Source organism: Euprymna scolopes, chromosome 32 (assembly GCF_053919585.1).
Source record: "Euprymna scolopes isolate OS-2025 chromosome 32, ASM5391958v1, whole genome shotgun sequence".
Taxonomy (NCBI): domain Eukaryota; kingdom Metazoa; phylum Mollusca; class Cephalopoda; order Sepiida; family Sepiolidae; genus Euprymna; species Euprymna scolopes.
Genome location: NC_136513.1, coordinates 19,454,125 through 19,526,213, shown reverse-complemented (window position 1 = coordinate 19,526,213; position 72,089 = coordinate 19,454,125). Strand labels below are relative to the sequence as shown.

Below are 72,089 nucleotides of genomic sequence, written 5' to 3'. Positions count from 1 at the left end.
TATTCCTGGTGGCTCTAGCAGACAGTTTCCTTTTCCTTCCTCTACCAATCAAGTTGTTTGTTGTGTGGTGGCTCTGGAATTTTTTGATGATGCTCTGTACTGTTGCTGTAGGGACCTCAAATTTCTTGGAAATTGACTTGTAACCTAAACCATCCTTATGTGAATTCACAATTTTAGTCCTAAGATCATTACTAAGCTCTTTTTTCTTCCCCATTCTAATAATTTTTATTCTTTTATTGGTTTTCAGTTGATATCATTTTTATTTCTGAAAAATGCAAAAAACGAAATGAAATTAATCAAAGGTTGTATAAAAGCATTCAAAATAAGAATCACACAGAAAACAAACAGTCAGAAACTCGATTAATACTGAAAAAATAAGGGGGTATGATTATTTTTGAACATTGCAGATTTTATAAATAGCTGTATATTTCTTTTATTACAAGTATCCCGAGATTTTAAAATGACGAAAATGATCAGAAGAGGTTTATTAAGAATATGTATCAATATGGACGTAAACAATAAATTCTTACCAAAGTTACACCTAATAAACTCAATTTTCAAGGGGGGTATGAATAATATCGGGCACAAGTGTATATTTTATAAATTACTATATATATATATATATATGTATATATATATACACTAGTTCGATTAAATTCTAAATAAAAACAGACAGTTGTTGTAAATAAGACCGCTTTAGGCGTAAAATACAAATTACGAATTTTTTTTTTTTTATTTACGTTGCTTGTTAAGATAGAGTCGACATATCGATACTTTAAATATGTGGTTTTAAGGGAAAAAAACAACACCAGTTACTTAATTGTCATGTCGAAAATATTAATATATCAAAAAATTACGAAAATTCACCAAGTAGAACAACTGCTATTGTGTTTTTAGTAAAAAAAAAAAAAAGAAAAGTCTATCGCTATAAGGTTAAAATGTTGGTCGCCATTAAAGTGGCGAAAAGGGAGCTAAGTATGTCTCTTGTATTCGTAATCGTCAAGGTGTTTACATCTAATGAAAATGCAATTTTCCCTCATTTTCCGTAAAAATTACTTTTAACTATAAATGATTTTCTACTTGATGGATTTTCGTAATTTTTGGATATATTACTATTTTCGACATAAATAAGTACTTTTGTTTTTGCTTAAAACCACTTATATATATATATATATATATATATATATATATATATATATATATATATATATATATATATATATATATATATATATATATATATATATAAATCGATCTGTCGACTATCTTAACAAGTACCATTTTTACTTACAACAATTTCATCTGTTCCATTTTGGTGTACGGGAAAAATACTTTTACGAAACGAAACAGAGACTGAAAACGGCGAACGATTTTATTCCGTTATAAATTGGGAACTCGCGTTCTTTATTTCTGTTGCTATTTTTTTTTTTTTTATGTCGTGTAATTTGGATAGTTTTATGACGGTGCAATTTGGATCCTTTTATGACGAAACCGTACTGTTTTGTAATATGTAGATTAATTTGTTTTGTAAAGCGTATATATTGTAAACAAAAAATCGTGTACTATCTACAAATACTACCATCTTGGGTAATCTTGCAATATAGTTAACAGTCGAGAAATCGGGGGGGGGGGGGGATACAAATAATGTTTACAATAAAGGTAAACGTCATAATTTTATCTAAGACAATGGGCGGTTCTGCAATTGTCGTCATTGGTTCATGGGAGATAACTCTATTTTACTAATCCTTCAAATTTTCACACGAGAATTTGGGACACTGATTACACAGTATCTGCCTTCAGACCAAGATCACATTGTAGTATCTGTTCTGATGCTACACTTCACCTTTTCTGTCCTCGGTCAGTGGAGGAGAAGTCTTTCATGACTGAGACAATTTTTATTTTTGTTCCTATCCAGAGTGGCCCTTTTAGGGGAGCTGGGTTTTCCTCACATTAAAAACTCTGAGAAATTCTGCAGAAGTAAGCAGGCTCCTTATTAGTCGGCTTGTCCGCCCACGATTTTGTTTAAACCATTCAGATTGCTTGTTATTTACTAATTGCCGAGGATGTGCTTGGCGCCAAATTTATCCTTTCAGATCATCAGTTACGATACAGACTCTGTTGAAGATGGACGCTCAAAATTCATTCGGGGCTTATAGTCTCAAAATTACTTTGTCTCTTTTAGACGTATTGATGCCCTAATGTGGGGCGAAATGTTATTTTCATTTGCAAACCTTAATGCCCTTATGTTGGGCAAATTATTATATTATTGTATGCTGTTGTGCACTGTGAATCAACTGACTTTCATCATTACAATATAATATCTGTCAGAGACGAAATTAAGGTCTACAGTTTGACCAGTCATTTGTTTTTTTTTTTACATAGGCATCACCACATTATCAAGGCCAAGAGGCCACTCAAGGATAAGGGTTAAAGAGTGTACAGTAGAAATTGGACATTATAGTAATCATTAGTAATGAAAATTTGGTAAATTTGATAACTTATATGGAACGGCTCATCAAGAACTTATTTACGTTAGACTTGAACACAACCATATTGTAGTCAGCCGGAAAGCAGGAAAACGGAAGACAATTCCACAGGCGTGCAGTTCTAATAAAAAAGCTTTGTTCATGGAATCTACGTTTAGGTTTAGGCACAGATAAAGAGTGGGGGGAATTATTGATAGTGTTTACAGCTAGACGAGTGTTTCTTGTGAAAGTTTGGCGAGGGGGGACCATAGATTGAAGCTCATTCGAACACTTTCCATGAAAATAACGATACATCAGAGACAAACTCGCAACATCTCTTCTGTGGGATAAAGGTTGTAAGGAAGAGAAAAGGACATCTCCTACGAGGCTACGAAGTCTATTTTGAACTCTATCAAGGCAGGCCAAGTCCTTTCTAGCAGCTCCTGCCCAGATGTGGCAACAGTATTCCATCCTTGGACGTACCTGGCTCTTATATAGATAGAGAATAGCATCAGCAGTGAGATATCTACCGGATCAATAGAAAGATCCCACCATTTTTTGTCAACCATTTGGACAGTTATCTACAGTGGACTCCTACGGGGTACCTGACTTGCAGTAATTATCTTGGAAGACATCACTCAACTCTTTAACTTGTTGCAGCGTTCTTCATCGGCAGAGTTTTGTACCCAGCTTTTATCAAAGATGAACTATTACCCCTTCGGGGATGTTACCAGCTCTTTACGGCAGATAGCTGAAAATGACACATTTTTTGTAACTCGGATTTTTTTGCTTTAATAAAATTTACATTGAAGTTTAAAAAAGGTGAGCCTGTTGCAATTCTGATTGGTTTTCTTTCATTCTACGAGGGGCACAACCTATGTGTGGAATTTCTTCACGAAACCGACACAAGGTCAATTTTGTGAAGAAATTTGCTGCCCTCGTGGGGAGGCAAGTAAATAAGAACATTTTTTTTTGTTTTGTTTTTTTTAAAGAAAATACAACTTGTTTGCAATATCACGTCAGCTGATATTTGGGCTTGATGATGATTACCCTAGAAAAGTCACTTCTGATTAATTACAAGAAAAAAAAGATTAAAAAAAAAGGAAAAAGTGACGCTAAACGCAAAGGAATTGTTATTTCTTCGACTACCTTTTTTTTTTACTACTTTTTTTCACAGTCGGAAATTGGGGGGAAAAAATGCAAATAATGTTTACATCTATATATTATATAAAGAAAAAGCAACTTTGAGAAAATGTAAGGAATATATATATATATATATATATATATATATATATATACTAGCTGTACCCTGCCACGCATTGCAGTGGCTCAATTTGGTGTAATGGAAAAATTTAATAAAAAGAGAAAATGCATGTTTCTTATATTAGTACAGCAATCCACTGCAAAAAGTGAAAAAGAAGGCGAAAATGAAAAAAAATGGTACTCTTGCAGAATTTGATCTGGATCCTCGGGAGTTTCTGTCAATCATTCATGGTTTGGACTTGACCAACAATCAGTGGATGAAGCCGAACGTAGCAAAAATGTTGAAACGCTAAATGTTTTTTTTTTTTTTTGTTGTTGTTTTACAAAAATGTGAGTTAGTAATTAATATTTGGTTGATGGTGGGGGGGAGGGGGAGTTACTATACACATTCGAAAAAGTTGTCCAAAAACAAATAAATGAAAGCAAAGGTAAGGTAAGTTACGTTTCTACCTAATTGGATAATTGTTTAGTGTTTTTATGTAATGTAAAATTTTTAATCGGCTCAAAAAACAGAAATGGTCGCGGACTCTGTTGAATACGTTAAGTTTGGGAAAGTAAGTTGAAAACTAAAAACTATACAAAACAGTGTCTGAAACTCACCGAATATATGTTACCATGACATGGGCTGGCATAATCGGTGGGTTTCTGACAGTATTTTGTATAGTTTTTTTAGTTTTGACTCACTTTCTCTAACTTAAAGTAATCAACAGTGTCCACCACCATTTGTATCTTTCAAATACCACGATAAACACTGTTTTTCGAGCAGACTAAACGTTACATTAAATGAAAAGGATTTGTATTACTAAACACAGATACAAAGTTGTCAAAAAATAAATATATAACAAATAAATGTTATCAAAGGCAAGAAAAGTAAATGTTCTACCTTACTGGATAAGATTTTAGTGTTTTTATGTAATGTTTAATCGGTTCAAAAACATTCAATGTTTATCGGTATATCTGAAAAATACAAATGGCGGCAGACTGTATCGAACACGTTAAGTTTGGGGAAATTTTGGAAAAATGAGTTTAAACTAAAAAACTATACACAATACTGTTAGGAACTCACTCAATATACGTTACCATGACGTAGGCTGGCATATAATTGGTGGTTTTAAACTTTTGCTCGATACAGGTGACGACTTTTAAAAGTCCCTTTTAGTGATTACCTGGTTTGAGGATATTTGTACAACTAAACGGCAAATCTGCTTCAAGAAATCCGGTATTATTTTACTTTAAGGCCCGTTTCATGTTCATGTATAACGAAATATTTTATTGTAGATTTCGGTGTACTAAAAACGAATCTGCAAACCGTTTCCGTAGCAAAAAGAAAGTTTTCATGATATTCATGAAATTACTTGTTCGAAAAGCGGGTGATCATTTTTAAATGTAAATTTAACTTAGAATGAGCACCCACTTTCTGGCCACCTGAGAGAGGGGCATTTTTCTACGTTTCTTGGCTAAAAAGTTTTTTGTTTGATTTCTTTTGCATGGTAATAACCCCTGAACTCTGGGACTATTTTCCATTTCACAGCCATAGCCTTCGTTTACGCTATGCATGAGCATAAACGAAAGCTGTTTAGCCAATAAACATGGGAAAAAATCCCCACCTCTCTCAGGTGGCTAGAAAGTGGGTGCTCATTTTAAGTTAAATTTACATGGAAAAGTGATCGCCGCTTTTTCGAAAAAATAATTTCTTTATATCATAAAACTATTTTTTTGCGCCGGAAACGGTTTGCAGATTCGTTTTTAGCACACCAAAATCTAAAAAAATTTTTTTGTTATTTACGAACGTGAGATGCACGGCCCTTAATGGAAAATTATATAAAAAATCCGGGGGGAAAATAGTTTTCAATAAAACCAGCAAATGAATTCGATAGAAAAAAAATGGATGCATTTTTTTTTTCTTTTTTCTGTGTGTTTCTTGGCTAAAAAGTTTTTTGTTTGATTTCTTTTGCATGGTATTAACCCCTGAACTCTGGGACTATTTTCCATTTCACAGACGTAGCCTTTGTTTATGCTATGCGTGAGCTTAAACGAAAACTGTTAAATATGCATTCGCGTACCAAACTGCCTTGTCAAACCTTTCAGCCAATAAACACGAAAATAAATGCCCCTTCCTCAGGTGGCCAGAAAGTGGGTGCTCATTTTAAGTTAAATTTACATGGAAAAGTGATCACCCACTTTTCGAAAAAAAAAATTTCTTCAAGTCATGAAAACTATTTTGGTACTCCTTGGGCGTTGAGTTCCATGGCGACCCGCAGAATTATTTAATGGTTGTTCCCTTAGTACCCCCCCTAGTCAAGGCTAACTCATGCGCACATAACATTTTTTTATTTATTTACTTACGTGGTGGAGTTTCTATACTGATAGGTTTTTTTTAATTTTTTCACTGGATTATTATTGATTAAACACTAACCAGATTATGAAAAAAAATTAAAAAAAAAAAATCATTTCAACATTTGAAAGGGGTACTCACTTTTTAGTTACCACGTTCTGGTAAATCGGTCACTCATTTTAAAAAAAGTTTTTTTCTAAATACGGAAGTGTCTTCGGGAGATGTAAAATGGTCGCATGTTGACGAAGCAATGTATCGGGAGGCGTACGGGATGAAAAATTATTGGTAAATTTTTAGATTAGGTCCACTTCCTCAATTTTCTTTTAAATGACGACTTGAAATGGTTTTCGACTATGCTGAATACGAAAATCGCATTGAAATTTTGCAGAAATAAGTAGTTATCAAGATATAAAAAGTTGTATTATGCATTGTAATCTTTGGCGGCCATCTTTTTTACGTGCGTGTATTTGTTTACGGCACGTGTGCACGTAAAAAGATGGCCGCCGAAGAATACAATGCATAATACAACTATTTATTTCCGCAAAATTTCAATGCGATTTGCGTGTTTAGCATACTCGGAAACCTATAAATGTCGTCATTGAAAGGAAAATTGTGGAGGTGGACCTAATCTAAAAAAATACCAAATTATTAAACATTTCTCCAGCATGTTAGTGAAATTTCTAATACTTTAAAAAAAAAAATTAAAAAGAAACAAAAAAACTCACCTTTCATAAAAACAATTTTTAAAAAAAAGAAAAAAAAGACACCTACAAACTGACTTTTAACTGAATAAGTAAAAAAAAAAAAAAAATTTTTAAATCTCGAAACTTTATTTTCATAAAAACAATAAAAAAAAGTCATGTTCAATCTATTTTTTTTTCTTTGAGAAACAAATATATTTCTGACTTACAAATGCGGTAGAGGCTCATATTATTTTTACTTTCTATGGTTTTGATATACCGCGTTTTTATTGGTTACAAAATGGGTGACTGATTTATCAGAACGTTGTAACTAAAAAGTGAGCACCACTTTCAAATGTCGAAATAATGATTTCGTTTTAATTTTTTTTTTTTAATAATCTGTTTAATTAGTGTCCAATCAATAATAATCCAGTGAAAAAAAAAATTCTAAAAACCTATAAGTATAGAAATTAAGCATGGGAGTGATGGCTGTACAACGTCGCCTTTCGCACTTTTACAAATATTATTTACGTTAACTCTTTTCATAAATAATTTTTAAAAAAAGTAACTAAACCATTTATTGATAATTTGTCACGTGTATAAACATTTATTTATTTACGTTGGCTTAACTCTTTTCATGCTTTTACTCTTTAAGAATAATAAAATAATAGGCTTTTACTCTTTAAGAATAATAAAAGGAAAAAGTTACTGAATATTTATAAAAAGACTTACTTCTTTTCATGAAGGCCAGAGGAATAGTTGGCCGAAAAGTCGTGAAACAACAACTAATAAAGATGAGAATAATAGTCCGCAATAAATAAAAATGGTGCTAATGCAGAGAGCGATCTGCGCTATTTTTTAAATTATATTTCCACGTTTAATTAAAGTTTTATGATATCCTTTTTTTTTTATTCAATTGTAATTGGCAAAATAGGTACAAAACATCCTCCCCTTCCCATGTTAAGAATGACTTTTTAAATAATAACATTATTTCAGCACAGATCACTCTCTGCATGAGTATCATAAAAATTAATACAAATAATACTTATCTCAATAAGTGAAAGGCTAATTTCTACCGGAAATAAAATGGCGATAATCTCGCAGTTACGAAAAATATTTTTTATTAAATTTAATATTTTTATAATTCGCAATGTTAAATTATTTTAATAACATGCAAACATTCCTTGACTTTAAAAATAGAATTTCTGAAAATTTCAATTAAATTGGTAACGTAGAAATATGGTTTTATTCGCTTTTAACGAACCAAACATTACATTTTTATATATATAGATATATAGCGTTCATCAAGTTCCGTTAGTAACTAAAAAAAACTATTTTTTAAAAGATTGACATGCTGAACATATTGACGTAAACATCGATTTAGTATTACAAATAAATTCTTAATAAAATTAGTAAATTAGCCGGCATACTGACATGAGATTAAAAAAAACAAAAAACATGTCTGTTTGTAGAAGATGAATTTTGTAAATATATAGAATGGATGCTCGATAGAAAGCGCTTGGGAAAAATATGGCCAACTAACAACTTCTGGGCGCCATTCTATATAATACGCTTGCCGAAATTACAAAGACCACTGGGCAAATAGAAAAGATATCCAACAAGATCGGAAAAAGGAATAACTCAGTCGTATTCAATCAAACGTGTCTATATATATATATATATATATATATATATATATATATATATATATATATATATATATGTATACACAGTACCACCACCACAAGAAGAAAAATTTCAAACTGTATTAACCACTTGCTGTTTCAACTTTTGTTGCTGTTTTGTATGACATGAGTATTTCTTCCTCTATCTGCATAGTATCAGACACAATTTCCATAAATAGAGTTTTTTTTTTCATCTGCGAAACACAAAGGTTTGCTTTACAAGCTACGGAATATCTGGACATGTCTTCTCACCCATCGGATCCTTTCTCTCTGATAAGTTTCAGTCTGAAGTATTAATAAACTATTTGTTTACATTTATGTAGACGACAACTATTTATGGCAACATTTTGAAGAGCATTAATGATCAAGATCTCTCAGTTTCTCATTATTATGACCTGGTGCACATAGTGCAATAGGAAAAAAAAAAGAAGGTACCTGGTTACTTTTAACACATGTAAAACCATGCTTCTCTTTTCACCACCAATGCTCGGATCCATTTACCAAGTGTTAAACAGAATTTCCATGAATAGAGTTTCTTTTTTCTCATCTTTGAAACAAAGATTTGCTTCACAAGCTATGGAATATCTGGAAATACTTTCTTAACCATCAAATTCTTTCTCTCTGATAGGTTTAGTCTGGAGAATCAATGCTGTTGTGCTTCAAGGATGCATTCCCTTTTCCTCAAGGATGCCCAGCCTTTTTCCTGATCTTTATCAATGATCTCCCAATCACATGCTAAAATCATATGTTTACATTTAGGCAGATAACACAACCATGTTGGCAACCTTCGTGTGGCCCATCCCATAATTCCTAATGTCTTTCTAGAAAGAATTCTGACTAGAGAAATATCAGGAAAACCAATGCCAACAATAGAATCTTCAGATTCCTATAATATGATGAAAATCTATATATTGTTCTGGCAATCACACAGTGTAGTTAACAACAGAGACATTAAAAAAAAAATACAACAAATACGAGAAAAAACAAATACGAGAAAATTTAATTCTTTATTAACCTACATAGTTTTAAAGTTCTAAAACTAAATTGTTGTTTTTTTTATTTATTTATTTACTTTTTAATATTTCAACACTAGCAGGCCACCCGGCATTGCTGTATTGTAAGATATGCATAAATATGATATTTTGATTTATATATATTTATTATTATATTATATTGGACCCAATATATAGTAATGATTTAAAAAGTTAAAAAAAAAAAAGAAAGAAAAAAAAAAGAAAAGCGTGCTCCACCACTGAGAATCGAAACCAAAACGTTTACCTTACGGTTTATTTTTTCCTTTGATGTTAATGCCTGAACTATAAAGACATGTTTCTACCTTCACCCGACAAATTCCATTTTTTTTTCATTTTCACACATTTGCACTGATTTTCCCCAACTAAAACCCAAATATAAAGTGTTGCATGGGTTCGAATACCCTATATATTAAGTTTCATGTCTATAGACCAAAACTGATAGGAGTTTGGTAGGCAAAATTTTTTAAACAAATATATATATACAGATACATAAATATATTACATAGAAATATACAAGCATGAAAAGTAATATGGTTAAGATTAAGCTTAGAAAAGTAAAAAAAAAAAAAAACTACTTGTTAAAACTGGAAAAGAAAAGCACAAATTCTTAATGCTGCAATATTTTATGTTATAAATTTATTGTATTTTTTACTAGAATATCTTGTCCTTTTCTTTTCCAGTTTTACAACTTGTCCTTTTACTTTTCTAAGCTTAATCGTAACCATATTACTTTTCATCCTCGCATTTTTCTATGTAATCCATGATTTTTTTCAGACTTTGCTTTGAAATAATATTTTCTTTTTTGTTTAATATCATATGCATTCTCAACAATCCATGAAAAAGTTACCAACTTCTTAAATTGACTAAATAAAAAAAAAATTTTTAATCAAGAAAAAGATGTAATTAAGTAAATAAACAGAAAGGAGGGACACAAAAAAAAGAGAAACAGAAGTAAGGGGCGACGTCATAAGCGAAATACTATCAGCTCTAGCACGGTGAAGAGCATCACTTTTGTTAACTCACTCTATATAACCCAAATAAGATGCCATGCAAGCGACATTCCTGCTATGATTTATGAAGATGTCAATGACAAAAAAGTTGCTACGGTAACCAACAACTAATCAGAAGAAACCGTCTCTCACGTTCCTTACAAATTTACCTTATTTATTTACTAATTCTGAGGATTTTGATCACCAGTAATTTTATAACTTTTGCTTTAATGAATGAAAAATGAAAATTTTTATTTCAAAATATAGCTGAGAAGGTGACCTATGAACTGGAGAAATTGTTTAGAATTTGGTCACCAAATGAGTGAGCGGTGAAGCTTTAAAGTAGTTTTAAATGAGTAAAACAACCACTTGACCATATATTCAAACATAGTAGTATTTGAATAATATAGAAAGAAGTTTGTATTTACTATAACCTTTTTATGCAAATATTATGCAAGTATAAATCATGTAGAATATCTGCATGAATATAATTACACGCAATAGTTAACTAAAGATGATCATCTTCTATATATATAAAAGCGAAAATGTATGTATGTATGTTTGTGTGCCTGCTAAAAACTTTTGATCGACGGAACAAAAATTCACAAACTTGGTGTCATATTAAAGCCCCCCCCCCCCGGACGACAAATATCGAAAAATTAGCCCAAAAGGACCATCAGAAGTGCGTCAACTGATCCATTTTCTGCCCTCCAAAAAAGTGACATTTTAATGTTAAACATTACATATTTTTAAATCGATTTATAACTGCCCCAAAAAATACGGGCACCAACTCTTCTACATAAAGTATGCACGGGGCCGTTTATTTTGGGTCAACTTATATTTAAAACCCGCTGAGTTATGTCACGTGATCTTGACGTCAGCAAGCTTTAATGGCAGTCTGAATTTACAAAAACATGTTATCGGTAAAAAAAAAAATTAACCCTTACACAAGCTAAACTATGAACTTCTACGCTATGGCAACGTTACCAAAGTTATTAGCACATTCAAAATAATTAGATACGATAGTTAAACGAAAAATAACAAGCCAAAAATGTGAAGTAAAAAAAAATATGCTTACAAAAAATATTAACGATCAAAGTTTTTACAAAAAAAAAACAGCCAGACGCCATTTTCTTTTTTAGTAACAGTCTTTAGAGTAAGGAAGATGAAGAGAGAGAGAGAGAGAGAGAGAGAGAGAGAGAGACGCAAACAGAGAGAGATAGAAAGAAAAACGTTAACTTTTTCACCCCGAAATCGACAATTTTCGACAAGGAGGGGGGGGTCAACCACGCAGGCGTCAGATGACGTCATGGCATTGTGACCTCATTTACTTTAAATAGTTGAAAAACCAAACAAATTTCAGATGCGTCGGTTTAGCCCAAGTAGTTAAGGCCTTGGTTCATCGAAACGTTTTGGGTTCGAATTGTGGTGTGAGATGTTTTTTTTTTCTTCGATTTTTTAAATTTAAATATTGAACCCTATATTATTTAAGCCATTATTCACGTAACGTTCGTTTTCCTGTTTTTTTTGTTTTTTTTACTTCACTTATTCTTAGTGACACCCAAAAACACCCGGGTACCCACTGATTTTTTAAATTTTAATATCGAAACAGGCTTATTTAAGCCATTTTTCACGTGTTCGTTTTTCTGTTTTCATCGTTCGTTTGCCTTACGTTAGTTTTTTTGTGTTTTTTTTTCGATGTTTTGATTTTTCTTACTTCGCTTATAACAATGCTTACATCGTCATCGTCGTAACGCTCGACGACTTTCAAACATCTTTCACTTATAACAATGCTTCATTCTGGCCGATTTTATTTTCAAACTTCGCCTCAGGGCTTCGGCTTCGATCCTACCCCCCCCCCCCCGGTTTCTTTTTTATTTAACACCACACACACACCTACAAACACCCGGGCAACGCTGGGTACCCCTCGCTAGTTCCATAAGAAAATCGAAAAAAAAACTAATAGAGAATTAATTAAAATGAATGTTTAAAAGAATATGCAAATTAGCTAATTCTTTTGCAGATAAATGCTATTCCACGACCCATATATAACAAAGTTGTATTTTCTTTTTATATAAATAGAAAAAAGGGGTTTTATTATGAATATCAACACACAAAAAAACCCAAATTTATGAGAAAATAGATAGATAGAAGATAGAAGAAATAGAAAATAGATAGATAGATAGATAGATAAATCAGATGGCAGCCACCATTTCTTTTTGCTTTCAGCTTCTGATGGTTATTAGCCGAGAAATAAGAAAGTAATGATTTACAGTTAATAACTGTGATCAAACGCATTAAAGTTTAATTTTCTACTGATCTATATATTTTTTAAACGTTCCAAAGTTTTTCTTTTATCTCAAAACTAGCCTAGGTGGCTGGCGTTGCCCAGGTGTTTGGAGGTGTGTGTTGATCAAAGAAAAAATAAATAAATAAAAATGTGGTAGTAGGCAGGCAGGCTGGCTCGAACCCATACCGAAGGAGGAAAAAAGGTGAAAATAAAAAACATGACATCTTCGCTGTTGCATCCATTGCCAAACCGGAAGTGGTAAAAGTTTAAATTAAAGCTAGCCAATCGGAAAGAGGAGATGACTTTAAAAAAATATCGGTGAGAAAAGCGACCCTTTCTTGTAGAAAAAAAGTGCCTAGTTGAGGGTGAATGAATTAATGTTTTTAGCCAATTTTTCGATATTTGTTGTCTGAAGGGTCGCGCTTCAAAACGATACTGATCTCATGAAAATACGTCGCCCTTGTTGAAAGTTTTAGGCAGACATACAAACATACATTTAAACAGACAGGTGAAATTTATATTATAGATAAGTTTCAATATTTCAAAGCATATTGACCTATATATCCAGCCATTTTCGTTTTAAGGAATACGAGGATCAAAAAGAAAAAGAAAACTTAGTAGTTTCTTTAGCCGAGAACCCACAAAGACTCAACATGCCTGGAGAACCACACCAGCCCAATTACTCAGCAAAACCAACTCCTCCCTCAAATTTCCAACTCTCACTTCTCCATAAAGCCAGCTCTGATCGCCTTCCCATCTCCTGGAATCTTTTTATCACTGACTAATTCTGGCCTTTGTTAGTGGTTACCATTCGATCACCCAGAAACTACGAGAGATATCCATTGATGATAACGGCCAGACAGTCTCTGCTGAAAGGGGCTTATCTGCAGATATTTTTGGTTTTCTCACAAAGGCAGGTCCCAGCAGGACTCCCCAACTCAAAAAGGTATGACTTTTCCGCACACCCCCTTTTTTTTTTCACGTCACCACTTATCAAGACCCATAGGCCACTCGAGGATAATGGGTAAAGAGTGTGCAGTAGTCAAAGGGGCATATAGTAATCGTTAGAAGTGTAAATTTGGTAAATTGGATTACTTAAGGGGAACAACTCATCAAGAATTTGTTTATGTTGGACTTGAAGACGACCATATTGTAGTCAGGTGGAAAGCAGGCAAACAGAAGACAGTTCCACAGGTGTGCGATTCTAATAAAGAAGCTTTGTGTATGGAATCTACATTTAGGTTTAGGCACAGATAAAGAATGTGGGGAAACTATTGATAGTGTTTTCAGCTAGACGAGCATTTCTTGTGAAAATTTGGTGAGGAAGGGACCATAGATTGGTGTTCAGTCAAGCACTTGCCATGAAAATGATAAAGCAGAGACAGGCTCGCAATGTCACTTCTGTGAGAAAGAGGTTGCAAGGAAGAGAAAAGGGTATCCTCTACTAGGTTACGAAGTCTATTTTGAACTCAAGGCAGAATAAGGTCTTTCTAGCAACTCCTGCCCAGACGTGGCAACAATGCTCCATGCTTGGATGTACCTGGCTCTTATATAGGTAGAGAATTGCATCAGCAATGAGATATCTACTGGATCGATAGAAGGATCCCACCATTTTTCCAGCGATCTTGGCAACGGATTTGATGTACATGTTCTATTTCAAATCAGGAGTAAAGGTCAAGTCCAGAAGCTTGTCAAAACATGGAGCCTCCCTTAGTCAATTCCTTAAAACCATATATGCACGTCCATATTTAGAATTTATTGCATTCAGTTTACACAAAATTGTATTCCAACACTTGAGGATGTGTGTTGCATGGAGAGAAATATGATATAATGGATGTGGAATACGAGTCTTAAAAAATGGGCTTAGATCTAGTGACCTTAGAAGAAGATTAAAACTGGGTAATATAAGGACTTGTGTGCAGAAAAGGAGATTGTGTTGGTTTGGTCACATTGAAAGAATGGATGAGAGTGCTTAGGTTAGAAAAGGTAAAACAGTTGAGATAGCAGGGTCAGTTGGTAAGGGAAGTGATAAGCGTAGATTTGAGAGAAAGAGAGATAAGTCAACACCTGGTCAGAGATGGGTTAGTTTGGAAGGCAAGTTCTAAAAGGCAGCCAACACATAGCAATATGTAAAACAGACATTAAACATAATATGGTGGTGGTGGTGGTGGTGATGATGATAGTGGTGTTGGTGATGTGATTTGGTAAAATAATATTTGTTGCGAGTTTGTGACATGAAAACAAGAACTGGTTTCAAAACAATGGTAGATTGAATTTTTTTTCTTTTTTATTTCCACAATAAGATTTTAAACAAATTCGTCAGCAGTCATGACTTCAATCATCTATCACATTTTGTTGGAAAAGTTTTCAGAAATACCAATATCAGCAGGTATACAAGTTGTTGTTCTTTTTATATTTCACTTATAGTTTCCAGGCTTTATTTCAGTCACTTGTTTTTCTCTTTGGATATGCACATCGATGTTCACATTAACTGTTTAGTGTTACTAACTTAGCTGAATTTATTGGCCATTACTGAAATTTAAAACTGATGTCTTGTTTTTCTCCCATAACATACTTGATTATTTGTGATGCATTATTTATTTACTTATTTTTTTTTTTTTTGTCTATTAGGTTTTTATTTTAGCGTGTACTAGGGCAAAAAATGTAACATTTCTATTAAAACTTCTATCTCTCTCACCTTCCCGTTCATGACTAGCCCATTCCTCTTTCTGGAAATTCACACACAGACACAACTTAAAGAATGAGTCACCATAAGGGAATTAACTCTAAAAAATTCTTTTTAGAGTTAATTCCCTTTAGTTAGAGGTTGGAAAACAGACTTAACTCCTAATGAAATCTGCACCAAATAAATGGGTCAAAGAATGAATAATTTTTTTAAAAAATTAATTTGAGATATTATTCATCCTGGGCAATGCTGATTAAGAATATACCAACTTTGTTTGTTTTATAGTTTGAAACTTTCAGCTGAACATACGTACACACAACTGTCTTTTATATAATAGGTAATCAATTGAATTGTACTATTTTGCTAATATGACAGGTTTAATACTCTGTAGAGTCATATCAAAGACTAGAAGCAAAAAAAACAAAAAAAAAAACTTTTTTTAAAGAGGGGAGGTACTTGATGCATTCTTGTTAACTTAATAATGCTTAATAGGTTTATCATCAAGGGTAAATGGAGCAATCCAGAGAAAGGAGTTGCATCCTCTTCTACATCGCAGTGTTGTAGTGAATTAAATCAATAAGAACTTCCTGCGCACTTCTGTTCCAAACGTTATATCTTATATCAAAAAGCTGCCTATTCTTATCTAATTTCTGTATTTTTTTTTTATTTAAAAAATAAAAAATTAAAATAAAACATTGATAAAATCACGAAAGTTAAGCAAGGTTCAAATTGTTTTATACTAAGATGGGTGACCATTTAAAAATAACATTCGTTCAAATATACAAATGGATACCAACTTTACTAGGAATAAAACTTGGGGTGAACTAAAGGAATATTTGTTTGAGCAATTTGATTCACTTATATAAGCATAAAAATTATTTGCCACCTGGTGACTATTAATCGAACTAAGTAAGTATTCTTTTTGAATATATAATTTACATTACATATCTTTAATGTAAATCTACTGTCATTTTAAAAAGTAATAGCAGCTAAATTAACTCCCTTGGAAATTAATGAAAATAATATTTTAAGAATGGCTTTGGCAATTTATCTTTTCTAATTAAATCATTTTAAGTAAATACTGTTAATATCAACAAAAAATATATAGAGGAAAAAATAGGACAATGAAATTACAAATCAATAACACCAAACAAATAGTTATGCAAATTAGGCATACAAATAGCTGCATTTGGACTTTTGCTCTCTACTATATATATATATATTTTAGGTTGAGAAGAAAGTTCTTGCAGAATTTTTAATTTTCATTTCAAATGATGTATCTTCAGATAAGTTTTTGTGGTAATTGTGCATAAAACCAGACCCTAACTTTCCAACATGCCGGAAGCTGTCACTTGCATCTCTCAATTGAGGTATGGAAGCACAAAATGGATACAATTTTCAAATATATCTTATTTTCACCCCCTTATAATAAAAATATATAAAAATATGTAAACATTTTTAATCAGTTAATTTTTTTATTTTTCAATCACATGCCTTTTCAAATAACTATGTTTATTTAAGTTAATGTTGTATATTTTGTCAAACTATTTAGATATTTTTAAAATATATTTATTTACAAAAACTTGAAAAAAATCTCCGAATGTGTTGCATTTTTTATACAGTTTTAACAGCTTCAACAAAGGTGAGTGTGCAACAGAAAATAGTTTTTGTGAGCAAAGATCATAATAGATTACGCAGGTTTAAATAAAGTATTTAAGAAAAAAAAAAGAAAAAAATTATATTTGAATAAAAAAAAAAAAAACATAAATATGTTTGAAAAAATATATTAACAAGAAATATCTTAACATTTTGCCCAAATATATAAGTAAGCAGTTTTGAAGAATAGCGGAAGTATTGCATCCATTTTGTGTTTCCATACCTCAATTGACAGACACAGGTGCCAGCTTCAGGCGTGTTTGAAAGTTGGGGTCTGGTTTTATGCACAATTATCAGTTTTGTTATATCTTTACTTAATATATCATTTTAAAGAGCATTTTTTGTTCTGTCTAATTGTTAAAATTACAATCGTTTTAAAACAATTGTCTTCTTTTCAGAACGTTGAAGATGGAAAAATAAAAGCAGAGTCGCACAAATCTTTTTATTTCAATTCAAGCTAGGCCAAAAAGCTGCTGAAACAGCTCGCGATATCAACAAATGCTTCAAAAACCTAAGCGATATTAAATATGCCTTCAGTGACTTCGTCACCAGAACGCAAGATTTTTTACATTACTGGCATAAACACACTTTTCATTGGCAAAAGGGTGTTAATTTTGATGGTGCTTATGTAGATCAATACATTTTTGTTTGAGCTAAGATATGCTCATCTGAAGTGAATAGTTAAAAACTGCAAGAACTTTCTTGTCAACTTTATATATATATATAGCAAAATACTGTTTTTTTTTAATTGATTAAAATAACAGTGAGGTGTTTTGATGGTAATATAGATGTGATAAATAAAAATATTTTTTGCATCCATTCATTTTAATGAATATTTTATAATTTTAAGAAAGTTTTATATTTTTACCATAATTACTCACAGCCAGAAATTTTTATACTTCCACAAAAAAAAAAAAAAAAAAAAAAAAAAAAAAATGGAGCTGCCCACCCTTCCTACATCGTCTAAACAATTCACCAACTGTATTGTTCGCATTATTCAAAGTACTATTCTCATCTTGGGTATTATTCTCACAATGTTTCAGCTGATGTACAGATTTCAGAATTTGACAAGATACATCTCAAGGACGTCAAAGATCACCTCATTCGAAACTGTGAGAATTACATCCAAGATGAGAACAGTAGTCTGAATAATCCAAATACAAATTACCAATCTTCATCTCAAAAATTCCGCAACATAAGTTGATAACTGTTATACGGGATAAAATATTTTGTGTTATTAAGTGCATCATATTTCGTTTGTTAAAATCTTATAATGAACAACAAAAAAAAAATCAAGTCCGAATGTCCGTCGTTAACTTGGGGCTGCAAACAAGGCTTTGATATCTTCAGGAATTTTATTGATGTACCAATCGTGGTTCTCCAGGGTAGCCACAACACCAGTCAGATTGGGTCGTGGCACATCAAGACGATAGACAATGTCATTTCCATGCAAGTCTGTCAGTGATCCACCCATGGCACGGAGGATGCCTTCAGGGGCACAAGTATCCCACTTTTTGCAACCTTTGCTGGCAAATACATAAGCGTGAGCAATGCCCTCACACACAAGAAGGACCTGTTCAGAAAAAAAAAAAAGGGAAAAAGTTAAAGCAAAAATAAAGTTTTAATAAAATAATTGATTATTACACTCATATATAATGACTCAACAGATCGTCTGCTTTCTTTTAAAATTTGAAAATGTCATTTATTTTAACTTAAATTTTCATAATTGAGTTTTATTTATTCATATGCTTCCAACGTCTTTGGAACGAGTACATGGCCGCAGTGATACAACTGTGGCTTAAATTATAAGCAGTTTCTTTTTTTTTTTCTTTTAACTCAGGTAGCGGGGCTACCAGGTGTTGCTTGGGAAAAAAAATTTCTATTAAAACTTCTATCTCTCTATTTATCTTTCTTTCCCCTACCCACCCTCTTTCTTCTCTGCCCAACCCATTCCTCTCTCTCTGGACATACACAAAACTTATTTTTTTATAATAGATTTCTCAGAAAATGGGTTAGCATAAGGGAAATAACTCCTTGATTTAAAAAAATTAGAGTTACTTCCCTTTATTTAGCTGAGCTCAGAAACGGACCCCCACCCCCTCTTCCCCACCACCACAAAGAATAAATAATTTTTTTTTTTAATTTTAGATATTATTCATCTGGAGCAATGCCAATCAAGAAAATACTAACCTTGTGAGTTTTTGAATTTAGGCAGTCATGTATACAATCAACTGTCATTTATATAATAGATTAAGGAGCAAGATAATGCAGTCTACTCCATCATTTTACTAATTGAAGATCTAAAGCAAATATAGTTTGACTGGGCCCATTCCTCTCTACACTCAAGTGGTTTAACATTGGCATTATGAAAAAGGTATCAATTTAAGATGAAAACATTCAAGGCCTTCTTCAGACAAAATTCAAGTTTTCAAAACAAAATTTTGAGTTTGTGTTACAATCTACAGTGATTTGGAAAAAGTGGTCAAAAATCAAATATACAAACAAATGTTACCAAAACCAATAAAAGTTATTTTACAACCTACCTGCATCATTTTCAGTGTCTTTAAGTAGTTTTAAATGCTTTTTATTTCATCTCAAATATTAACTCTCTTTACGACTTTTAAATTCCTAACCAAGATGGCTGCCAGCTTTTTTGACCCATTCAGCCTCGTTTTGATGATCACAAACTTTATTTTTTTTGGCGGGGGAGGAGTCGTCATTGGAGACTTCCGTCTGTTCAAGGAAAGTTTTTATTTTAGCGACAGGAGCAAGTAATTTTTAATTATGGCATAAAGTTCTCCAACACGCAACAAAACTGGTTAACTATTTCCAGCTCCCATTCGTTTTGTTTTTAGTGCCAGCCATGTGCGATTTTAAGGCACTTTAACCCATTTTGCTGAAAACAAATGTCTTTTTACATACAAAACAATATGTTAGTCAACAACCATACTTACATTCCCTGGCCCACTTATATTTAGCTACCCAAGCGCGAATAAATGTTATTTTCCCTATTGCAGATTGGGATATGCCGAGTTTTGTTTACTTTAAAATTTTGAATTTCCAGTATTGTGGATAAAAGAGCTATAGCCCTTATTGCGAAACTACCCAATGTTATTATATGGAAAACATCAGATAGTTTTGTGATTAAGGGACGTAACTCTTGTATCCACAATTCAATTTCGGAACAATGTATTTTGATTGTATTTTAAATATTTAAAAAATATTTTAATGGTGTTTTTATAATTACTTAAAAAATTATTTAATAATGTTTATTTCGATTTTATTTTTAATATTTTGACACAAATTTTTACTGGACATAAAGAATATAATTTTCAAGACATTTTCCATATTTTCAAGGATTTTTCAAGGTAATAATAGAAATAAGGCCTTTTCAAGGCAAAAGTCCAAAATTCAAGCCTGTACAGACTTTTCAATAAATAAGAAATCTGCATGGGTGCACATATGGAAGGAGTACCCAACTCTGTATTTTTTTTTTTTTTCATTTTTTTTAAATGGGTTATTATCAAATGTCATTTGCAGATTTGTCTAGCTTGCATAACAGTGTTTGGGCATCAGCAGTGTTGTTCGCAAACAAAGCAATATCGTCTGCATAATCTGCATCAGTTATGTGTGCTGATTGATGACGTCTGTTTCTGGATTCATTCAGGGTGAAGCCTAGCATGTTGTGTATGTCAACAGAGGTGCGAAGTACAAAGTCAAGACAGACAATGAAGCATGAGCCGCATTGGACGGGTTGCGTTCAGTATGGACTTCGGGGCTTACTAACAAACTGAAAAGACAGTTCTTCAGGGCAGTGGTAGAGTCTGTCCTTGTTTACAATGCTACAACCTGGACACTCACCAAAAGATTGGAAAGAAAACTAGACTGCATATACACCCGTATGCTACAAACAGTATTAAATATATCTTGGCAAAATCATCCCACGAAGCAGCAAGTTTATAACAACCTACCTACCATATCTAATACCATCAGGGAAAGATGCCTACGATTTGCCAGCTACTGTCTGAGGAGCAAGCGTGAATTGGTGAGTGGTGTATTGCTATGGACTCCACGACACAGACGCGCAAGGAAAGGATGACCTAGATCCATGTACATCCAGCAAATAGCACAGAATGCCAACTGTGAACCTGAAGATCTGAGGCAGCTGATGGAAGACAGGAAACTCTGGAGAGGAAGAGTCGCATGGGTCCGGGCAAGGAGCCCCTGCTGATGATGATTATCAAATAACCTGCTGAATTCGAAATCGAATTACGTGAATTTAGCCAGTTTTAACAGTAGTTTGGCTTTCAAAAATTCTTTTTGGCCTTTTTAGAATTTGGCTTGAGATTTGCCTCATAGATACAGCTTTACAATATGCTCAATCCAAAAGATTAAGTGCACACAACAAATTGTGTTTGTGTGGGCATGCCATGTTCATTCAGGAATATTCAAAAACAAAAATTGATAAACTTTACTGGAGATGCTGTAAAAAAAACTTACTTTTAAAAAGTTGTTTTATAGAGGTATTCGAGTCTGTATTCAATATTGTTTTCACTGGTCGCCATGTTTGTCCTCGCATGCACATACTGAAACAAACATGGCAACCAGTGAAAACAATACGGAATACAGACCCGGCTACCCCTAAAAACCAACTTTTTAAAAGGCAAGTCTATAGTTGTATTCTAGTGCATATTCATTGTCCTTAGATTGTAAATGTTGGGTGGCAACTTGAAAAATATGTATTTAAAAAAAAAAAATTTGTCCAGGCAAAACCTTTGTAAATGTCGGGTGACGAAACTTGAAGATAAACATAAATATTATATAAAATAATCGGAGAAAGTGAAATTTAAAAAAAGGCTAAATTTGTGAAATTTGGACTAAAAAAAACATTAAATGGTTCTAAAATGGGTGATCAATTTACTAGAATGTTGCATTAGAAACTGAGCACCCCCTACAAATATTTAAATATTAACTTTTTTTTAAATTTTTGATAATCTGATTAACTAGTGTCCATTTGATAATCAGAAAAAAAAAAAAAAACTGAACTGAAAGAAAAAAAAAAACTGAAAAATAAATAAATAAATAAAATAAACGAAAATAAAAACAATAGGGAGGGGGGGGCCACTTCCATATGTGCGCCTCTGCATGAATTCAAACATGATATACATATTTTATGATCGGGCAATGCCGGGTTGCTTGCTCGTATTTATATAAAATTATAGAGTTTTGTCAATTTATACATGAAAAATTAAATTACTATCATTTCTGATGTCCTGAAGAAAAAATAAAACAATCGTTGACTTTATATTTAGAGTGGCACTTTTTAACTCACTAACTTCTGTGTGAGGGGATAAATTTAATTTAATTGATCTTATCCGTCCTTCTCTGCACCTTCTCTCTTACAGACATTATGTTGCTAGTCTCAGACTTTTCTATAAATATTATTATGACAGGGGTTGTTCGGAATAGTCTGATCTATTCCCAGCTTCCTTTATTCCAGCTCGTTTGACTCAGTCTAGTGGTTTCCATCAATTTGCTGTTTTGATACCTCACTGTAATACTGCTTACTATTCCAGATGCAGGCTTGTGGAACACTCTTCTTGCTTCATATTCTTCATATTTCCTCCTTCCTATAACCTTGGTATTTTCAAGACAGTAGGCATCTCCTGTTTTTGCTCCTTAATCATGTGGCTTCATGCCTTGTTTGGAGTGATTTCCATTTTTAAAAATGCAGTGCTTATTCAGAGTGGCACTTATAGCGATATATGAAAATGAAGAAAAACCTTTTATATTGTACCTGCTTGGAACGGAATGAAAATTGTATATTCCAAAAATCACACAAATTGATCATTTTTTTTTTTTTTTTTTAAATTAATTTGTTATTTTTTTATCGATAAGTGACAGATGGAGCCATAAGAGAACATAAGGGGGAAGTAAACAGTGATTATTTTGACAGTTTCCACGTGAATTAGAGTTGTCTTTCCTTGTCTACAGATTCATTGATTTCATCTTTTTTTGCCCTCGTCGAAACAGTAAAATTTGATTTTCTTAAAAACAAAAACATTTGATCAAATTACATGATTTTTAGAATTTTTAATCTTCGCCCCAATGACTGGTACATACATCATACAGACATTTCTGTATTTTCTTCAATTTTAAATGCCACCGTAAGTGACAATCTGAATAAGCACCAAAAATGCAAATAAATACACAATCTTTATTACAGAGTGGAGGATATTCTGAAGATTTAGCATCTAACAGCCTCCTTTCTCCACCCCCAACAAATCGATTTGTAAAACGTAGTTCGTTCATACTTATTTAAAATGGATAGACTTACCTTGTGTCCAGCACCTCCCACCCGCATGACTTCTGTTGGTTCACAGGCTGTGATAGCACCGGCAACTTTGGGATCAGAATGCGATCGCGTTGTAGTGATGATGTTCTTGCCCTCAGGAGGTGATTTTTTCTCCATACCATGAGTACCTTTATTTAAAAAAAAAAAAAAAATATAATATATATATATATATATATATATATATATATCTCCATACATACATCATCTTTTATTATATAAAGGAAAGTCGTTTGTGTGTTTGTATGTCTGTTAAAAATTTACCAGCTGTATCTGACCTGGTTGAAACTGGTACCATCCGAAAGAGCAATGCTTCAGATGCATAATATGTGAAAATTGAAAAAAATAAAAGAAGATTAATTCTGTGATGTCAACTGAACCACTTTTTGGAAGGGGGGGGGTCTGGATTTTGCAAGTTGCACGCACATAATTAACTAAAACTATGTTTAAAAAGCTTATTTTGCAATGTCATGACATCATAAGTACTCGTGGCCATGTGGGCAAACGCGTTTTTCCATAACCTTTTTGCCTTCTCCCCTTCTTTCGCGTTTCATATTTGAGCCCGGACGCTGCGGTTCATTTTTTTTTTTATTTTCCTCGGTTGGCCGGCCCTCCCTACTATTTTGATTGAAATAAAAGTTGTTTTGATTCATTTATTTATTTATTTTTTTTTTTGCGGGGGGGGGGGGGATAGATGTTTTTCAAACACACAGGCAACAAAGTTTTCAATATCCAGAGAATAGCTTCTCTTTTCCCTTCTGCCAAAATATCTGGTGGGGAGGTTGTCACAAACTTCTTTTGGGCGGTTACATTTTCTTGTTTTTCTTTGTTCTTTTATTTTTGAAATTGTTGTGGGGGTAACGATGGAGTAGACATATAAAGAAAAACTGCTCAATATCCTTAGTATAAGAGATGTGTCCAAACAGAACTTCATGTTAACCCAGGCAACGCCAGGTATTTATTATATAAAAAGGCAAATGTTTGTATGTGTGTGTATGTCTACTAAAAACTTCTCTCATGTGCATCGTACAAGCATGAACATGTCATTGTTAGAAAGAGATCTCCCGGACAGAAATATTAAAAAATTGGAAAAAAAATCGTCCATTATTTCGTGTAAAAATATCGTTTTGATAAACACCTTAAGTTTGTTAGCATTATTCGTGTAGAAATATTGTTTTGATAAACACCTTGAGTTTGTTATCATTATTCATGTAGAAATATCGTTTTGATAAACACCTTGAGTTTGTTATTGTTATTTGTGTAGAAATATCGTTAGATAAAAACCTTGCTTTTGACGCAATTTGCAAACTATACATGTGCTAATTATCGTTATTTTCTTCCATTTAAAATAACTAAATTTGCAATGCTAACACATCTGCATAATCATGGGCCTAGTATACAGGGTGTTTCAAAAGTCTTGGGAACATTACAACATTAATAATGTTGTAATGTTCCCAAGACTTTTGAAACACCCTGTATATATAAATGCTTAACATTTGAATAGGAAATATAACACACGGCTGGTTTGTTTCTATGCCAAATTAAACCTTTGGGCTATTAATGCAAAAACCCAATATTTATTGGAAAATAATTCTAAAAGTCTACTAGACCAGCCATTTCCTCCATCATTAACCCCTCAGTTTTATGCATTTCTCCATTTACTCTCAAACAAAAAAATTCATAGCCATCATAAAGTGTCAGAAAAACAAGAAAGTTAAACATGACACAATCTGAAAAGAAATAATTATTTTTAAATGATCAGGTACTTCAATTATTGTTCCCTTACTATATAATATTTTTACCCCCCAGGAGTAAATTTACCCCTGGTTGAGAACCTCTGTATTAGACACTATCCTCAAGTGCACAGGGGTTTGTCATGACAACCTGACATAAGGATATTTCTCCTACAAACAAATCCTGACTAAATATTTAACAGTGTTCGCAACACAAATAAGACACCCGAAGTATGACTCATATTGGCTTATACGAGGAATGGTGCACCTTCTCCAAATAATGTTGCCTCTAGTAACATTACTAAGCTGGATACTGCACCAGACTAGATGAATTTTGATCTTGGAATTTGGTAAGACCAAGAGACCACAAGAAAGACATACTGTAACATATTTAAATGGTGGATTAGGTAGAAGAAAATTATGTTCTCAACTTCTTTACTCACTTGGTGTCTGAGAGATAAAGGAGACCTTTAACGGAATATTTAAATATTTATGCGTCTTATATAGAGATTAAGTGTTGGACTCTGGGAAGAGGCCCCTTAATTTTGAGAACTTTGACTGAAATAAAATGAAACAAAACAAAAAGTGCACTATTTTACAAATTAATTTCCATACTGAAAACGGACGTTTACACACTTTTGTTCTAACATGATTTCTATATATATATATATATATATATATATATATATATATATACTATTTATTCAAAGGAAATCAACACTTAAGTAACCTCATTTGCATATTACATTAAAGAAAATCTATTTTAATAATTATCTCCATGTTAATTGTTTGTTTGTTGCAACAGAATTGATTTAATTGTTCTATTCAAAAATATTACTTAAAGTTGATTATTTAAAATTTTTAATTTAATTTATATTCAATTATTATTACCGACACCAATTGCCTTTAAAAACGGAAGGAAATTTATTTTAGCTATGAGAGTTATTTCCCGTTTGATTTTCATAAACAAAAATGAATGTGTTTTATGCCTTCATAAATCCAACATGTGGCCCAGTTTCAGGAAAACCGTAACAATGTATCTTAAATAGTATGTAACTAAACCCTTTGCCCGCCAATACATTTCAACCCGGCAATATTACGTATATACAACTAGTAATTAATAAAAATAAATAGATTTATTCTTTTTATTATGTAAGAAAAGTGTTTTCTATTTAGTTATTTATTTTTTGATAGTAAATCTCTTGATTAGTCAAAACTTATACACCGTGATCTAATGTTGTTGTTGGCAACCTTCCATTTCAGGAGACAATGGTGTGGTAGTGGAGCTACATAGCCTGGGCAGGGTGATATGGGAAGATAGCTGTTGCCCACGCAGCAGTCCCCTCATTTACATAAAAGCAAAATCGATTTTAACATTTATCTTTTCTGTTGTTATAGAATCCTTTTAATTGTCTTATTTAGAAATATTATTTAAAGTTGATGATTTAAATTTTTAATTTAATTTATATTTAATTTATTTTAATTATTATTACCGACTCCAGTTGCCTTTAAAAACGGAAGAAAGTTTATTTAAGCAGTTATTTTCTCCTTTAAGCTATGAGAGTTATATCCTGTTTAATTTTCATAGATATAAATGGATGTGTTTTATGCTTCCAGAAATCTAACATGTGGTCGACTTTAGGATATTTGGTGTATTTTAAATAGTGTGTGACTGAACCATCCATTTGAAGAGACCACAAGAAAGATAAATTATAACACAGTTGATTGATAAATTAATGAGAGAAAAAATGTTCTTTACTAACACAACATTTGAGATTTAAAGGAGAATTTAATGGAACGCTCAAATATTTATGTACCTCATATAAAGATTAAGTGAGGTTCCTTGATTTCTGAGAACTTTTACTGAAGTAAAATGAAAATAAAAAAAAAGTATAACATAAAAGAAAAGAAACTGGAATCTAAGGAAGATCTCCACCATTCTAATAATCAGATGAGCAACCGGGCTCATTAAAAAGAATTCCAAAAACTTCCTGGCGAATACACCCAGTGAACCAAGTGCAAGAGAGAGACTCAAACAATTGCACTTAAAGGAATGGTTAAAATTCTAAAAAAAATCTCTTGGTTGGAGTCTCTGGAATAGCAGATGAATGTTTGACATTTGAATAAGATGCTCTATCCCCAACAAGAAAAAAAAGAGGTAGACACATCAAATGTGCTGGTTTTACAATCCACAAAGATAAAGCAAAAGTGGTCAAAAATCAAATATATAACAAATAAATGCTACCAAAGGCGAGATATTATTCTTCTACCTAGGTGAATAGGTTTTTAGTGTTTTTTACTTAATGAAAAATGCCAAGAGTCGGCTCGAAAAACAAGTAATGTCAACCCTTACACAAGCACAAGGAAAAATGGCCACATTAGTTGTTACATGATCCTATTTTCTTATGCTTGTGTAAGGGTTGACATTACTTGTTTTTCAAGACAAAGATTTTACATTAAGTAAAAACACTGAAAAATCTATCCACCTAGGTAGAAGGGTAATATATCTCGCCTTTGGTAACATTTATTTGTTATATATTTGATTTTTCAACCACTTTTTTGAATCTCTGGATTATAACACAAACCTATCAAATGTCTATGTTGTTTGATACTAAGTTTAGTTCTTTTGTTAAACGTTGTAGTTCAAATATTTAATCTCTTTAAATTGGAATCGTTTTGTACTTCTATCCGAGGGGACTCATAGCAGACTGAATACTTCTGATTGTGCTTCATGGAACAGACTAGAAATGGCAGAGCCATTGTTAAACAGTCGATTAGTACCGGCATGAAATAGAACCAAATTTTTCATTTTCATTCCTGCCCCGTTTTAAGAATGGGTTTAATAATTTACTTTGATTTGAATCAGTAAATAATTAACATCATTTATTTTTTTTTGAGGAAGGTTTTTCAAATTTATTGGGGGGGGGGGCTAGGGTAAACTTTAATCCTAACCTTTTGGCATGTTTTAGAATTGGCCATCTTTTTTACTGCTTTCATATTGTAAACTGTTTCAACCATTTCTCGTTTGTTCTGTCAATCACAATTGGAAGATTTCAGGATTTCTATACAAGAAACAATCTTTGACAGAATAGTTTCTAAATCAGAATATGTTTTTTGGAGGGGTGAGGTGGGAGTCCCCTCTCCAGTTGCAATAATGACAAAAGCATTGCTATGCATTGAGAATCAGTGAGACACGCAGCAAATGGTACTTTGTTTTGTGAGGCCTTTGCTTTAGTAATTAGGATATTTTTTGGGTCAGGATTTTTTTAGAAATCCCACGAGTTAGGGTCAAGACTTTTTTTTTTTAGAAATCCCACGAGTCACGGTCAAGATTTTTTTGGAATCCCACGAGTCAGGGTCAGGATTTTTTTTGGATCCAACAAGTCAGGGTCAAGATTTTTTTAGAAATCCCATGAGTCAGGATAAAGACTTCTTTTTTTTTTTTAGAAATCCCACAAGTCCCAGTCAAGATTTTTTTTTTTTTTAAATTCCACAAGTCAGAGTCAAGATCTTTTTCTTTTAAATCCCATGAGTTAGGGTCGAGATTTTTTTTGGAATCCCACGAGTCAGGGTCAGGATTTTTTGGGATCCCACAAGTCAAGGTCAAGATTTTTTTTAAGAAATCCCATGAGTCAGGGTCAAGACTTTTTTTTAGAAATCCCATAAGCCACAGTAATGATTTTTTTTTTTTTTGAAATCCCACAAGTTAGGGTCAAGATCTTTTTTTTTTGAAATCCCACGAGTCAGGGTCAATATTTTTTTGGAATCCCACAAGTCAGGATAAGGATTCTTTTGAAATCCCACAAGTTAGGCTCAGGATTAGACCTTATTCCTTTTAACTCCACAAGCCTTATTGAAATCACTATTGAAAATGTGTTATGCTTGCTATACTCATTATAAGTTAAAGAAAAGCAAAGAATATGATTTATAAAAATACTTACCAAGACCAACCATTCCCCAGATGCATCTGCCCAGAGTTGTTGGCGGTTGTGCTTGGTAATTGTAATAGGGTTGGTAGACGACACCACCTACTGCATTGCCATTCACAGAGATGCCAATCAGCACTGTCACATGATCCAGTAAACCTGAAAATAACATTTACATCTATTAGTAATGGGGATTTAGTATCTGTCTGCCTAAGTCGAAATGTCACTAATACTTGTATCAATTGCACTATCCTGCTCTCTTTTGATACACAATTCAGCTTATGATACTAATTCAGACTAATGTACTAACTTTCTAATACTCGATTCAGGAGGTAGGTTCATATCTGTGATGTTGTGATGATATCATCCTCTCATGTATTTCCTCCTTTTTTGGAGACTGGTAATATGGTATCTGTTCTTTAGCATTACCTATTTCTCTCTCTCTCTCTCTCTCTCTCTCTCTCTCTCTCTCTCTCTCTCTCTCTCTCCCACCCCTTTTCCCCCCTCTCCTCTCATTCTGTTAATGTGCTGATTTGGACTGACATAAGAGTTACAGAGAACATTACATTTGGTTTAATGTCTGTTTTATATGCTGGCATACATCGAATGGCTTTTAGAAATTGATTACCAAGATAACTTTTTTTCTACCCAGGTCTTTATTTATCCCTCTTTCACTGAAATCTATCCTTATCAACTTTCCCATGTTTTCATTAATCTTCTCCCGTGAATTAACCCAGCTACTTCAATTGTTCTACATCAATTAACCCAAGAACTCTCATCCATTCTTTCAATGTGGCCATACCATCAAAGTCTCCTGTTCTGCACACACCTCTATATACTGTCCAAATTTAATCTTTCTCTGAAGTCATCAGATCCAAGCCACTTGTCTTAAGATCCATTACATCATATTTTTATTAGAGCTTTATATATCTTTTAAGCATTCTGCTCATTAACATAATCATATATAGTTTGGTTGCTTGCTTTTGTTTAACGTCATATCAACCGTTTTTGGGATATTTAATGGCAAATCAGGGATCACATCAGAGATTCTCCATGGGGAAATATCTTTTCTCTTCCTGTGGAACAGTGCACAAACAAGACTACTGAATGGTTGAAAGCAGCAATTGACGCAAATGTTCCAATATAAAAGTTCATTCTCCCCAAGGGCTCACTCCTATTTGTGCAGCTGCCATTGTCCTGTGCCTATTTTACAAGTATTTTAATGGAATATGCTCTGACGAACTCCAAGCCCTTGTACTACCCCCTCGACATAAATATCGACAAACCCAATAAGCAGCAAAATCCCACCCCGACACAGTAGAGATGCTTAGATACCGGAAAGCCTTTTACTCAAATAGTTTCTTCCTTTGAACTGCTAGACTTTGGAATTCCCTCCTGGGTTCCTGCTTCCTTGACTGTACTGATATGCAGAAGTTCAAGTGTAATGTGAACAGACATCTTACTGCTCAACTCCCTACATATCCTCCCAAATAGTAGGTCCTTAACATCCAAGTGGTACTGTGCCTTATTTGGCTGAAATAACAAAAAAAAAAAAAAAACCCAAAAAATTCAATAATTTCGGAAAAAGTTTCTATGCTTCAAGTTCTTTATATCTTCAAATATTTATTCATGGAGATTGGTTTAGTTGTTTTATATGGAAACGGCGGTAATCCTATGCAGGCTTAACCAACTTCGTCCAAAAGAGGAAGTTCCCTAGGAGTATGAAATTCACAAGCGGTCTACAGTCGCATGTAATAGTGGTTGAACCTGGAAGCAATGGTAACTATGCAACAACTCCATATTCCCCACAGTCCTCAAATAGGGCCTCACCAATGGACACCTTTTAAGGTCATATCCAGAACCTATATTTGGTTAAACATTTATTTTACATGTTGGCGTGTGCTGGACAGCTTTTAGAAACTGGTTTCCAAATCAACCTATCTCTCACCAGATTTTTATTTCCCTTTCTCTCAAATTCATCCTCATCACTTCCTCCCATATTTTCCTTGGCCTTCCTCTACCAACTGATCCTACTACCTCAATTGTCCTACTTCTGAAAAAACTTTGTTTTATCGTTATTTCTATGGCAAGTGCTCGTCTGAGCTCCAATCTCTGGTCCCCCCTTGCCAATCTTTCACGAGAAACACCAGTCTGGCTGAAACTACTGTCATTAATTTTCTCCACTCTTTATCTGTGCCTAAATCCAAACGTAGATTCCATGAGCAGAGCTTCTTAGAAGTGCACAACTGTGGAACTATCTTACTTTTGCCTGTTTCTAACCTGACTACAACTTGAATGTCTTCAAGTCTAACATAAACAAATTCCTGACAAACCGCCCCCTTAAGTAAGACACTTTATCAAATCTTCAATACTAACAATTACTACGATACTATCCCATTGATTACTGTAAACACAATAACCCTTATCCCCGAGTGGCTTCCAGGCCTTGATAAGTGGAGACCTCCATGAAAAAAAAAAAAAAAAAAGGGAATTTTTTTAGGGCCAGTTTCTATTCATTTTCATGAACTAAATGGCTAAAAGTGCAGTTCAAAGATTCCTATGTTGAAGCCATATGAAAGCTTGTTTTTCTCATCAAATAACAGCGTTTTAAACAATGAAAATTATGAGATTTATTAAAAACTCTCAGAAGCAACTTTAATTTGAAATTTTGAATAAGCAGACAAAATATCTTTGAAACCATGTTTAAAATGCAAATATTTTATTTAAAATCATCAGACTTTTTTATTTTTTATTTATTTATTTATTTTTTTTTTTTTTACACAGTTCTGAATTTTTGTGATGAGAGTTGATTATTCGTATCATTTGAACTTTTCTGACTACTCTTCTCATCTTCGGTGTTATTTGCACAATGTTTTGGTTGATCAAACCTCTGACCATCTTCAGGTGTATCTTGTCAAATTCAAAAATTTTGAACAGTGAAATCTGCATAAAATTTACAGCAGAATCCTTTATTTAATCCATGGGGGTAGCATGCTCTCATTCCATCAGCCATAACTCGGTCATTTGCACTAAAGATTAAACCTTCAAGGATCCATGGCACAGTGGATTGACTACTTAGTAAGAATTCAGTTGTAAAAGTCATATTCCTGCAGATTGAAGGTTCAATCCTCAATGCAGGTGACCTAAAAATACAACTGCGAATTACTTAGGATTTCTAACTAGTCATGACTGAGCGAACGAGAATATGCTACCCGGTGGATTAAAATAAACGGTTCTGATAGAAAATCTGTGCAGATTCCAGTGTTTGACAAGATACACACTCAAGATAGAAACGTTAGTTATGCAGCATTCATCTTAGGTGGGTTGAAGAATCCAAATCCTAGAAACTCTTTAAAATATTCTAACGGAACTGAAAATAATGGTGATCAGATGTTGTTGGAGAACATTTTTATTCCTTTTATTGATCCAATTTATGTTGTACATGTATAATCATGTATATATATATATATACATATGAATAAAAGTAGGTATAATATTTTGACGTTATGGAAAAAGGAAGACATAAAGGTCTTTCTGCTCGTCATGGTACATTTTATTTTCCCAATCATCTCTATCATTTCCTGAAGAAATCCCCCCGAAAATGAAGACGAAACGGTGAAAATTTCCCTAAAAGTGCTACAGGTTTTTCTTACTTTTTCCATATATATATATTGCAATCATGAAAGGAAAATGAAAATTCATGATTAAAACGTTAAAATAAAGTCAACGCTTAAAATAAAGTCAACGCTTAAAATAAAGTCAACGGGGTGAAAAGAAGAAAAAATAAATAAATGGGGAGTTAGCTAACTGGTTTCACCCTCACTTTATCAAAGCCGTATCGAGAGATTTGAGAGAAAAAAAAAAAGAAAACACGAATGGGAATCGAAATTATGTATAAATAAAAAAAATAATGTTGCGTTACGTTATGTATAGGGGGAAAAAAAAAAACGATTGAAATGCAGCGTTATATTACTCAAAGATCCTAAAGACTAATCACACTCAAACCCAAGAGGTATTCTTTCTGCTTACAGAGTTGCTGTATTTCAATCGCTTTCCTCCAATTTTTTTTTCCCCTCCATACATAACGTAATGCAATGTTATTTTTATTTGTACATAATTTCGATTCCCATTTGTGTTGTTTTTTTTTCTCAAATCTCTCGATACGGCTTTGATAAAGTGAAGGCGAAACCGGTCAGCTGACTCTCCCAATTTTCTTTTCTTCACCCCATTAACTTTATTTTAAATGTTGACTTTATTTTAACGTTTTAATCATGAATTTTCCTCTTCCTTTCAGGATTGCATTATATAAATTTTGTACCCCTCAAAGAATCATAATATATATATACATATATATATATATATACATACATGTATTTTTTTATGCAATATTTTACATGCAAGATGTTCTTATTTTTTCCTTGATTCCAATACAATTACCAATTACGATTCTTCATAAATCTCTAAATATTTAACTATAAAGTTGCTATTTTTTTCCGATTACCGTAAAACACATGCTAAATGTGCACATATTTTTTTAAACGTAAAAATGCTCTTGTGGAATGGAGTGATCTATAGATTTTAGGGTTACTGATAGTTTAAAATCAATAAATATTTATTATCTTATTATTATTACCAGCAGTGGAAGGTTTTGTTTTAAACAGAATCAAATAAAAAAGATATTTAAAAGAATAGTTTTGGCATCGGAAAATATGCACAATTTTTTCAGATTCCAATACCCCAAAAGTTCCGATTTTTCCAATTCCTGATGCCGATTAATTGTCCCTACACTAATATGTATAATCATACATATATACATATGTATATATTTTTATGCAATACTTTACATGTAGGATGTTCTTACTTGCATCAGGCGATTAAGTGGTATATCCATGATGCTATATTTCAGGATGTCTTCCCTTTGTCAAGTGTGTTTTCAACTTTCAGACGTACACGACGGGTTTTATTGTAGATGAAAACTGATATTTAATACCTATTATATAAATTTCACAAAATTAGAGAAATCACAAAGTGCTTCCACCCTCTCTTTGCCTAAAACCAAATATAGTCCATGTTATTACTTTTTACAACTAGTAGCAGAGTTCCAAAATTCCTAATGATCAGTTAATAAGTTTAGGGGTGAATCCTGTACATACAAGTAATATAAACATATATACACAACTTTACACACAAATTTAAATAAAAACGAATGAGAGTTGTTTATTGCAAAAAATTCACCTTATTTATTGCCCCCCCCCCTCTTCCCATCTAATATTTACATCATTGAAAAGTACAAGATAGAAATAAAAAAAAATTCTTGCTTACCTTGGGTGAATTCTTTCGTGCCATCAAGTGGATCAACCCAGACAATAACCTGTACAAAAAATACAAAATTTTATAGATTTATATAGAAACAGGCTTGTAGCCATATCAATCACCCATATCTTGGTTGCATAAAAAAAAAAAAAAAAAACTTATCAAGAAAAAAAAAAATGTTATTAGGGTCAATATTTCTACATTAGCTAATTAAAATATTGGATTCTAAAATATACTTGGAAATCAAAATCATGATGCTAGGAGATTTTCATTTTTCAAATAAATAGTCAAACAACAAATGTTGTTCAGTGTATAATTTAATTTATTAGCTTGGGTTGGTTGCTCCCAAAAACATATGTAGAGGGATAACACAGAGCCAAAGCAATATATCTTTGTATATGTGTATGTATGCATGCGTTAGTGTGTGTGTATGCATATATTAGTATGCGCACGTGTGTGTGTGTATGACATAATCATGTTGACACACCGGTTCTTGTTGGGTCACTGCAGTTAAGCAACGTTGAACCTGGTCAGTACTAAATGGGACTTCCAGGTGCTGTATGTGCCCTTCGCTTATCTCAGCATTGTTTCCAGTCGTCCTGGATTTCTTCTTGCCACTGGACCCAAGCAGTGCTGATTCAGGAGAGGTGTGATTAGGGATTGCGCAACCTTTGCTTCACAATTACTTACGCAGCTGCCCCTACGGGGGGGGGGTCCTTTATCTTTCGAGACTGAATGGAGGCATCATTCGTTCGTATGTGTATGTATATGTATTTGTGTGTGTGTGCTATAGCTCACCATTTGAAGATGATCAGTTTCAGTTAGTGTTAGGATAATTAATCGGAATCGAGAATAGTAAAAATCAGATATTTTTGGAACATCAGAATCAGTAAAATCTGTGACCATTTCCTGATATAAAAAAAAAAAAAAAAAAAACGATTCTTTTAAATTTTTTTGTTTAAAACTTAATTTTCTTTTGTTAGAACTAATGATTAAATAAATATTTATCAATTTTAAATTATCAGTAAAACTAAAATCTATAAATCACAACTCAAAAGTGCATTTTTATGTGTACAAAAAATATGTGCAAAATTAAAAAAAAAAAATTGTAATTAAAAAAAATCTGTATAGTTGAATACTTAGAGATTTTAAAACAATCGGAATTGGAAATTGTATCATAATCAGAAATTTAGAACAGAATTAGCTATTGTACTGGAAGCAAGAAAAATATTGGAATTATCATCCTATTACTAATTTTGATAGGATGTTATTCAAAGCGCTAACTCTTAATTCTTCTAAGTAGTGACAAAAAAAAAAAAAAAAAAAAGAAAGAAAAAAATTTTCCTGAACTTTGTTTCTTAAAAAGCTGATTTTAAAGGCAACAAAACAAAAGGCGACTGTTAACTTACCTCATTTTCTTTAACATTTTTCAAATTATCAGGGCAATTTAAAGCAAGGACATCTTGAGAAAAATCCTTCTCTAAGAATTTTTGCATTTCAGAATCATATGACAAGTCCTGGGGAGGAAAATAATATGAATATGTATATACATACACATATAAATAAAAATGAGTAAGCACTTTAGTTCATACATGAAAAAAATAAAATTAAAAAATATGGGAAAACAGAGGAAACAATGTGTTTATCACTGGAACTTTATTACATGGTATACTTTTCTCAGGTGATAGCATATTAACCCTTCATCGCCAAATTGTTCTTTCAAGTCGCCTTTCAAAAATAAACAATATTTCTTACTCTTCTGGTTTGTCAACCCAACTGGTTTTCAAAGTAGAGGTCTATGCATGGTTCAACAAGTGAATGAGAGGATTGTTCATGCCCGTGTGTCAGTTGTATGCTAACTTCTGTCACGCGTGGGTTTCATGATAAAAAAAATTTATTTATTGCATGAAATAAATTCTGGCAATAAAGGGGTAAATGCAATAGCATATCTGCCACTAGATTTCTGTCATGTTATAAATTTTTCTCCAACAGCACTGGTTTCAATACTGAACTTGGAAACAATGTGCTCACCACTGGAACTTTGTTATATTGTATACTCTTCAACATTATCTTTGATACCAACCTCTTGATCTTATACCTTCAAGTGCTAAAACAAACGTAACAACTTCTATTAGACTCGTTTTTTCTATTTTCTTTGTTTATAGACAGTAACGCATGTAGGTTAAATGTGGTTAATGCATAAATACTCCTGTTCCAACATACACTTTTTATTTCTAACATTCAGGTTTTGCAAAGGAGTCCTTTTATGGCGATGATGAGATAAATCAAGACTATTTCTAGCACTCAATTCAAGTTCGGACTCTTCACGTCCACCACAATACATTTAGATATCAGCTACTCAAATTCTGCTAATTCCACCTATCTTTACCAATCCTCTTATAGTATTGTTCACCATCGAACTGACAATTTCATTAAAGCTTATCTTCGAGTGGCTTTAGTAAGTCTTTTTCATCTTGGGGAAGCTCCATGTCTTGACAAACTTCTGGGACTGACCTTCACTCCTGATCTGAAATGGAACACAGCCATCAAATCTGTTGCTAAGATTGCTGGAAAAATGGTTGGATCACTCTACTGCTCCAGTACGTATCTCACTACCGATGCAGTCCTCTATCTGTATAAAAGTCAGGTACACCCTAAAATGAAGTACTGTTGCCACATCTGGAGATACTTGGCATCTTATCCTGCCTTGGTACAGTTCAAAGTTGACTTCAAAACCTAGTAGGTGATGCCCTTTTCTTTTCCTTGCAACCCCTTTCCCACAGAAAAGATTTTGCGAGCCTGTCTCTGCTCTATCGTTATTTTCATGGCAAGTGTTTGACTAAACTCTAATCTATGTCCCCCCCTTTGCCAAATTTTCATGAATACTCATCTAGCTACAACCACTATATACAATTTTCCCCACTCTTTATCTGTGCCTAAATCTAAACGCAAATTCCATGAACAAAGTTTCTTTCCCAGAACTGCCCAACTGTGGAACACTGTTTCGTTGGCCTGCTTCCCAGTTGAATACAAAATAGTAGCCTTCAAGTCCAATGTAACAGTCATTAATGCTTATCCTCGAGTGGCCGTCGGGCCTTGATAAGTGACTTTCTTTATATATAACATGAAACATGTCTGGCTGAGAACAACTGAGTTTTCATTTTTTCTGATTTTATGAGTAATTCTCTATTTGTCAGGCATGTTGTATATTATATCACCAACAACAACCACTCCTGGCGACGATCGAGATCACCGATCGAAAGCGCTTGAGAAAATGACTAAAAAAACTATCAGTTCGTGCTCTGCAAATATAGTGAATTACCTGTAGAATCACAAAAAAATGAAAACTCGGTCGTGTTCAGATAACGACTTACTACTGAATTATATATACATACATCTATAAAAGTGAAATTGTGTGTGTGTGTGTGTGTGTGTGTGTGTGTGTGTCTGTGTGTACATTTCCCTACCAAACTACTCTGTCAATTTTTAGCCTACAGACTCGAGATTTGACATAAGGGGTATTGAGATTTGGAAAAATCTTTTTAATCAGTTTTTTGGCCAGAAATTTCGCTATTAAGGTATCAAAGTTCAATGATTTGACCTTTGAAAACTCTACCAAATTCCTCCACTAATTTTGAGTCTAAACACTTGAAATTTTAAATGTAGGTTACTTGGACATGGATCAAACTTTAATTCGATTTGAGCCCAAAACAATAAATGTTAAGGTAAAAATTAGGGTCAAAGTTAAAAAAAAAATTGACCTTTGCGGTCTCTAGCAAACTATTCGGCCAATTTTGGATCTAAACATTTGAAATTTTACATAAAGGGTATTCAAACATGCAGCAAGCTTTTTAATCAAATTATGAGCAAAAGTTTGGCTGCCAAGAGGTCAAAGGTGAAAGAGTTGACCTTTGCAAACTCTACCAAACTCCTCCCCCAATTTTGGATCAAAACACTTGAAATTTTAGATGTAGGTTACCTGGACAAGACAAACTTATATATATATATATATATATATATACATGCACATAAAGTTATGAACAGTACATAGAGCCCGAACAAAGCTAGCATATAACAAATGAAAATTCTGTGATAAATTGTGTATAATTACAACAAAACTTATTATTTGACAAAGGAGTACAGATAATTATTAAAGCCTTTTGCTTAATCCATAGATTTTTAATAAATGACTTATTTCATTAGAGGAAATGTTAGCAAAATAGATATGGGTAATTATCACTTTTGCTTATCAGCACATAGACTGAGAATTAAAATTAGGATAATCGTGTAAAAAGGATATCCAAAGCTGAAATAATGAAAATATTGGAACTGTTATAAAATCCAATGAATAGTGGTATATACCAGAATGAATTGCGGGTTTTTTTATTAGCATATTCTAGGCTGGGAAGTAAGATCCAGGGCATATATATTTGGTAATTCATCATTACCAAAGTGGTAGAATCCTTTGAAAAGTCCTTCAAATAATTTGATATCTGTGCAGGCAAAGTGTTGGAGTAAATTAACTGAAAAGCAGTATTTTGTGAAATTGTAGCCAATAAGTTAATCTTGCAATTAATTTATATATATATATATTTCTATGTGTAAGTTTATAAAAGTGAATTATATTATAAAATTAGATAAACTAAGAGTATTAGAGATTATCAAATGCTCTCATTTGCGTTTTATGATAAATGTAATCTAATTTTCTTTAAGTTGTATCTAGGTCATGGACCAATTTGACTGTATCCATTGAAGTTTAAGTTTTAAAATGGGGGAAGGGGGAAATAAGTGTACAAGAAAAAAAGAGTGGTAGTAGAAAAAAAGAGTGGTATAAAAAAAAAGTGTATAAACAAAAAAAAGTGTATAAACAAAAAAGAGTGGCATGAAAAAAAGTGTATAAACAAAAAAGAGTGGCATGAAAAAAAAAGTGGCATGAAAAAAAAAGTGGCATGAAAAAAAAAGTGGCATGAAAAAAAAAAAAAAGAGTGTCAGGAAAAAAAGAGTGGCATGAAAAAATAAGAGTGACAAAAAAAAAAAAAGAGTGTCAGGAAAAAAAAAAAGTGTCATGAAAAAAAGAGTGGCATGAAAAAATAAGAGTGACAAAAAAAAAAAAGAGGGATCATCACCTGAATTTTAATTTATGTGCTGATAAGCAAAATTCATAATAATGGGGTGAAAACGTAAAATAAAAATAAATAAAAACTGAAAATTAATAAACAAATAAACGTGTGACTTACAATTTTGTTCTGAATTTATTGGACGATTTTAGAAACAAAGTAAATCTCGTGATTTTGAAGATTTGAAGAAGGAAATGGTTCCTGAAAATTTCTTCCAGAATAACTTAACACAAAAGAAAATCAAAAAAAGAAATTAGAATTTGCTTTGCTTCTAAAATCGCCCCAGCAAGAAATTAGGACTAGCAAGAGGGGAGTGAAGGAATAAGGAAGAAAGAGCGGGAGAGAGGAAGAAAGAGCGGGAGAGAGGAAGAAAGAGCGGGAGAGAGGAAGAAAGAGCGGGAGAGAGAAAGAAAGAGCGGGAGAGAGAAAGAAAGAGCGGGAGAGAGAAAGAAAGAGCGGGAGAGAGAAAGAAAAAGCGGGAGAGAGAAAGAAAAAGCGGAAGAGAGAAAGAAAGAGCGGAAGAGAGAAAGAAAGAGCGGAAGAGAGAAAGAAAAAGAGTAGTGAGAGAGAAAGAAAAAGAGTAGTGAGAGAGAAAGAAAAAGAGTAGTGAGAGAGAAAGAAAAAGAGAAAAACAAGGAGATGAGATGGGGAAACGGAGAGGACAGAAATGATTACCACATAATGGCAAAAACATTGATATATTTGGTGCTGACCGTTTTTCATCACGTACTTTGAAGATTCTTACATTCAACAATTCAAAATAGAAGATAAAAACAAGAATAAATGAAGAATACAATTGTGCAAACCTCTTCTCCAACGATGCTGATTTTCGGAAAGTGCTGCTGAAGTGAACCAATAATGCAACGTTGAACCGAACGATCAGCTTCGGTCTGCAAATCATCGAAACCCTGGAAAATTATTTCCAAAAAATAATAATAAATAAAAAGAATAGAAATAGAAAAGTATCAAGAATTCAAGCTTAAAAAAGTTTACTTTTCAAATCAAATCACTAAAAATTATTAATTATTATCCTATATATAATAATTTGATTGCAGAAATTCCACTCCGGACCAAAGTACACTAGGTTTGCTCCAAAAGAGGCCACATACAAATTTATTATGTTTACTATTATATAACTTTTGAACGCCATCTTACACACATTTATCTGCTATATTAAAATCTTACGTTCCAACCTAGACTTGGTGGTTGTTTTTTGTTTTACGGCATATCAACCAGGTTATTTAATGCTGAATTCAGTGATTTTGAAGAAAATTTTAATATTTGTTTTTTTTTCACGTCAGTTTCTATTTAACCCATAGTTGAGACCCTAACAGGTACTACCACTTCGGGTCAGAGTGGACCTTGGAGCAATGGCAATTAAAGGGTGGACCCACACTCCCCAAAGCTCACAAGCGGGGGCCTCACCATCGGATATAATTTAAGGTCATATCCAGGACCCCAACCTAGAAGAAACATCATCACTATTGCAAAGATCTACAATGGAAGGAGCTGTTATTTTCCCTCTAAATAAAAACACTACTCTCGCTCCCAGTGAAGACCAAGTAAAAATATACAAAATATAAATATATTGTCCTAACACCCTTATTAACTGCATCATACATTGATAGACTTACAACTACCTTTACACTTCCCTATTCGAAAATGATTATTTCTCCCCACTGACATTCCAGGTATTCTCATTAGTTGTGTTAAGTTTTGAGACATTGTGTTGAACAAAGATGACGGCGTAGTTCAGATCAGTAACCAAGATGGCGGCCAAGAATTAAATGCGGTCCGTGGCGTAGTTAACCTGTTAAGTTCTGAGATATTGTGTCGAACAAAGATGGCGGCGTAGTTCAGATCAGTAACCAAGATGGCGGCCAAGAATTAAATGCGGTCCGTGACGTAGTAGACGGTGAACTGATTGAATCTAAAATTCAACAATTTTTATAATAATTTTGAAACGTTTTCATTGGTTGTTTAGCACAGCTGTTGGTTATAAAAATGATTGGCGAATCCATTCATCTCATACCCCCATTAGTAGTCAAAAACATTTTACACACCCCCTTTTTGATATAATGGAAAAATCCTTTCGGATTCAATTTTGGTTTCACTTGAGAAAAGGAAAGAAAAATAAATAAATAAATAAAAATAAATAAATGAACAAAGAAAAATAAACCAATAAAATAATTGTTTTTTTTGGGGTTTTTTTTTTCTTCTGGTTTTGGGGAAATTTATCTTTATTCTCATTGGTCAAAAAGAATTATTAATATATTGGTATAATGTGTGCAAAAAGAAGCCATTTTTGGGGGAGGGATACATATAAAAATAAACACTTTTCAAATATAAATAAACATACAAATAGAATACTGATATTCCAGGTATTCTCATTAGTTGAAAATATAAAAAATCTGTTATTCCGGTTACACATATTGATACTAAAAATAAACACTTCAAATCTTCACCAACATGGCCTCTACATCCATGCGAATCAATATTTTTCTGAATAGTAAACCAAATAAACATATTCTAGAACTGTGATAATCATAACTATACGTAGTTACATCCTCACATTTAACTACAAACACATTATCGCCGTACATTGTTTGAAAAAAAATATACTCTCCTATCGTCGCATTTTCACGAGGTTAAAGACAAATGTTTACATTACCTTACCATCAAGTATTCGTAATAAAACTTTAGAAATAAGTTACCTGATCTTCTTTCTTAACTGTTTACATCTCGTTTTAATATTTGGTTCAAGCATCCTAAACCATGAGATGACAAAATGAATGAATCTTAGTAAACAAGATGAAATTCCTTCTTTTTTTTTTTTAATGTCTAGTTTCAACGTTCTAAATTTGGAGGTGACAAAACGAACGAATCTTAGTAAACGAGACTAACTTTCTTTTTGTAATGTTTGTTTAGGGCGTCCTTCATTATGACATAATAAATTGAACAAAATCTTTACCACTCACAGGATGGGGTGTCTATTCCAAGAGCCGTTCTTAATATGGGGATGTTGTTCTTAATATGCGGGTAACCAGACGAGGTTGGTGGTGTCCGTTCCAAAACCCGTTTTTACCATGAGGAGCTTGGGGGTTGGGCGGCAGCAACAACAGTACTTCACTGCTTTCACGAAGGGGAGGCGATTGATTATACAGCATTTGGTGGTGGTGGTGGTGGGGGGGGGTTATAAATTTTTACCTTGGATCCACTGACACACTTTCCTTTAAAATGATAACTTTGATAGGTTTTCCACTATGCTGATTAAGAAAATCCGAGTTAAATTTAGCAGACAGAAGTAGTTTTCCCCATATAATGCCTGTATTATACACTTTATATCACTAGCCGCCAGATTAGTATGCACGCCCGAGAATCAAATCTATTTACTTACTTACTTGTACTTGAAACGACATTCACCCTGGAGGAGTTGAGTCGGCTTCATGAAGATGCACATCTCGTACCGCTGCGGCCCAAGCCCGGCGATTGGAGGCAAGATCCCGAGTGAGCAATAGCCAGTCACGTCTCCAACGAGACAGGCCATAGATGAGCGGGCCCGAAATAAGCTCAGCGTCGGCTTTGATAGTCCCGAGCCACGTTCTTAGCTGGCCACCGACATGTTTTTTCCAGCCGGGTAGAGGACGTGGGGAGATAGCCTCGTGGATAAAGACCCCTGCATCACAGCAAGAGACATGGCCGAACCATCGAAGGCGTCGGGCCTGCAGTAGATCAGTAATTGCCTGGAGATTGCAGTGATGCCGGACTTCTTTGTTGGCGACGAAATCCAAGGGACGGACATGGAGAATGCGGCAGAGATTGTAGTGGTCGAAAACTTCTACGCGTCGCAGATCCGCTTTCCGTATGGGCCAGGTCTCACATCCATACAAAAGTATTGAGCGGACGAGGGCCTGGTAGATTCGTATTTTTGTCCTCAGACGTATTTCAGGCCGTGACCAATCAAATCTATTTATATCCGACCGACACTGCCACTCCCTAACTTCTTTCTTGGTTCATAGTATTTGCACGTGGGGATCTTGACACCGACTATCAAAGTTAAATTTATGGCAAATATTTTGATCGTCACCCCCAATACCAAAATGGGGTGTCTATTCCGAAAGCCGTTCTTAACACGAGGAGGTTGGGGGTGTCTATTCCAAAAGCCGTTCTTAACATGAGGAGGTTGGATGTTGGGTAACAACAACAACCATACTTAAAATTTTTCTATGAGATGAGTGGGGCATGCTTCCACCAGGCAACGCCGGTTCGCAGGTCCTGCTAGTTAATAATATTTTGTAAAACAACCAAACATATGAAGTCATCTTATCAGATTTTCTGACCTCTCCCTCTTTATCCCCCACCACCTTATCCCTTTTTTTCTCTCTTCTCTTTATAAGCTAATAGATCAAAATTTGCTTTTAACATTTTTTTTTAGTTCACCCCAAACAAGAGCTACTCTGAATTGAGCCATATTCATAGGGGCATCCGAAGTGGGGAGTTGTGCAAATTGTTGCATGTTGATAAAGTCATGGAAATAGGAAGAGAATTTCAAAGACTAGCAAGAGCCTCTGGGTACAATGGTTAGGACAGCCGCCCAGTATGGGCACTGCTCGGACAGAAAGAAACTGCAACCAATTGTCTGTACAACTGCAAAGAAAGCTATGGCAATACATCAAACTCTTTATCTAAGAAACAGTGTGAATAGGGTTCTGAATTAGAACACCTCGCTCTGTAAGGATTACCATGATAGACAAATAGTACCTGATTGTCGTCAAACTACTCTCTGACAACCAGCAAAGAATAAACCAAAGTTAAATTCATGAATGCCTCAGAGGAGAGAGATGGATGGGGAGCTGTAAATACCAGGCAGGACACCATTTTATCACTTATCAAGACCAACATCTACTTGAGGATAAAGGTTAATGATATTTTCAGTTAAATCAATAAAACAGTACTATGAAAGGATTGAGTACTATGATTTATTCACAAGATAACTTGATAGATATTTGTTGACATGAGACTTGAAGACGGCCATGTTATAGTCTGTAGAGAAAGATTCCCACAGGTTCATTTTTTGTTTACTTTTATATCAATGTGTAAAAATGTTGTTGTATGTAGATGCTAACCTTTTCTTTTATCTGTGTGTAGTTCGATTTTTATCAAATAAGTCGGGTAAAAAGAGAAAGAAATGTGTGTGTGGGGGGTGCATGTGGTAAAAAGGTTTGAATGGCATGTGCAGATGTCGGATGTTAATTAAAGAGCATTCGAGTGTCGCATCCGATCGATTTTCTTCCAAGACTAAAAGAAGAGCAGAATTGTCAGCTGCAACGATGAAATTCCATTGGTCCACTCGAGGACAAAAGATTCATCTCGTCTTCCCTTAACAAATCAGCAGACACAGAGAGAGGAAAAAAAAAAGTCTGCATAAGAATTGAAATAAAAAAAATTAAAAAAAATCAATGGGAAATGCCAATTTCTTGCTTTCATTACCAGCAATGCAGAATTGGCAGCCAAGCGTTTGGCTGATTCAGATTTATAAAATGTCTAACTCCAATATAATATATAGATTGAAGTTTGTGTGTACTAAATATTGTTGATTTCAGAAAGTATTGTGAATTTTGTTACTGATACCATGGCTGTGATTTTGTGGGTAGAGGGGAGCATATTTTGATTTATGAGAGAACAGACAAGTCTTTAAACTTTTGTGAATTTAATGTTTTGTTTGTTTTTCATGAACAAAATTTAAAAAAAAAAAAAAAAAAAAAAATGAACATGGTTTCGGCTCACATTTTCAAATGTTGGACTCCCAAAGCAAAATATTTGCTGTAATTTCAATGCTTATTATACTGGTTCACACACAAAGTTGCTTGTGCCACCTGTTTATGCATGCACACAAAGTTGCTTGTGCCACCTGCTTACTGTGGACGTTCATAGTGAATTGTAGCCCTTTTGTTAAAACTGCAAAAGTATTTATCAAAGTAATCTACTTAATGTAGTGTCAGAATATATCTGGTTACTGCGGTTTATCTCCAATATTCTTATAGGAGTCAGCGACATATTTCCACTGTATGGACACCCGGTATGAATGGAAACTCCATTCTATCATTATACCATCTTTAGACAGAACAGATACTACCCTTGGATCATAACCAGAAGATCAAGAAGGTATATTTTAGTTTTACGTATGACCCAAAAGCAACATCATTTGTTTTTATTTTAATTTTATTTTTACATTGCGTCTTCGGCGATCGGGAGATCCTATTTATTAAAAAGTAGGATAGAAAGTGATAACGCACTACAAACATTAAATTAGTGTATCTATATACTAATTTAATGTTTGTAGTATGTTACAACCTTCTATCCTCCTTTTAATAAATAGGATCTCCCAGCCAAATAATTTATAATCTGGAAACAGTAACACAGGTACATAGGTATGTACATTAAAGGTACGTAGGTATTAATATATAGATTACATATGTATCTTATACCAAATGTTGAAGTACTCAACAGAGCCAACATAGAAGCCGTACTCACCATCACACAACTGCGATGGACTGGACATGTGGTCAGAATGGAAAACAACCACATCCCAAAAATCCCATTGCACGGAGAATTGGAAAATGGGTACAGAAATATTGGTGGGCAGAAACTCTGCTACAAGGATGTAATAAAGCGCCACCTAAAGACAATAAATATGAACACGAAAAATTGGGACCAACCCTTTTAACTACCAATGCACTACTTGTGGGGAAGGTTTTCACACCGAGCATGGAATGCTACAGCGCCATAGGATAAAGCACCGAGATCCTGACTAGTCATCTTTTTTTTTCTTTTTCTTTGAAGATTGTAACGCTGGGTATGGGGCAGCCAAACCAGTTGCCAACATTGCCCTGCTTTTTATTGAAACCAACCGAGAGCTCTTTTTAGTATCCTCGCTGTTCCCTTAAGTGCAACTGTCTGAATCTCTTTTGCACTTGGTTCACCAGGAATATTAGTTAGGTAGGACTTAAGGTTCTTCTTCATAAGCCCTGTAACCAGTGATGGGATTCAGCCGGTTCGCACCGGTTTGTGCGAACCGGTGCTTAAAATATTATTAGTTCGGTGAACCGGTTGTTAAAATTACGTAAACCCCTACATTATAGTAGATTCTTTATTCTTATTAACATTTTCTTAGAACCTGTTCTTAAAAAATTTTGAATCCTTCCACTGCCTGTAACACCTATAATAACTGGTATGATTGATATCTCCGCGATGAAGGACTGCGTGATAATGATGATGATGATGATGATATGCATATACCAAGGCTATGAATGATAAAATAGCTCTTAGTTTCACAAGCAGAGTAAAATTGCCGGTTTAAAACATCTATTTTTATGCTACCCCCACCTTTTTTTTTTTTCTATAAAAGCGACAAAGCTGGATGTTAACCTTGCCACAGAATTCATTGCTTTAAGGAAATCATTTTTTTTTTTTTTTTTTTTTGCATTTATTTTCATAGACGAACAATGGCAATCAGCTAAACTTTTATTTCCTTTGACTGTTCTGGCTTTCAACTGATGAATTCAGCGTTTTTTTTTTTTTTGTTGATTTTTTTTTAATCTGAGATTTCCATCTCTTAATTCCTTCCTCCTTCTCCCATGTCATTGTAGTTGTCTATCTTTTCAGGTGGAGCAGTTCCTCTTTTCGCATTGTTCTCTCCTCTTACAACTGGGATTTGTCTATTGAGTATCGGTTTATCAGAGAGCTTTTGTTTTATTGAATGAATAACAAACAAAAAGCGGAGTTGTGTGAATCTGCGTTTACACATTTTAAGCCTGATTATCGAAGAATTTCTAAAGAAACTGAAAGAAATGACAAGATGAAAAGGGTTATTAGTAAATTAATTTTAATAGAAACGGTAAAAAAAGAGAGATGGTTGTATAATAGTAAATATGTTAAATGAGAGAGAGAGAAAAGATAGATACTAACTCTTTATATAGTTCCCACCTGACTACAACCTGTATGCCTTCAAGTCCAACATAAACAAATTCCTGATGAACCGCCCCCTTAAGTAAGACACTTTCTCAGATCTCCATTACTAACGATTACTACGATATTGCCCCATTGATTACTGTACAAAAACACCCGGGCAACGCCTGGTACCCCCCGTTTTTTCGATTTTTTAAATTTTAATATTGAAACAGGGTTATTTAAGCCATTTTTCACGTGATTTTCTTTTTTTCAGATTTTTTAAAGAAGTTTTAACATTCGTTTTTCTGTTTTCTTTTTGGTTTTCCGATTTTTACATTTAACATCGTTCGTTTGCCTTACGTTAGTTTTTTTGTGTTTTTTTTATATAATATTTAATTTTTATTTAATTTTTAAAAATATTTACTTCGCTTATTCTTATGCTTTGATTACCCCCCCCTCCCACCACCCGAGCACACACACCTCTAAACACCCGGGCAACGCCAGGTACCCCCCCCGCTAGTGTATATATATAAAAGCGAAAATGTGTGTTTGTATGTATGTATGTATGTGTGTTTGTATGTCTTGCAAAAACTTTCCACATGAGTCACAGATCGGTATCATTTTAAACTTCCAACCTTCGCCCGACAAATATCGAAAAATTGGCCCAAAACGTTAATTTCTTCACCCTGAAATCAGCAGTTTTCTACATGGAGGGGGGGGGGGTAAGCAGAAACCGTCCTCTCATGAAGAGTTCGGTTCGACGCATGCACAACCGACGTCGTAACCTGATTTAGTTTAAATATTTGAAAAAGCGACACAATTCCGTTGATGTCGTCTTAGCTCAGTTGCTTAGAGCGCGGCCTCATTATCTAAAGGTTTTGGGTTCGAATCATGGTGTGGGATGTCTTCTTTTTTTTTTTCGATTTTTTAAATTATTCTAATATTGAAGCAGGGTTATTTAAGCCATTTTTCACGTAACGTTAGTTTTTCTGTTTCGCGTTTGCCTTACGTTAGTTTTTTTTACTTCGCTTATTCTTAGGTTTTCATTAACACCTTCCAACCTCCACCGACCACACACACCCAAAAACACCCGGGCAACACCGGGTACCCCTCGCTAGTCTATATATATAAAAGGCAAAATGGGTGCGAGCATTTGCGTATGTTCATGAAAGGCTTTTTGCATCGGGGTTCTCGCGTCAGATTCCGCAAGAAGTTTTCACATACTTACCAGATTGTAATATCTCGCATTCACGAATGGACATCCTTGCTTTCCTTTTTTTTGATAGAGTTAAAAAAAATTCCGACTGTGCCGTCGTCTCCAGTGTTTGTTTGTCTTTTTTGTATAAATAAAGTGAAACTATTCGAATGCAAACGCCTGGCCTTTGGGCTAGTTAGTATCTATTTTGTAATTGGTCCTTAATCAATGTAGGGGAAACCCTTCATACCAAGACAATTACTATTTATTTGGACGCTGCCAGTTCCCCCACATTAAAAACGACTTTGTGTCTAATTTGCATTTGTGGGAGGTTTAAATGCAACGCCATTTTTGCAAGTCATCTTTTGTTTTTGATTGACTATGATAAATTTGAATGCTTTAGACTTCCAGTCGCGTCATGGAGTAGTGGTAAGATGTCAGATTTTCTTTCATTTTCTTTTCCGCATCTGCGGTACAGGTTCGAGCCTGTCTTCCTACTACCACTTTTTTTTTTTTTTTTTTTCCTCAACACACCTCCAAACACCCGGGCAAAAGAGAGAAGATATGTCATCGGCGCTATAACTGTCTGACATGGGTCTCTTCTTGTTTGTTCATTGCGTCGTTACAGGCAGCTTTCCGTCGTCACATTAATGGGAGGAGCTTCAGGCTGAAATCGAACACTTGTACAAAAATAGCGGACAAATGCATTTTTATAAAAATATATATAATTTATTTAACAGTTAACAAGTAGAAAAGCATATTTAGTCGACCCATTGCGTGCACACCAAACAACTATATTTTCCGCGTATGGTGTTAAGCTTCAACTGTGTAAAACAATAGAATTGTTTAATTCTCTTTTTCTTCATTTAAAGAGAGAGGAGGAGAGTGAAGGGCAGAAAGAGAGAGAGAGAGAGAGAGAGAGAGAAAAAGACATAAAAAGAGAGGATACATATATATATATATGCCTACTACCACTTTTTTTTTTCTCAACACACACCTTCAAACATCCGGGCAACACTGGGCACCCAGGCTAGTAATCTATAAAATATATTTTTAAAAGTTTTAAGCAAATAGAATCTTCATGTTATAATACAGCGATTTTGGTAACTTTTTTTAATGAACCCTCTGCTCCTTTAAATGATATGTACCACATTTCTATGAGAAATTTCACATGAAATTTGGAAACTAATCAGACAAAAACATCAACCATACTTTCTTCCTGATATTTGCACAAACACGGTTTCAGATTTCAAGATAAAAAAAAAACATTAACTCACATGTAGGTGTGAAATCGATAATTTTCAACCAATGACATTCAAAAAAATGTGTATAAGAAACAGCACCTCTGAGAACCCATAAAAGCTAGCTAATTTTAATATAGTCCTGCAATACCTCCTCCACCACCAGATAAAGAAGTTTTCTAGATATCAAGCTATTATTTATAGTGGTGGAGGGGGTATCGCATGACTATATTAAAATTAGTTAGCTCTTATGGGTTCTCAGAGATGCCTGTTTCTTATACACATGAGACCTTCTCATTGGTTGAAAATTGAGTTCATACCTACACGTGAGTTAGTGTATTTTATTATGAAATCTCCAACTGTTTTTGTGTGGATGTCAGAAAAAGAGATTGGAAACCAATCAAACAAAAACATCAAATTTCATGACAAAATTTCTCATAGAAACGTTTTTTAGTTATCAAACAACTATTTAACAGAGAAGGAAAGGAGGATGAATAGGCCAGAAAAGAAAAAAAAAAGAAATTATAAAAAGAAAAAAGAAAAACAAAGCATGTCTGGTATGAGTAAATAAGTATACAAAACGAGTGATGGTGAAAAGATACAAAATTGTATAAGTTTTTCCGCTTACTGTTTATTCAGCTTTCTCTTTAGTTTCTTTTACACATTTCTTTTTTCATACTAAATGGAAATGGGACACACTCAAATCAATTGCTCTTTCTTTCTTTATAACATTTGTGCAAACACAGTTTCAGATTCCAAAATAAAAAAATAACTACACTAACTCACATGTAGGTGTGAACTCAATAATTTTTAACAACTGAGAAGGTTTCACGTGCATGAGAAACAGCATCTCTGATAACCACTGAGAACTAGCTAATTTTAATATGAATGGTCATGTTTGTTTGTTTGTTATATGGCATTATCATCGACTATGTAGGTTGAACTCCAAAGGAGGAAGTGTAAAGAAAATATTAAATTCACGTGTAGTCACCAGTCGCCTGTAGAAAGTTATGTGATAAAAAAAATTCTGGTTATCAAGCGACTGGTTAGTGGTGATGAAGAGGAGGATGATTAAGCTGAGAAAGATGTTAAAAAAAAAAAATCCTTTCCAAAGTGTGTGGCATCTTAAAATAATAATTTATTATGTAAGAATTCATATAAAGTGAACTAATCTTCAAAATAAAAAAAAAACTTATTGTCCATAACCTTGTGCCAACCATTTGCAAGTTTTCGCATTTGATCAAAGTACTAAAAATTTCCTCGAAAGATGCAAACTGCAGTCTCTTTTTCATGTATAGCTGCAAATTCTCATCGATTGATCGCGGAACCTATTCAGAATAAAGTGGATGGAACCGTTTGATTTATGGAATCTGCCAATAAATACGTTTTGTAATAAGTAACCTCCACCAGTGTTGACTATTTTAAAAAGGAACTTAAATTTTCTCGAATATTAGATGTTCATCTGACAGAACGATGAAGATTATCTGATCCTCCTGGGGGGTGATGGATGCGGAATTGAAAAGCAAGGGTTGCGCACTCTCTAACCACTCCTCTCCTGAGTCAGCACTGTTTGATTCCAGTGGCAAAGAGACGTTCAGAATGACTAGAAACAATGCTGAAATAAGTGGAGAGCACATGCAGTGCCTGGTATTCCCAAATGGTCACCCATTTTAGTAGTGACCAGGCTCAATGATGCTTAACTTCGGTGATACAACAGGAACGTATGTCAACGTGACTATGCCATATAGTAGGAATGTGCTCAAAGGCAAAAACATTTGAAGAAAAAAAAAAATGCACAAAGGAATTTTAGACTAAACACACAAGTACCTTTGCAATATATATTTGTGTTGAGTCGATGAATCAAAATCGGAAAAAAATCGGAACTTTTTGGGGTATCAGAATCGGCATTGGAAAAGTTTGTACCTATTTTCTGATGCCGAAAACGATTATTTTAATTGTATTTTTTTTTTTTATTTGATTTTGTTTAAAACAACATCTTCCACTGCTGGTAGTAATAATAAAATAAATATTTTTTGATTTTAAACTGCCAATAAAACTAAAATCTATAGATCACCCCCGCCTCACAAGTGTGTTTTTATGGTGATCTCAAAAAAATAACTCTATAGTTAAATATTTACTGATTTATAAAGAATCGCAATCGGTAATTGTATCTGAAAAATTATTGAAATCGTCCTATCACTAATATATATCGACTTTTTAGTCAGTTAACAATGGACAAAAGTTATAGCCTGTTGACTTATAAATGCTTTATGCAAAATTGATGATTGAATATGGCCAAATTTGTACTTTTTTTTTTGCATTAAATATTAATCCCAAACTGTATATTGAATGGGTACCACAATACTTGGTTCGTTGCACCTTATCATAAACTTCCATACAAAATTTCAGCCAAATCGGACCAACAGTTTCAGAGAAAAAGTGGAATGGATAGACAAAGAGAAATATATAGCTTGTGAAAAAAATACCCAAAAAAACTTGTATCTTAAAATATCTTATTCTTCCCTTTATCTATAACTAGCTGTGCCTATTTGGTGTTGCCATGGATGCAGTTTTTTAATTCGTAAAATTATACAAAAGAAAAAAAGAAAAAAAAAAAAAAAGAAAATCAAATTTTAGTTCTAAGATAAACAATTTTTTTAAAATTATTTTCTTCAATTAAAAATATGAGTTATCTCCCTTGCAGATTTGTATATTTAGGGTGATTGCTTCACACAGAGTTTCCAGAAAGTTAGTGTACACTTTAACAAAAATAACTTTACTAGTGGGTATTATAGAGTCGTGATTTTAAAACTAAAAAAAAAAAAAAAAAAAAAAAAAAAAAAAAAAAAAAAAAAAAAAGTATTTAGGTGCCATCATTTAGAATTGAAACTGAAACTGTAGCATTCAAAGCTGGTGACGTTACCACTGTAACGACGTGACACGTATATAAACCAATTAAAAATTAAAAATAAACGAAGATGAATGTACAAAATGTTTAGCGATTTTTTTCAATTTTGACCCATTTTTGACCCCTTAAAAGCAATTTTAAGCGGCTAAAGACCCATAAAAGGACAGCCCGTAAAAAAAATCAATCATTTGAAACACCTAGCACCGCTCTGTGGCTTTTAGATTTGGAGGAGATAGAATTTGAAAATATAGAGACAGACAAACAGACATATAGCCGTTTATATATTATTTATTTACTTCAAGTCAAATATTTATTTATTTACTTCAAGTCAAATATTTATTTATTTACTTCAAGTCAAATATTTATTTATTTACTTCAAGTCAAATATTTATTTATTTACTTCAAGTCAAATATTTATTTATTTACTTCAAGTCAAATATTTATTTATTTACTTCAAGTCAAATATTTATTTATTTACTTCAAGTCAAATATTTATTTATTTACTTCAAGTCAAATATTTATTTATTTACTTCAAGTCAAATATTTATTTATTTACTTCAAGTCAAATATTTATTTATTTACTTCAAGTCAAATATTTATTTATTTACTTCAAGTCAAATATTTATTTATTTACTTCAAGTCAAATATTTATTTATTTACTTCAAGTCAAATATTTATTTATTTACTTCAAGTCAAATATTTATTTATTTACTTCAAGTCAAATATTTATTTATTTACTTCAAGTCAAATATTTATTTATTTACTTCAAGTCAAATATTTATTTATTTACTTCAAGTCAAATATTTATTTATTTACTTCAAGTCAAATATTTATTTATTTACTTCAAGTCAAATATTTATTTATTTACTTCAAGTCAAATATTTATTTATTTACTTCAAGTCAAATATTTATTTATTTACTTCAAGTCAAATATTTATTTATTTACTTCAAGTCAAATATTTATTTATTTACTTCAAGTCAAATATTTATTTATTTACTTCAAGTCAAATATTTATTTATTTACTTCAAGTCAAATATTTATTTATTTACTTCAAGTCAAATATTTATTTATTTACTTCAAGTCAAATATTTATTTATTTACTTCAAGTCAAATATTTATTTATTTACTTCAAGTCAAATATTTATTTATTTACTTCAAGTCAAATATTTATTTATTTACTTCAAGTCAAATATTTATTTATTTACTTCAAGTCAAATATTTATTTATTTACTTCAAGTCAAATATTTATTTATTTACTTCAAGTCAAATATTTATTTATTTACTTCAAGTCAAATATTTATTTATTTACTTCAAGTCAAATATTTATTTATTTACTTCAAGTCAAATATTTATTTATTTACTTCAAGTCAAATATTTATTTATTTACTTCAAGTCAAATATTTATTTATTTACTTCAAGTCAAATATTCCAAACAATGCATGGAACCGCTTGATGTAAAGAGTTAACAAAAACAAAAGACGATTATTGAAAAGACAGAAGATGTCTATCGACCTTAGTCCTGAAAAGACCAAGGATATAGGTATAGGGAAAACAGTCAGCAGGAAGAGAGTTCCACAAGCCTGCGGTTCTTGGAAAGAAGATATTAGAATAAGATGCTGTATTGCAATGATGCATCAAAACAGTGAACTGATGAATACCACTAGATCAACGAGTCAAACGAGCTAGAACAAAAATAGAAATAATCTATAAAAATGTTATAAAGTTTTAAGTAATTGAATTCTTCATAAAATTTGCAACAAGTTTTTAGATAAGTAAAAGAATATATATTTTTTTCAGAATTAATTTGATCCATAACTTCAACTGAGGAAAAAGTAAACTGTGTCTTTTGATTGGTTAAGTTGATTGTTTAATGGAGATATGTGGAAAATTGTTGTACAACCAAACTTACGAGGTGCGTTCAATAAGTTTACAGATTTTTTTTGTACACTCATTTAAAATTGTCGTAGACTCTTGAAAATTCAATATGTTATTGCTGTACATCTTATGAGATAACTGACCGATTTTTATGATTTCAGGTTCAAATGAACAGCTACAGCAGGAATTGCAATACACCTTACTAAAGCCTGATTGTCACAATTGGTGAATTTCAAAAATGCAATCTGGATGTGAGGACACTATAAAAGAATGATATGCAATAAAATTCCGTTTTAAACTTGAAAAAAAAAAAAAAATGCCACAGAAACATATGGAATGCTTCAGATTACTTTTGGACCATCTTCCATGAATCGAGCATCAGATTTTGAGTGGCATAAGAAATTCAAGGAAGGTAGGGAGTCTGTGAGGGATGATGAGAGGTGCGAGAGGAATAAGGAAGTCAGAACACCAGAGTTGATTGGCCAAATAAAGAATTTCATGGATAAGACCCGTTGTGTATCTACAGAGACAATAAGTGCACAGCTTGATGTCAGTGTGGAAACTGTTCACACAATTATTTGTAAGAAACTGAAGACGCAGAAGATTTGTATGAATGCACCAGTCCACAACTCCATTCTTGTTACAAACCATTTGACCAAGATGGGCATCAAAACAGTTCCTACCCTCCCTAAACTCCAGACCTTGCTCCCTGTGACTTTTGGTTATTCTCTAAGCTCAATGAAAACCTTAGTGGCTGTCATTATGAGACAATTGAGATGAAAGAGGTTGTGACACGGGTCATTGACATGACCACACAAGAGGATTTTCCCATGTGGCCTTCCAGAAGTTGTTGGAAGAGTACAACAGGTGCACTGCAGCAGGAGGAGATCACTTTGAAGGGGACTAGAGTTTCATGTGCAAGTAATACAGTGAAATATTCAACATGTGTCACAGATTATATGTGGATGGAAGTATAATAAAAAAGAACTGGACTTACAAACGTGTTGGAGACGAGTTTCACGTAACTAGTATGAACGTTTGGTAATAACTACCCCTGCGGTGTCTCAAATGAACTATGATATTTTGTGGGTGCTACTGTAGCATTCTTTTTGGTTGCTCGGGCGATATTGCTCGATTTTCGTTTTTTTTTTTGTTGTTTTGTTTTTTTAATATATAGGGGACATTTTGGTGATGATTACATTATTTCATCATGGTCCGTAAACTGCAGAAGATTATTTATGATAGAAAACCATTCTTAACAACGTCCCCTTTCTTCTCATGTTAACTATTCTGTACCTTTACCTATCAATTTAAAAAATACAAATTAATAAATAAATAAATAAAAATTAATGCAAAACATGTAAACAAGAAGAGTAAGAGACCCAAACAGGAAGTGTTTAATTTCAGGAACTAAATCTGACCAAACGCTGATTTTTTTTTTTTTTTTTTTTTTTTTTAGTATATATGGAGCATTTTGGTGATGATTACATTATTTTATCATGGTCCATAAATTGCAGAAGATTATTCTGCAGCTTGAATGCAGCCGGGGAAGATTACTTTGAAGGGGACTAGAGTTTCATGTGTGTACTATCAATAAAATTGCCCATATGAAAAAAGTTTGGAAACTTATTTAAGGCACCTCATAGTTCATTAGAAGATTTGAAAGCTAAAATGACTAAAGTGATTTCAGTCATTACTGTAAATCAATTGAAAATATTTTCCATGCACTGCAAAATCGTATTGCCCTTTGTTTTAATTGTAATGACGGAGGACATGTGGAAACTTGAAATTTCAATAAAACCTTAAAAATATAGAATTACATCTTTCTAATCCTATGCACAGATCATACCTATCGCAAATGCAAATAAAGTTATAAACTTTTTTTAAGTGCACACGGACTTTATGAACACTCTGCATTTATAAATTCGGTCAACTTTATATTCGGTCAACTGAGCCGAACAAAATAATTTTAAAAAATAATGTTTGATTTGTCACCTTAAATGCTATTTGGGTCTGACTTTGAAAATCCAACAGGATAACTTTATATATTAGACTAGCAGCAGGTGGGTGGGGATGCCCGGCTTGGCCTGGGCATAAAATATGCTTAAATATGATATTTTAATTTGTCTAGATTTCGTGTATATTATTATAGAATCATGATTTTAAAAGTGAAAAAAGTATTTAGGTGCCATCATTTAGAATCGAAATCGAAACTGTAGCATTCAAAGCTGGTAAGGTTACCACTGTACAAACTTGACACACATATGACCTGATTAAAAATTAAAAATAAACAGATGAATGTACAAAGTGTATAACGATTCTTTTCAATTCTGACCCCTTGAAAACTATTTTAACCGGCTAAAGACACATAAAAGAACAGCCTGTAAAAAATCCAATAATTTTAGTTTCGGAGGAGATAGAGTTTGAAAATAAACAGACAGACAGACATACAGCTTTTTATACATTAGATTGTGTAATGTTCAATCGACTGCTATCATTTTTAAATGGTTCAGAAATAGTTTTATCTATTTGTTATTGCTGTTCTGTACTTTATTTTCATCGCTACACATACATAAGATTTTTTTCTCCTAGTTAACTTCAAGCGATTGGATATATGCTGACAAGTGTTTTTATTTATTCCCCTCCCATGGTGGGATGATTAGACACAAGGTCAGCAAAGTGGGATTTGAAAAGTCAGCACTCTAGAAGAAAGACCACTCTAACCAAACAAAAATTGCTTGAACAGCCACGTTGGCATTCCTCAGTAAGGGCGCCTAAGGCGATTAGAAATAAACTAATCCCTTCTCAAAGGGTGGAAAGTAAAGTCAGGGTGGACTTTCCAGAATTGCACAGGACATATTGCACACCAACAGTGAACAAACCATCCTTAAAAAAAAAAAAAAAAAAAAAAAAAAAAAAATAGCCTAGACACTGCGAGTCTGATTTTGGTAGGAACTAACCAAGAAATATGCCAGCGGCATCCACCCTAGGTGGGTGGTTCCTGCGAAGAAGGAGGTTTCATGAGATTATCATGTTCACAAGCGGTCTCCAATCGCATGTATATCCCAGTTAGGGGAGATAACCATGTTAAGTTTTTGCAGTTCTTGTAGGTAGATGTCAATATCCTCCTACATATTAGGGGCTCCTTCAGTCTTTGACAGACTATGGATACCCACGAAGGGGTGCCTGCGCATGAAATTTTTGTGACAGGAGGTGCGTAATCTCCAACTACACCTCTCCTTAGTCGACATTGCTTAATACCAGTGGCCAATGAAATGTGTTTTTTTTTTTTTTTTTTTTTTTACATAGGCATCACCACATTATCAAGGCCAAGAGGCCACTCAAAGATAAGGGTTAAGGAGTGTACAGTAGAAATTGGACAATATAGTAATCATTAGTAATGAAAATTTGGTAAATTTGATAACTTATATGGAACGGCTCATCAAGAACTTATTTACGTTAGACTTGAAGACAACCATATTGTAGTCAGCCGGAAAGCAGGAAAACGGAAGACAATTCCACAGGCGTGCAGTTCTAAGAAAGAAGCATTGTTCATGGAATCTACGTTTAGGTTTAGGCGCAGATAAAGAGTGGGGGAATTATTGATAGTGTTTACAGCTAGACGAGTGTTTCTTGTGAAAGTTTGGCGAGGGGGGACCATAGATTGAAGCTCAGTCAAACACTTTCCATGAAAATAACGATACATCAGAGACAAACTCGCAACATCTCTTCTGTGAGATAGAGGTTGCAAGGAGGAGAAAAGGACATCTCCTATGAGGCTACGAAGTCTATTTTGAACTCTATCAAGGCAGGACAAGTCCTTTCTAGCAGCTCCTGCCCAGATGTGGCAACAGTATTCCATCCTTGGACGTACCTGGCTCTTATATAGATAGAGAATAGCATCAGCAGTGAGATATTTACCGGATCGATAGAAAGATCCCACCATTTTTCCAGCGGCCTTGGCAACAGATTTGATGTACGTGTTCCATTTAAGATCAGGAGTAATGGTCAAGCCCAGAAGTGTACAGAATGACTGGAAACAAATGCCAAGGAGAGCTTATACAGCACCTAGAATTCCGAAATGGTCACCCATCTGGTACTAACCAGGCTCGACGTTGCTTAACTTCGCTGATTTGACGAGAACCGGTGTGTCAATGCAATTATGCCTCCTAAATATCGTGCCTTGTATTCCGAAATAGTCACCCATTTGATACAGATCAATCTCAACGTTGCTTAACTTTAGTTATCTAGTGAGAACCAATGTGTCAACCTGATTATGCTGTATAATGTAAAGGGTAGGGGTTGAGTTTCAAAAAAAAAAAAATGAAAACAAAATCAATATTAATGAAAGCATTCAATTTAGCTTGAAATTATTTAGATCAAAGTTTCAAAAACGTTTTTTTTTTTTTTTTTTTGTCAGTTTGATTCATTGAACTAACATCTGTGGTGAAGTCAGTCCCCTCACAGACAAAAGAAAAAATTACAAGTACTCATAAATGAACAGAAAAAAAAATCAATTAGAAACAGCTTTCAACACAATTTCAGTGGAAGGGGATCATTGTTTTTTTTAATGTGTGGAGTTCCAGATCACGTGATGATATGGTGATCACAGCTATAAAAGACATCAATCATAGCCCCCCCCCTCCCCGTCTTTTTTAACTGACGGCTGAGAAGGCAATTTATTTATCCACCGTTTTTGCCTTGTCCAGTACTGGAACATGCAATGGCTCTCCTCAATAATTGGATTAATTCTTTCAAAAGTTTATTTGTGACACTGGAGGATCAGTTATGACCAAACGTTCATACCAGTTATGTGAAACTTTTCTACACATATTGATAGGTCCATTTTATATATATCCTCACACATTAGCAATCTGGGCAAAATTGAAGAGTACCCGACTCAAAGTCAGCAGCAAACGGTGTTTGGTCAGATGTAGTTCCTGATATTAAAGACCTCCTGTTTGGGTCTCTTACTCTTCTTGTTTACATGTTTTATATTAATTTTTATTTATTTATTAATTTGTATTTTTTAAATTGATAGGTAAAGGTACAGAATAGTAAACACGAGAAGAAAGGGGACGTTGTTAAGAATGGCTTTCTATCATAAATAATCTTTTGTAATTTACAGACCATGATGAAATAACAATCATCACCAAAGTGCCTCCTATATATAAATTTAAAAAAAAAAAAAAAAAAAAGAAAATCGAGCAATATCGCCCAAGCAATCAAAAAGGTATGCTACAGTAGGACCCACAAAATATCATAGTTCATTTGAGACACCGTAGGGTCAATTATGACCAAATGTTCATACTAGTTATGTGAAACTCATCTCAAACACATATTTGTAAGTCCAGTTCTTTTTTATTATACTTCCATCCACATATTAGGAATTTGTTGAATATTTCATTGTATTACTTGCAAGCATAAATAAATCCAGTTATATTGTTAGAAGTATAGGGTTTTGGTTCTTTTTGTTGTGTCTAAACAAAATACCACTCATGGAATCGCTAATAAAATTCACAATCTTTTCCCCAATCCAATCATATTTGGTACAAATAAACTTTCGTCTATACTTGACTTATCTACCAAGGTTCAGTCATGAATGTCTAACAGTCTTTGTTTTATTATTGTTCAATGACATTTGGGGACACTAGTAATAGGATCATCAGTAGTGAGTGTGAGAAGCAAGTGACTATAATCATTTAACTAGTGGGACCTTTCACAGGGTACTCATTCATAGGTAATATATTGATGTTGGCATTCTGTAGATGTTTAGTGTACTCTGATATTATTGTAGCTTTTTTTGCTAAAACTGCAAAAATATTTATCTAAGCTAGCACGAACGCCCCGCAAAGCCTGGTCATAAAGTATGCTTAAATATGATATTTTAATTCTTACAGATTTCATATATATTATTATAGAGTTAATGTTCTATTGATTTTTATATATTATAAAGTTGCGATTTCAAAAAAAAAAAATACATCCATATGACTTGGGTGCATTAGTTTGAATCGAAAGTGAAATAAAAACTTACGAAAAAAAAAAAAAATATATATATATATATATATATATATATATATATATATATAACTTTAGTTCCTTCAGCCATAATCGAAACCAAAATTTATGAAGAATTGGTAAAATTATTTATGACAAGAAATGGAAGTGCATAACAATTAAACGACCCGGATGTAAGCGTGACACACAAAATAACACCCACGCTATCATATTAATATATAGATTCCTCTACTTAACAATAGAGGATGATTTTGCCAACTTCAAGAAAAGGTGACTTCATCCTCTACAGGTGCATTTCAGGTCAGGAAGTCACTATCTTGAGAGTACCAAGAGAGGAGCGTGTCACAATTTTGGGTGCCATATTCTGGTGTACTTTTTTCAATAATAAAAAGAAATGTTAGATATTTAAAACTAAAACTTGTTAGACAAGTCAAGCAGTGACTGAAGCATATTCTTATCACTTCCTGTTTTCCTAGGTCTTCTATTGTTAACTGATCCTGCTACCTCAACTGCTCTATATCTACTAACACAACATGTGCATATATATCACTTCCTACACCTATGACAGCGTGAGTATGAAATACTAAAGTTTGTAGGTATCAAAAATTTTTAATATTTATTGAAAAAGATATATATAGTTATAAGACCCTTTAAGAAAATTAAAGTTGGGCCCTATTTGTGAATTGAGAATGAAGCAGTGAATTAACTGCGTGCATTATTAACAAACTTCCTCTTTGTTTGAATACTCTTATCAACATTTGAATTATGACAAGCCTGCTTAAACAGCTTCATAAATAACCTTATTCACTTCCATTTAAATGTTGATTCCTGGCAGCCAATTGGAAGAACACTAGCCTGCAATGCCAAGGTTGGCTTTGCTGACTGGGTTCAAGTCTCGTGACAAGCAGTGATTATCACTTCCTGCACTCATGATTATGAGTCTGTAGATATAAAAAATTATTAATATTTATTGAAAAACAATATACATAATTTGTTGGCTTTAGCATAAATCAATGTTCTGGTGTCTACTGTCAAACACTATTTTCTGTGTTTGCCTGTTTGCCTCAACATTATGTATAGAACTTAATTCTCTTTACTTTCTCGTGATAATTCTTGGTGGTCGAGGTGTTGAATTCCTCACTGCAAAGTCAAAGGAGACTTTGTGACTAGATCATCACCTCCTACATTGATGATTTCATCAGCATGAAACACTAGCTTAATATTTATTTATAAATATATATATATATATATATATATATATATATATATATATATATATATATACGTATTATACTATGTAAATAGATAAATGATAAAAACTAAGCAGTAAATTGTCTATGGCATCATAACATGATGGATTAAGACGCTGGACTGAAATACATAAGGTCCGGGGTTCAAGTCCTAACAACAGTCAAGCTACGCTGAAGAGAGGTAGAACCCCGAAACACGTGTGTACGTAGATTACTGTTTTAAAAAAATAATAAATATATATATATATATATATTATTAGTGTTGGTGATTAATCGGAATCAGAATTGGAAAAAATCGGAACATTTGGAGGTATCGGAATCGGAAAAACTGATGCCTATTTTCCAATGCCAAAACGATTCTTTTAATTGTCTTTTTTTTTTTTTTTCATTTTGTTTAAATTAAAATCTTTCAGTGCCGGAAATAATGATAAAACAATGAATATTTATTGATTTTAAGATAATAGTAAAGCTAAAATTGATAGATCACTCTCCACAAGTGCATTTCGATGTTTAGAAAAATATATGCATATTTAACGTGTTTTTTTTTTTACAAAAATTGGGGAAACCATCAATCTTATAGTTAAATCATTAGGGATTTATAAAGAATTGGAATCGGGAATTTAGCACAGAATTGGTAATTGTATCGGACTCGGGGAAAATAGTGGAATCGTCCCATCACTAATATATGTGTTGGATTTTTTTTAGAATTTCCCATTTTATAGTGGGTGTGAGATTATTTTGAACCAGACTTAATAGTGGGTAGTTAAAAAGTTTTGTTTGGATTGTTGGGGTTATTAAAAGAGCATTTGTGGACTCTAGAACGATCTTTAAAGGATGTACCAGCAAGCCTGATATACTATTTTTTTTTTTATTGTTTAGGTTTTCTATTGTTGCAATAGTGGCTTTGTAAACAACGCCAGATGTAAGCATTGTTGTTCTCATGGGCATACTGCCTTATTCATGCAGTTGCAATTTTTGGTGTTACTAATATTATTGTAATTATTGTTGCTAAGTATTTTGTAATTGTGTTTCTTAGTTATTGTTTCTAGATTGTTGCTGCAACTGTAGCTGAGTTTTATGGTGTTTTTATTAAAGGTTTTATGTTATATGTTATTTGGGAGGAAGTGCGTGTCGACTAATTTGAAAAAAATTTTCCCCAGCTTATTCTTTGATCATAATATTAAAGGGAGGGTTGAACCAAATAATTTTCCTAGATCTGTGTTTTTTTTATTTTCATTATTGGGGGTGGGGGTCCAATGTAGTTGGTGGTATTTTCAGAAGTTTAGATAAGCCATTCGTACCGTCAGTTTTAAAATAGACAGATGAGATAGATTAGCTGGAGAGAGCTTGATATTGGGATTCAAAACGATTCCTTAATATCAGGTTTGAAACCAATGCAGAGATGGCTTATCTTATCTAAACTTCTGAAAATAAAAAATATAAATATTACACTCTTATTTTGGAAATTTTTTTCTTTATAATAAAGCACTCGACTGAAATTCTTTTTTCCTAAAATATATATATATATATATATATATATATATATATATAATATACGGCACAATCACATTAACACAGGTTCTCACAAGACCATCAATGTTAATAAACAATGAGCTTGGTCAGTATCAGATGAGTGACCATTTGGGAACACTAGGTGCTGTATGTGTTATTCTTTTATCTCGGGATTGTTTCCAATCATCTTAAACTTATATATACTTGCAACTGGAATTAAAACAGTGCCAACTCAGGAGAATTTTGGTTGAAGATTGTGCAACTGTTGCAACAATAACTTCATCTGCAGGCATTTTCAGTGGGTATCCATTGTCTGACTGTTAAATTGTTTTTGACTCCTAATTGAGGTATGACGCCAATGATTTCGACGATCGTTTTTATAACCACAAATTATAATAACCAACCAATGAGAAGCTTCAAAAGTTACTATAAAAATTGTTAAATTTTGGATTCAATCAGTTCGTCACGAACTTACATTCGATTCTTCGCGGCCACCTTTGTTACTAGGAATTACTTAACACTCAGGATTGGAACTGCACTGATTCTTCACCGCCATCTTTGTTCACCATAATGTCTCAACACTTAACACTGACAAAACTGAACAGAGCCATATTTAAATTATAATAAAGTTGTATTCCTGTTTATTTGTTCACAAGTGTGCTTGTTCGAGATGAACAGAAGTTAAAATAAAATGACATACTTCCATGTTTTCCTTGTCAACTTAACCTGTTACCTCAACTGTTCTACATCTACTAATCCAAGAACTCTCATTCATTCTTTTAATGTGACCAAACCAACAAAAGCTCCTGCTCTACACATATCTCGCTGTACTGTCTCAGATTTAATCTTTCTCTGAGATTATCATATCTTCCAGGCATTACTATATATTTTTTTGTTCCCAAATGTAGATTCCCCCCCCTTTTTTTTCAGGTAGCTAGACTTTCTCTCTCTAAAAAAAAAAACAACAAAAAAAAAAAAAAACGAATTTGTGTCATCATCGTGAGAGGGCAAATAAATTGGTCAACTGACTGACTGAAGACATGATCGACCTTCTCCCCCACCCCCAAATAAGGTATCGTTTTTTTTGTTTTTTTAAGGCAAAATGACAAATATTTCTTCTTAATTTGATGATTCATGGCGTAGCATAAATCAGTTAATTTGATAAATTTATAAAATACACTGGAAAATTAAATTCTACTTTTTTTGTTTGTATTTTGAAAAAAAAAAAAAAAATTACCATCGGGTAATAAAAAGATTTGTTCTTTGGGCTAAGATCAGAGTGTAGTATATCTTCTGCTACACTTAAGTTAATTTGTTCTTAATGTAAGTTAGTTGGTTGTTTTTGTTTTACGGCATACCAACTCTTTTCAGGTTATTTAATGCCGAATCCAATGATTCGGAAGAAAAAAATTTTAATAGAATATATTTGTTTATTTATTTTTTTTTTTTCAAGTCGGTTTTTATTTAACCCATGGTTGGGACCCTAACAGGTACTACCACTCCAGGTCAGAGTGGACCTGGGAGCAATACAATTAAGGGGTGGCTCCACACCTCCCAAAGCTCGTAAGCGGGGGTCTCACCATCGGATACAGTTTAAGGTCATGTCCAGGACCTAATCAATGTAGGAGGGGAAACCCTTTTATATTAAGGCAATTTTTATTTTTGTCTGCTTCCAGAGTGCCCCTTTTTGAGGAGCTGGTTTTCCCCCATATTAAAAACGACGTTGTGCACGACTGCACGGCCATCTATTACGATCGTCGTGCCTTGTGTCACATTTTGCTCTTGTAGGGAAGCACATAAATAAAAAAATAAAAAAAAGTTTTAACATTTTGATTTTCAGGTCAACTTGAGAGTGTCAATAACCAATGAAACGTTTGTTTGTCGATAAGATCATCAAGTAAGGTATTAAAGTACTTATTTATCAGCGTCAATTTTTAAAATAAAATGTGCATGGAAATAGTATTCCGACGAGATAGAGAGATAAAACTGGAGCAAACCAAGTTATGTGTTCACTGTTCATCAACGTTTCGTCTTTATTGCAAGACTTCCTCTGGATGAATATATTTTTTAATATTTGTACTGGTGTCTTAGATTTCTTAATTTTATGAAAACGAAATTACTTATACAAAATCTTCAATCGAAATGCTATTTAGAAACCTGTTCTTAACGTGGGGAGGAGAGAATGTTTTGTACAATTCTGTACTTTCACCGGTAAATTTTTACTTTCTTTCTACCTTGACAATCATCTTTAAAATGACGACTTACATGGGTTTTCGGGTATGCTGAAAACGAATATCACTTAAATTTGTGCAAACAAGTAGTTTTCCGGATATTAAGCAATGTAATTCCTTATGTTATCTCTGTCATTTTGTACGCGAACGCCAAAAAAAATATGCGCGCTTGTTCGTACAAAAATGGCTACTACTTATAACATAAGGAATTACATTGTTTAATATCCGGAAAACTACTAGTTAACGGCAAATTTAAATGCACTATTCGTTTCCAGCATACCCCAAACCGATTAGGTGTCGTTTTAAATATGATTTTTAATGTGGAAAGTAAGTAAAAATTTACCCAGAATGCTTAATTACAAAACACCCTCCCTCCAGTATCCATGTTAAGAATGGCTTTCTAAATAACGTTATTATTTCAGCACGACGGCATAAGTGCATAAGTACCATAATTTTTTTTATATAATTTAGTTGAGATCTCCCCCCCCCCTCGAAAAAGAAAATTTTTAATTCGATAATTTAAGAACAAGCTAATATTGAAAATTGAAAATAAAATAGTCGCGAAGTGTATAAATTTGGCATAAACATCGGGTTTCATGGATGTTAAAAAATACATTTTAATCTTAATTTATTTTTCAGGAGAAAAAAAATATAATATAAGACCAACAGATAACAGGTTTGCGAAATGAGGGAGGGAAGATATTTCAACAGCCCCTATAGTATAATTGAACCTAACGCGAAAAAGGTAAACATTCTCAGATGCTTTTTTTTTTTTTTTTTTTTTTTTCTGAGATGCGAGTCTGGGTTCAAATGTACTATAGGAATCGTTAGAATATCTCCCCCAAATCAAAAAGTAATGGTAAGATAAGAGTAAAAAGATATTTATTTATTTTCTTACCTTGTCATGGATTCCCAGATCTCCCGTCTTTATAATGTCCCTAATAATTTTTCCAGCCCGGTGGGATAGTCCGACTGAAGCAGACAACAATCTCATCAAAAGAGGACTCGAAGACATTTCTCTTTTTGTTTTAAGTAGATAAAAATGGGGAAATCAAATAATGAATAAATATAGGAAAAGCAAGCGCAGCTAAGGGGGGAAGGGTTCGTAATATTAATTAGAATGGGGATTGATTAGTACTTAAAAGCAGGGCGAAAATAAGAGAAGGGACGGAGGTCCTCCTCGCAGAACGGTTTCCAAACAGTTTGAATATTATTCCATCTGAAACTGAAATGATATTAAAAACGGAAATGACCGCTGAAACACCGGAAGTGAACTCTTGTAATTGTTTTTCTGCTCATAACTCCTCCCACTTGTCGCTTATCAAACGTTGCGAAAAGCAGATTAATTTGTAGTAAATAGAGATCGTGCTTGTTCTTTAAACGTAATTTGCGTAGCTTGTCTCATTTCGAAATATCCAAGATTTTAACTACTTTTAGAAATGGAGAATGACCGGAAATCAAAACCGAAACCCCGAGCTCTTGAATCTGAGGTTCTACAAACTGACCCATTTATTTTATTTATTTATTTATTTTAATAAAATGAGTTTAAAAGCAAGATAATGAGCTTAGCAATAAAAAAAAAAACAAAAAAAAAACGAAGAAGCTCATTGTGGCCTGGTAGACCAACACAAAACCTATCTCAACAAACTTATTTTCTAGGAGTTTGCGAGTGTGCTGAAAACGAATATCTCATTTTAAATTGGAGCCGGCAACTAGTTTTAACGATACTGAAGACATATTTTTTCGTATGTTTCATGTAGTAATATAATGCAGTATTGCAGTGGCCATATTTGTCCATATTTGTAAAATTTTTACTTTCCACCTTAACATTATTTTCCTTTAAAATGGCGGCTTTTTAAGGTTTTCGAGTATGCTGAAAACGAATATAGCATTGAAATTTTCCATGCATATATATATATATATAACAATGGCCACCATAAAGAATTACATTGCTTATTATCCGGAAAGCTACTTATTTGCGGTAAATTTAAATGCAATATTTTATGTTATAAGTGATGGCCATTGTTGTACGCACAAGCGCATGCATATACTTTTTTTTATATAAAAAAAGTTAACTTTTCATTATCTTGAAAATTTATTATGCCGTTTTTGTTTTGAACAAATATGGCCGTTGCATTACATTACTGCATGAAACATGCGGAAAAGTATCTTTTCAGTATCGTGAAAACAATTACCAAAAAAATGTGGGGGGGGGTGCAGAATAGTAGATTTAGAAACAAACGCATTTCAGGTGAAAACATTATTACATGCTTACATATCATGTCAAAATTAGTATGGATTACAAAAATTCCGAAAAATGATCCAACTGAAGGTGTGCAAGATGTATTTTTCAGAAAAAAATCGCAGAGACTCATGGTTGGACATTTTCTATTTTTTTTTTTTTCAAATTTAAATGATAAATTCTATTTTCCTATTTTCTAATTTATGAATTTATACCAATTTTTACATGCCCCGTAGGTATGTAATAAAGTTTTCACCTGAAATGCGTTTGTTTCAAAATCCACTATTCTGCACAAGCATCCCAAATAATTATAGCTTTGGCGTGACGTTATCGATTTATGATTTATATCATGTTTCAAAACATGAATTCAAACATTAGCAATAATTAAATAAAAATATATGAATGGATAAACCTTGTCAATAAAGTTGAACATTATCAATGGTGTTTAACAGGCTAGAATTTGGGTCATTAGTGTAAATTAATTCTAGTTTTTTTAAAAAATAATAGAAACGTTTTTTATTGCTTAATATCATTTTTAGAGATAATTCCTATTTCTGTCACGTGAATTATTTAGAGCGACACGGGTTTCCATATTATACCTAAATAAGTTATTTTTACTTAAACTAAGTTTTATTTAACAAAAAAAAAAAAAAAAGAAGAAGCTACATTAAAAGTACTAAGCTTCATCGTATATGTGACACACTGAAACCGAAATGAGAAATATGCCTGGAAAATATTGTCGCTATTTCCATAAACAAATTTAGAAAAAAAAAAAAAATAACTAGCTAAAGAAGGCCAATGGTTCGAGTTCATAATTTTCTACTTAAAAATAAAGAGTGCAACTACGTTATAATAACAACATTTGGAAAATGAAAAAATCGATTAAAAAAAAATAATGGTATCTACTGACTTTTGTGTCAATTTCAACTAAAAGCAATGATATCCACTTAATTGGCATGTCAGAAGTACTTAAAAATTACTGCATTATTTTAAAAAAGACAAGTTTTCAATCTTTATCATAAAAACCCTTGCTATATTTCTTTGGAAACATGTATCATAATAATAAGGGAAATAACTCAGTTCTGCTAAAAACAAGGTAAATAACTCATGATTGTTAACACATAATTCATCAAAAAATTGACAATAGTTACAGGCTATTTACCTCCTCTTTGAAGTCTCTGGTGTTTTAGCCATACTTGTATTATCTCCCTTGGTTTTCTTGAAATCCGCCATTGAAAAATAGAAAATATAGGACCATTAATGCCTATGATTTTTTTTCTTTTTTTTTTTTTGTGGAAAATAGATCTCGCATATGTACTGGATCATTTTTTTTTTTTTTTGTCATTTTTAGAATTCATACTCATTTCGACATGGTACATAAGTATGTGATAGCGTTTTCACCTGAAATGCATTCGTTTGAAATTCCGTTATACTAAACAAGCAGCTGAACGTTTGTAATCTTATTTTCTAAACAAGATTTTTCTTCTTTTTGACTCGTCTGTCCGCAGCTCTCTGTTTGAGCAGGGCTTTTTAAAACCCTGGCATTATTGTTTAATAGGCATCTTCCCAATGGACTCAATCGACTCACAGGCCTTAGTCAAAGGACTAAACGACTTTGTCATAAATATTTTTCTGTACATTTTCTGTGTTCTCACACGTATTCTCATTTCTTTTTTTCAGCAACACGTGTTTCTTATTGTAATGGAAACAATTATACTTAGTGTTTAGCTTTCTTTCCATTTCTTGGCCACATTCTTGTGTACTGTATACTTATTATCTGTTTCTTAAATTCCTTTCGTCTGTTGTGTGGGGGGAGGGGTGTCTGCTTATATTGCATAAATGTTCACATTTATGGCTCATCAGCCCTTTTGAGGGGTTTATAAAAACAAAGCACAAAAACACTCGTCTAGCTGAAACCACTATCAATAATTTCCCTCACTCTTTATCTGTGCCTAAACCTAAACATAGATTCCACGAACAAAGCTTCTTTCTTAGAACTGTATGCATGTGGAACACTGCTCCGTTTCCCTGCTTTCCAGCTGACTGCAATATGGTCGTCTTTAAGTCCAGTGTGAACAAGTTCTTGATGAACCGCCCCCTTAAGTAATCCAATTTACAAAATTTCCACTACTAACAATTACTACGATATTTTCCCATTGACTACTTTACATTCATTAACCCTTATCCTTGAGTGGCCTCTGGGCCTTGATAAGTGGTGACCACTTTGTAAAAAAAAAAAAGTAAAGGAACATACTTTATTATATCTTCTTCAAATCTCTTACCATGTCATCGGCACACCTGGAACAAATGCTCTCTCATGCATAGAACCGATGCAAGTCTCATTTCTCTGGACAATTGGAACTTTATTCAGTTTCATGGTTTAATGTCGCATTCCTGTTCTGCTCATCCTTAGAAGGAGGGTGGGAATTTTTCTATTGATTTATCTGCTATACATTGCTATCTCTCTTGTCACTCCCACGAGGTCTTCCATCTTTTCAGATTAACTGATGACTGCCGAACTCTCAAACTCAAACTGAGCTCTAACTGTCTCAGCACATGTGCATCCCTCCTTTTTATATTTGGAAGTGGGGTATTTTGTGGGTGGTTTCCGACCAGAGCACCTGCAGCCAACACGTTCACAACATGTCAGAAAGGTATTGCCGGGTTTGATCGCACTCAGCAACATCCTGCACTGATTGCGCTATTCATGTCATAGACTCCATAACACACGACAAATTGTTAATAAATTAAATGTTTTTGTATCCAACTGTTTCCTCTTCTCTTCCAACAGGCAAATATGTTATCAACAATAACACCCTACCTACCTACCTACCTACCTACCTACCTACCTACATCTACCAGTAGCCTCTCCCTCTTAAATAAGGTCCAAAAAAGATTTTTCAATGTAATAGGTCCCACTTTGTCAACGAAGCGCAAACCCCTGATCCATCACCGCAATGTTGCATCTCTTTACAAGTATTTTAATGGAATGTGCTCTGATGATCTCGTTGCACTTGTGCCCCCTCGATATACATATCCCTGACAAACCTGCTTAGCAATAAAATCTCACCCCTTCACTGTTGAGCCAGAAAGCTTTCTATTCTAAGTTTCTTCCCTCAAACAGCTAGACTTTGGAATTCCCTTCCTGCTACCTGCTTCCCTGGCTGTACTGATATGCAGAAGTTTAAATGTAATGTAAACTAATATCTTGGTAATCTTTCCTAGGCATGATCCCAAATAGTAGCCTCTTACGTCCAAGTGGCGATATGCCTTGTTAGGAGTGAATGCGAGTAAAAAAAAAAAAAAGAAAAGAAAGAAAAAACACACACAAATAATGGCTACCTCACTCTGTGCAGAAAATAAATATATAAAATACATGGTCAGCTACGGTTAGAATATTTACCTACTTTTATAGGAAGTATTACCGAAATCTAGTTTATCATCGCCATTGTTATTATTAGTTTGATATCTGTTTTACATATCGCCATGTGTTGGGTGGTTTTTAGAAACTAACTTCCATAGCAACCTATCTCTGGCTAGGTCTTTATTTATCTCCATTTCTCTCAAATTCATTCTTATCACAGATTTTGCTTGACTTTCCCCTGTGAACTGACCATGATACCTCAACTGTTCTACATCTACTAACCCAAGAACTTTCATCTACTCTTTCAACATGGCCATGCCAACAAAGTCTCCTGTTGTACACACATCTCCCCATATTTTCCAGATTTAATCATCCTCTGAGGCAATCAGAATTAAGACTCATATTACTCATCCATCGTTTCATTCTCATATCATTTCTCTCCATGCAACACATGTCTGCAACCCTAACTGATCAGGTTTCTACAGCTACTAACCCAAGAACTCTCATCTCTTCTTTCAATGTGACCAAACTAATGAAGTCTCCTGTTCTGTACACAACTTAATCTTCTTCTGAGATTATCAGATCGAAGCTCGTCTTTAAGACACATATTACACATCCATCATATAGTTCTTGTGTCACTAGAAAACACACAAAGTTGAAAAGAAGTATTGGTACTTCTGCAGTTTAAAGCTTGTTTTTCCATGAATTTCGCTCAGCAACGCCCAGCGGACGATAGAAACCGCCAGATTATAGCAAGCGAACGGAAGCATAGCCACCG

The 72,089-nt window shown here is 33.3% G+C and overlaps 2 protein-coding genes across 2 annotated transcripts in view; both read right to left on the bottom strand.

Moving 5' to 3' along the window:
* LOC145256233 (TNF receptor-associated factor 6-like) overlaps positions 1-1,443 on the bottom strand; it is a 45,226-nt gene extending 43,783 nt beyond the window's left edge. The window contains exon 1 of the mRNA XM_080114878.1: positions 1,292-1,443. Coding sequence (XP_079971004.1) covers positions 1,292-1,311 — 20 coding nt within the window. The 5' untranslated portion in view covers positions 1,312-1,443. The remainder of the gene's footprint in view (positions 1-1,291) is intronic.
* A 16,079-nt stretch (positions 1,444-17,522) lies between these two features.
* On the bottom strand, positions 17,523-66,949 carry LOC145256232 (3'(2'),5'-bisphosphate nucleotidase 1-like). The gene is made up of 7 exons (XM_080114876.1): positions 66,604-66,949; positions 40,331-40,432; positions 35,817-35,924; positions 34,417-34,465; positions 29,110-29,253; positions 23,421-23,566; positions 17,523-18,656 (listed from the first exon to the last, which is right to left on the bottom strand). Exons 1-7 carry the CDS (start codon positions 66,718-66,720, stop codon positions 18,396-18,398), a joined length of 927 nt encoding a protein of 308 aa, XP_079971002.1. The 5' UTR covers positions 66,721-66,949; the 3' UTR covers positions 17,523-18,395.
* Positions 66,950-72,089: the final 5,140 nt, after the last annotated feature.

Excerpts from the sequence above, each read along its gene's own strand:
- LOC145256232 (XM_080114876.1), bottom strand. The coding sequence starts at position 66,720 with ATGTCTTCGAGTCCTCTTTTGATGAGATTGTTGTCTGCTTCAGTCGGA. Across the intron at positions 34,466-35,816 it reads AAAATGTTAAAGAAAATGAG|GTTATTGTCTGGGTTGATCC; the intron begins GTAAGTTAACAG and ends TTTTTTGTACAG. Across the intron at positions 18,657-23,420 it reads TGGGAGGTGCTGGACACAAG|GTCCTTCTTGTGTGTGAGGG; the intron begins GTAAGTCTATCC and ends TTTTCTGAACAG.